Below are 57,766 nucleotides of genomic sequence, written 5' to 3' on the forward strand. Positions count from 1 at the left end.
TGTAGTATAATCTACCCCCTGGATACTCTGTATGCTGTAGTATAATCTCTACCCCCTGGATACTCTCTATGCTGTAGTATAATCTCTCCCCCTGGATACTGCTCTCTATATACTGTAGTATAATCTCTACCCCTGGATACTGCTCTCTATATACTGTAGTATAATCTACCCCCTGGATACTCTGTATGCTGTAGTATAATCTCTACCCCCTGGATACTCTGTATGCTGTAGTATAATCTCTACCCCCTGGATACTCTCTATGCTGTAGTATACTCTCTACCCCTGGATACTGCTCTCTATATACTGTAGTATAATCTCTACCCCTGGATACTGCTCTCTATATACTGTAGTATAATCTCTCCCCCTGGATACTCTGTATGCTGTAGTATAATCTCTCCCCCTGGATACTGCTCTCTATATACTGTAGTATAATCTCTACCCCTGGATACTGCTCTCTATATACTGTAGTATAATCTCTACCCCATGGATACTCTGTATGCTGTAGTATAATCTCTCCCCCTGGATACTGCTCTCTATATACTGTAGTATAATCTCTCCCCCTGGATACTCTGTATGCTGTAGTATAATCTCTCCCCCTGGATACTGCTCTCTATATACTGTAGTATAATCTCTCCCCCTGGATACTGCTCTCTATATACTGTAGTATAATCTACCCCCTGGATACTCTGTATGCTGTAGTATAATCTCTACCCCCTGGATACTCTCTATGCTGTAGTATAATCTCTCCCCCTGGATACTGCTCTCTATATACTGTAGTATAATCTCTACCCCTGGATACTGCTCTCTATATACTGTAGTATAATCTACCCCCTGGATACTCTGTATGCTGTAGTATAATCTCTACCCCCTGGATACTCTGTATGCTGTAGTATAATCTCTCCCCCTGGATACTGCTCTCTATATACTGTAGTATAATCTACCCCCTGGATACTCTGTATGCTGTAGTATAATCTCTACCCCCTGGATACTCTCTATGCTGTAGTATACTCTCTACCCCTGGATACTGCTCTCTATATACTGTAGTATAATCTCTACCCCTGGATACTGCTCTCTATATACTGTAGTATAATCTCTCCCCCTGGATACTCTGTATGCTGTAGTATAATCTCTCCCCCTGGATACTGCTCTCTATATACTGTAGTATAATCTCTACCCCTGGATACTGCTCTCTATATACTGTAGTATAATCTCTACCCCATGGATACTCTGTATGCTGTAGTATAATCTCTACCCCCTGGATACTCTGTATGCTGTAGTATAATCTCTCCCCCTGGATACTGCTCTCTATATACTGTAGTATAATCTCTACCCCATGGATACTCTGTATGCTGTAGTATAATCTCTACCCCCTGGATACTCTGTATGCTGTAGTATAATCTCTCCCCCTGGATACTGCTCTCTATATACTGTAGTATAATCTCTCCCCCTGGATACTCTGTATGCTGTAGTATAATCTCTCCCCCTGGATACTGCTCTCTATATACTGTAGTATAATCTCTCCCCCTGGATACTGCTCTCTATATACTGTAGTATAATCTACCCCCTGGATACTCTGTATGCTGTAGTATAATCTCTACCCCCTGGATACTCTCTATGCTGTAGTATAATCTCTCCCCCTGGATACTGCTCTCTATATACTGTAGTATAATCTCTACCCCTGGATACTGCTCTCTATATACTGTAGTATAATCTCTCCCCCTAGTTACTGATCTCTGTATGCTGTAGTATAATCTCTCCCCCTGGATACTCTGTATGCTGTAGTATAATCTCTCCCCCTGGATACTGCTCTCTATATACTGTAGTATAATCTCTCCCCCTGGATACTGATCTCTGTATGCTGTAGTATAATCTCTCCCCCTGGATACTCTATATACTGTAGTATAATCTCTCCCCCTGGATACTGCTCTCTATATACTGTAGTATAATCTCTACCCCCTGGATACTCTGTATGCTGTAGTATAATCTCTCCCCCTGGATACTCTATATGCTGTAGTATAATCTCTCCCCCTGGATACTCTGTATGCTGTAGTATAATCTCTCCCCCTGGATACTGCTCTCTATATACTGTAGTATAATCTCTACCCCTGGATACTGCTCTCTATATGCTGTAGTATAATCTCTACCCCTGGATACTGCTCTCTATATACTGTAGTATAATCTCTCCCCCTGGATACTGCTCTCTATATACTGTAGTATAATCTCTACCCCCTGGATACTCTGTATGCTGTAGTATAATCTCTACCCCCTGGATACTCTATATGCTGTAGTATAATCTCTACCCCTGGATACTCTATATACTGTAGTATAATCTACCCCCTGGATACTCTGTATGCTGTAGTATAATCTCTACCCCTGGATACTGCTCTCTATATACTGTAGTATAATCTCTACCTCCTGGATACTGCTCTCTACATACTGTAGTATAATCTCTCCCCCTGGATACTCTGTATGCTGTAGTATAATCTCTACCCCTGGATACTGCTCTCTATATACTGTAGTATAATCTCTCCCCCTGGATACTGCTCTCTATATACTGTAGTATAATCTCTACCCCCTGGATACTCTGTATGCTGTAGTATAATCTCTACCCCCTGGATACTCTATATGCTGTAGTATAATCTCTACCCCCTGGATACTGCTCTCTATATACTGTAGTATAATCTCTACCCCTGGATACTCTGTATGCTGTAGTATAATCTCTACCCCCTGGATACTCTGTATACTGTAGTATAATCTCTCCCCCTGGATACTCTGTATGCTCTATGCTCTCTCCTCCAGGCTGAACATTGACGGCTTGCTGGTCTACTTCCCCTATGAATACATCTATCCGGAGCAGTTCTCCTATATGCTGGAGCTGAAGAGGACGCTGGATGCCAAGGTCAGGGTGGCATGGAGGAGGACGATGGGAGGCGTGGAGGAGGATGATGGGATTCCTTCATGCACATTGATCTTCTCTCTATCATTGGCTGACCGGTTGGTCATGTGACGGGCGCGGTCCTCACTTGTCCTGCGTTTTGCTTTCAGGGTCATGGAGTCTTGGAGATGCCGTCAGGGACTGGGAAAACGGTGTCGCTGCTGTCCCTGATTGTGGCCTATCAGAGGGTGAGCTTATACTCCTTCACTGTGTATGAGGGGCCCCTCTTTACCTTACACTCTATATGATGGGCCCCTCTTTACCTCACACTCTATATGATGGGCCCTTCAGCCTTTTTGAGTGCAGCGGAAAAGGGTAAGTACACATCCGGTCAGGATCTGGCAGTCTGTGTGAGTGCAGCATCGATTGAGTGACGGGTAAGTACACATCCGGGCAGAGGAGCCTGATTCCGTGCAGCGGAGACAGGTAAGTACACATCTGGGCAGAGCAGCCTGAGTGCGTGCAGCGGAGGCAGGTAAGTACACATCCGGGTAGAGCAGCCTGAGTGCGTGCAGCGGAGGCAGGTAAGTACACATCCGGGTAGAGCAGCCTGAGTGCGTGCAGCGGAGGCAGGTAAGTACACATCTGGGTAGAGCAGCCTGAGTGCGTGCAGCGGAGGCAGGTAAGTACACATCTGGGCAGAGCAGCCTGAGTGCGTGCAGCGGAGGCAGGTAAGTACACATCCGGGTAGAGCAGCCTGAGTGCGTGCAGCGGAGGCAGGTAAGTACACATCCGGGTAGAGCAGCCTGAGTGCGTGCAGCGGAGGCAGGTAAGTACACATCTGGGTAGAGCAGCCTGAGTGCGTGCAGCTGAGACAGGTAAGTACACATCCGGGCAGAGCAGCCTGAGTGCGTGCAGCTGAGACAGGTAAGTACACATCCGGGCAGAGCAGCCTGAGTGCGTGCAGCTGAGACAGGTAAGTACACATCCGGGCAGTGCAGCCTGAGTGCATGCAGCGGAGACAGGTAAGTACACATCCTGTGCAGAGCAGCCTGAGTGCGTGCAGCTGAGACAGGTAAGTACACATCTGGGCAGAGCAGCCTGAGTGCGTGCAGCTGAGACAGGTAAGTACACATCTGGGCAGTGCAGCCTGAGTGCGTGCAGCTGAGACAGGTAAGTACACATCCGGGCAGTGCAGCCTGAGTGCGTGCAGCTGAGACAGGTAAGTACACATCCGGGTAGAGCAGCCTGAGTGCGTGCAGCGGAGGCAGGTAAGTACACATCCGGGTAGAGCAGCCTGAGTGCGTGCAGCGGAGGCAGGTAAGTACACATCTGGGTAGAGCAGCCTGAGTGCGTGCAGCGGAGGCAGGTAAGTACACATCCGGGTAGAGCAGCCTGAGTGCGTGCAGCGGAGGCAGGTAAGTACACATCTGGGTAGAGCAGCCTGAGTGCGTGCAGCGGAGGCAGGTAAGTACACATCCGCGTAGAGCAGCCTGAGTGCGTGCAGCGGAGGCAGGTAAGTACACATCCGCGTAGAGCAGCCTGAGTGCATGCAGCGGAGGCAGGTAAGTACACATCCGCGTAGAGCAGCCTGAGTGCGTGCAGCGGAGGCAGGTAAGTAAGTACACATCTGGGCAGAGCAGCCTGAGTGCGTGCAGCGGAGGCAGGTAAGTACACATCTGGGCAGAGCAGCCTGAGTGCGTGCAGCGGAGGCAGGTAAGTAAGTACACATCCGCGTAGAGCAGCCTGAGTGCGTGCAGCGGAGGCAGGTAAGTACACATCTGGGCAGAGCAGCCTGAGTGCGTGCAGCGGAGGCAGGTAAGTACACATCCGCGTAGAGCAGCCTGAGTGCGTGCAGCGGAGGCAGGTAAGTACACATCTGGGCAGAGCAGCCTGAGTGCGTGCAGCGGAGGCAGGTGGGTAGAGCAGCCTGAGTGCGTGCAGCGGAGGCAGGTAAGTACACATCCGCGTTTGAGCAGCCTGAGTGCGTGCAGCGGAGGCAGGTAAGTACACATCCGCGTAGAGCAGCCTGAGTGCGTGCAGCGGAGGCAGGTAAGTACACATCTGGGCAGAGCAGCCTGAGTGCGTGCAGCGGAGGCAGGTGGGTAGAGCAGCCTGAGTGCGTGCAGCGGAGGCAGGTAAGTACACATCCGCGTTTGAGCAGCCTGAGTGCGTGCAGCGGAGGCAGGTAAGTACACATCCGCGTAGAGCAGCCTGAGTGCGTGCAGCGGAGGCAGGTAAGTACACATCTGGGCAGAGCAGCCTGAGTGCGTGCAGCTGAGGCAGGTAAGTACACATCCGCGTAGAGCAGCCTGACTGCGTGCAGCGGAGGCAGGTGGGTAGAGCAGCCTGAGTGTGTGCAGCGGAGGCAGGTAAGTACACATCCGGGCAGAGGCATCCCTAATAATGTTTCTTCGGCAGTTTTGTTGAGAAGCCGGAGAGCCCCTTTAACGACTGATGTTGTTCTGTAGACTTATCCTCTGGAAGTGACGAAGCTGATCTACTGCTCGCGGACCGTCCCGGAGATAGAGAAGGTGAGACTCCGCAGCGACTGCTGTGCTGGGGGAGTGTGGAGCGCCGCCGCACTCACCACATGCTCGCTGTTTGCAGGTGGTGGAGGAGCTCCGCAAGCTGACAGACTACATACAGGCCCAGACCGGGGACAAGATCAACTTCCTGGCTTTGGCCCTGAGCTCCAGACGTAACTTGTGTGTGAACCCAGAGGTAGGTGCTCGCTCCAGGAGCCTCCGTCCTCTGTGCCTCACCTCATGAGGGTGCTCGCTCCAGGAGCCTCCATGCTCTGTGCCTCACCTCATGAGGGTGCTCGCTCCTGGAGCCTCCATGCTCTGTGATTCACCTCATGAGGTTGCTCGCTCCTGGAGCCTCCATGCTCTGTGCCTCACCTCATGAGGTTGCTCGCTCCTGGAGCCTCCATGCTCTGTGCCTCACCTCATGAGGGTGCTCGCTCCTGGAGCCTCCGTCCTCTGTGCCTCACCTCATGAGGTTGCTCGCTCCTGGAGCCTCCGTCCTCTGTGCCTCACCTCATGAGGTTGCTCGCTCCTGGAGCCTCCGTCCTCTGTGCCTCACCTCATGAGGGTGCTCGCTCCTGGAGCCTCCATGCTCTGTGCCTCACCTCATGAGGGTGCTCGCTCCTGGAGCCTCCGTCCTCTGTGCCTCACCTCATGAGGGTGCTCGCTCCTGGAGCCTCCGTCCTCTGTGCCTCACCTCATGAGGGTGCTCGCTCCTGGAGCCTCCATGCTCTGTGCCTCACCTCATGAGGGTGCTCGCTCCTGGAGCCTCCGTCCTCTGTGCCTCACCTCATGAGGGTGCTCGCTCCTGGAGCCTCCATGCTCTGTGCCTCACCTCATGAGGGTGCTCGCTCCAGGAGCCTCCATGCTCTGTGCCTCACCTCATGAGGTTGCTCGCTCCTGGAGCCTCCGTCCTCTGTGCCTCACCTCATGAGGTTGCTCGCTCCTGGAGCCTCCGTCCTCTGTGCCTCACCTCATGAGGTTGCTCGCTCCTGGAGCCTTCGTCCTTTGTGCCTCACCTCATGAGGGTGCTCGCTCCTGGAGCCTCCGTCCTCTGTGCCTCACCTCATGAGGGTGCTCGCTCCTGGAGCCTCCATGCTCTGTGCCTCACCTCATGAGGGTGCTCGCTCCAGGAGCCTCCATGCTCTGTGCCTCACCTCATGAGGTTGCTCGCTCCTGGAGCCTTCGTCCTTTGTGCCTCACCTCATGAGGGTGCTCGCTCCTGGAGCCTCCGTCCTCTGTGCCTCACCTCATGAGGGTGCTCGCTCCTGGAGCCTCCGTCCTCTGTGCCTCACCTCATGAGGGTGCTCGCTCCTGGAGCCTCCATGCTCTGTGCCTCACCTCATGAGGGTGCTCGCTCCTGGAGCCTCCGTCCTCGCTGCCTCTTTTTACCCAATGTCCTGTTGTCTTAGGTTAGCGCTCTCCGCTTTGGGAAGGAGATTGATGGGCGATGCCACAGCCTGACGGCTTCCTTTGTGAGGGCGCAGAGACAGCGGGACCCCAGCCTCCCCTCCTGCCGCTTCTATGAGGTGAGATGAAGGAGCGATGAGGCTGTGGGTGAAGGACCTCCTCACTGCCGCACATTTACTAACCTTTCTCTCCAGGAGTTTGATGCGATCGGCAGGGAGTCTCCTCTTCCTCCCGGGATTTACAATCTTGATGATCTGCGGACCCTGGGGAGGCAGCGCGGCTGGTGTCCATACTTCCTGGCCCGCCATGCTGTGAGTATCTGAGGTTCAGGCTGGCTCGTGCAGCCGCCTCCTGACCCCGTCTTATCCTGTCTGTGTCCCCCCCCTCAGTTGTCTCAGTGTAACGTCATCGTGTACAGTTATCATTACCTCCTGGACCCCAAGATCGCCGACCAGGTGTCCCGGGAGCTCGCCAAGAAGTCCGTCGTCGTCTTTGATGAGGCTCATAACATTGGTGAGTGGATCCCCTCCGGCTTGTCTGCCTCCCCCTGACCCTCATTAACCCTTCTGTCTCCTCTTCAGACAACGTCTGCATCGACTCCATGAGCGTCACCATCACTCGCCGCAGCCTGGAGCGCTGCCAGAGCAACATCGACACCCTCAACTCTGCCATCCAGAAGTGAGGAGGCGGGGCAAGGAGAGGGAGGCGGGGCAAGGAGAGGGAGGCGGGATGATGATGGGGGGGGTGGGATGATGATGATGATGGGAGGGAGGCGGGATGCTGATGGGGGGAGGCGGGATGCTGATGGGGGGAGGCGGAGCAAGGAGAGGGAGGTGGAATGATGATGATGGAGGGGGAGGCGGGGCAAGGAGAGGGAGGCGGGATGATGGCAGGGAGGCGGGATGCTGATGGGAGGAGGCGGGGCAAGGAGAGGGAGGCGGGGGCAAGGAGAGGGGAGTGGGATGCTGATGGGGGAGGCGGAGCAAGGAGAGGGAGGTGGGATGATGATGGTGGAGGCGGAGCAAGGAGAGGGAGGTGGGATGATGATGGGGGGGGGGGGGGGGGAAGTGGGATGATGATGGGAGGGAGGCGGGATGCTGATGGGGGGAGGCGGAGCAAGGAGAGGGAGGTGGGATGATGATGGAGGGGGAGGCGGGGCAAGGAGAGGGAGGCGGGATGATGATGGGAGGTGGGATGATGGGAGGGAGGCGGGATGCTTATGGGAGGAGGCGGGGCAAGAAGAGGGAGGTGGGGGCAGGCGGGATGATGGGGGTGGCGGGGCAAGGAGAGGGAGGTGGGATGATGACGGGGGGAGGCGGACAGATGGCGGTGGGGAGGAGAAGGAGGCAGGATGATGATGGGGAGGCGGACAGATGGCGGTGGGGAGGAGAAGGAGGCGGGATGATGACGGGGGAGGCGGACAGATGGCGGTGGGGAGGAGAAGGAGGCAGGATGATGACAGGGAGGCGGACAGATGGCGGTGGGGAGGAGAAGGAGGCAGGATGATGACAGGGAGGCGGACAGATGGAGGAGAAGGAGGCAGGATGATGATGGGGAGGCGGACAGATGGCGGTGGGGAGGAGGAGAAGGAGGCAGGATGATGACGGGGGAGGCGGACAGATGACGGTGGGGAGGAGAAGGAGGCAGGATTATGACGGGGGGAGGCGGACAGATGGAGGTGGGGAGGAGAAGGAGGCAGGATGATGACGGGGGAGGCGGACAGATGGCGGTGGGGAGGAGGAGAAGGAGGCAGGATGATGACGGGGAGGCGGACAGATGGCCGGTGAGGAGGAGGAGAAGGAGGCAGGATGATGACAGGGAGGCGGACAGATGGCGGTGGGGAGGAGAAGGAGGCAGGATGATGATGGGGAGGCGGACAGATGGCGGTGGGGAGGAGAAGGAGGCAGGATGATGACGGGGAGGCGGACAGATGGCCGGTGAGGAGGAGGAGAAGGAGGCGGGATGATGATGGGGAGGCGGACAGATGGCGGTGGGGAGGAGAAGGAGGCAGGATGATGATGGGGAGGCGGACAGATGGCCGGTGAGGAGGAGGAGAAGGAGGCAGGATGATGATGGGGAGGCGGACAGATGGCGGTGGGGAGGAGAAGGAGGCAGGATGATGATGGGGAGGCGGACAGATGGCCGGTGAGGAGGAGGAGAAGGAGGCAGGATGATGACGGGGAGGTGGACAGATGGCGGTGGGGAGGAGGAGAAGGAGGCAGGATGATGATGGGGAGGCGGACAGATGGCGGTGGGGAGGAGAAGGAGGCAGGATGATGACGGGGAGGCGGACAGATGGCGGTGGGGAGGAGAAGGAGGCAGGATGATGACGGGGAGGCGGACAGATGGCCGGTGAGGAGGAGGAGAAGGAGGCAGGATGATGACGGGGAGGCGGACAGATGGCCGGTGAGGAGGAGGAGAAGGAGGCAGGATGATGACGGGGGAGGCGGACAGATGGCGGTGGGGAGGAGAAGGAGGCAGGATGATGACGGGGGAGGCGGACAGATGGTGGTGGGGGGGGGGCAGACAATGCGGACTGGTCTTTGAGTTGCTGTTTTATTATCAGGATTAAAGACAGTGACGAGCAGAGACTGAGGCAGGAGTACGCCCGCTTGGTGGAGGGGCTCCGCGAGGCTACGGTCGCACGAGAGACGGATGTTTACCTGGCCAATCCTGTGTTACCTGATGAGATCCTGCAAGGTGAGGGGGGAGGGGTGTCTCCGTGTGTGGTACAGCAGTCAGGAGTCCCCCTGACACCCTCATTTCTTGACAGAGGCAGTCCCCGGCTGTATCCGCAACGCTCTGCACTTCCTGGGCTTCCTGCGGCGTCTGGTTGGATACGTCAAGTCTCGTCTGCGTTCAGGACATGTGACCCAGGAGGGTCCGGCCGCCTTCCTGCGTGACCTCTATGAGAAGGTCTGCATCGAACGCAAACCGATGAGGTCAGTAGTCCCTGGGCCACCCCCTGAGAGCTGCAGACATGACCCCCCCCCATATAGCATCAGGCTGCTCCTTCTGGACATGACCCCCCCCCAATATAGTTTCAGATTCTGGACATGACCCGCCCCCCCCCCCCCCCCATATAGCATCAGGCTGCTCCTTCTGGACATGACCCCCCCCCAATATAGTTTCAGATTCTGGACATGACCCGCCCCCCCCCCCCCCCCCATATAGCATCAGGCTGCTCCTTCTGGACATGACCCCCCCATATAACATCAGGCTGCTCCTTCTGGACATGACCCCCATATAGCATCAGGCTGCTCCTTCTGGACATGACCCCTATATAGCATCGGGCTGCTCCTTCTGGACATGACCCCCCCCCCCCCCCCCCCCCCCCATATAGCATCAGGCTGCTCCTTCTGGACATGACCCCCCCCCCCAATATAGTTTCAGATTCTGGACATGACCCGCCCCCCCCCCCCCATATAGCATCAGGCTGCTCCTTCTGGACATGACCCCCCCATATAACATCAGGCTGCTCCTTCTGGACATGACCCCCATATAGCATCAGGCTGCTCCTTCTGGACATGACCCCCATATAGCATCAGGCTGCTCCTTCTGGACATGACCCCCCCCCCCCCCCCCCATATAACATCAGGCTGCTCCTTCTGGACATGACCCCCATATGGCATCAGGCTGCTCCTTCTGGACATGACCCCCATATAGCATCAGGCTGCTCCTTCTGGACATGACCCCCATATAGCATCAGGCTGCTCCTTCTGGACATGACCCCCATATAGCATCAGGCTGCTCCTTCTGGACATGACCCCCCCCCCCCCCATATAGCATCAGGCTGCTCCTTCTGGACATGACCCCCATATAGCATCAGGCTGCTCCTTCTGGACATGACCCCCATATAACATCAGGCTGCTCCTTCTGGACATGACCCCCATATAGCATCAGGCTGCTCCTTCTGGACATGACCCCCCCCCCCCCCCCCCCCATATAACATCAGGCTGCTCCTTCTGGACATGATCCCCCCCCCCCCCCATATAACATCAGGCTGCTCCTTCTGGACATGACCCCCATATAGCATCAGGCTGCTCCTTCTGGACATGACCCCCATATAACATCAGGCTGCTCCTTCTGGACATGACCCCCATATAGCATCAGGCTGCTCCTTCTGGACATGACCCCCATATAGCATCAGGCTGCTCCTTCTGGACATGACCCCCATATAGCATCAGGCTGCTCCTTCTGGACATGACCCCCCCCCCCCCCCCCCCCCCATATAGCATCAGGCTGCTCCTTCTGGACATGACCCCCCCCCCCCTCATATAGCATCAGGCTGCTCCTTCTGGACATGACCCCCCCCCCCCATATAACATCAGGCTGCTCCTTCTGGACATGACCCCCATATAGCATCAGGCTGCTCCTTCTGGACATGACCCCCCCCCCCCCTCATATAGCATCAGGCTGCTCCTTCTGGACATGACCCCCCCCCCCCTCATATAGCATCAGGCTGCTCCTTCTGGACATGACCCCCCCCCCCCCCCCCCCCATATAACATCAGGCTGCTCCTTCTGGACATGACCCCCATATGGCATCAGGCTGCTCCTTCTGGACATGACCCCCCCCCCCCCATATAGCATCAGGCTGCTCCTTCTGGACTTGACCCCCATATAGCATCAGGCTGCTCCTTCTGGACATGATTCCCCCCCCCCCCCCCCATATAACATCAGGCTGCTCCTTCTGGACATGACCCCCCCCCCCCCTCCCCCCATATAACATCAGGCTGCTCCTTCTGGACATGACCCCCCCCCCATATAACATCAGGCTGCTCCTTCTGGACATGCATGACCCCCCCCCCCCCCCATATAACATCAGGCTGCTCCTTCTGGACATGATCCCCCCCCATATAACATCAGGCTGCTCCTTCTGGACATGACCCCCATATAGCATCAGGCTGCTCCTTCTGGACATGACCCCCCCCCCCCCCCCATATAACATCAGGCTGCTCCTTCTGGACATGACCCCCCCCCCCCCCTCCCCCCATATAACATCAGGCTGCTCCTTCTGGACATGACCCCCCCCCCCCCCCCTATAACATCAGGCTGCTCCTTCTGGACATGACCCCCCCCCCCCCCCCCATATAACATCAGGCTGCTCCTTCTGGACATGACCCCCCCCCCCCCTATAACATCAGGCTGCTCCTTCTGGACATGACCCCCCCCCCCCATATAACATCAGGCTGCTCCTTCTGGACATGATCCCCCCCCCCCCCCCATATAACATCAGGCTGCTCCTTCTGGACATGCCCCCCCCCCCCCCCCCCATATAACATCAGGCTGCTCCTTCTGGACATGATCCCCCCCCCCCCCCCCCCCCATATAACATCAGGCTGCTCCTTCTGGACATGACCCCCCCCCCCCCCCATATAACATCAGGCTGCTCCTTCTGGACATGACCCCCCCCCCCCATATAACATCAGGCTGCTCCTTCTGGACATGACCCCCCCCCCCCCCCCCCATATAACATCAGGCTGCTCCTTCTGGACATGACCCCCCCCCATATAACATCAGGCTGCTCCTTCTAGACATGACCCCCCCTTCCCATCCCCATATAACATCAGGCTGCTCCTTCTGGACATGACCCCCCCCCCCCCCCCCCCCATATAACATCAGGCTGCTCCTTCTGGACATGCCCCCCCCCCCCCATATAACATCAGGCTGCTCCTTCTGGACATGACCCCCCCCATATAACATCAGGCTGCTCCTTCTAGACATGACCCCCCCTTCCCATCCCCATATAACATCAGGCTGCTCCTTCTAGACATGACCCCCCCCCCTCGAACCCCCCACCATGTGATGTCTCGCTGTAGGTTCTGTGCGGAGCGGTTGCGCTCTCTGACGCGGACGCTGGAGATGGCCGATATCACGGACCTGTCGCCTCTCACCCTCCTCACCAACTTCGCCACCCTTGTCAGCACCTACACCAAAGGTGAGATCCGGAGGACCCCCCCCTTCCCCCCGGAAACTAACGAGCCGGGCCCCTCACCCTCTGCCTCTTCTCCGCAGGATTCATGATCATCATTGAGCCATTTGAAGACCGGACGCCAACGATTAGTAATCCCGTCTTACATTTCAGGTGACCCCCACAGGACCAGGAGCCGGGGCAGTGTGTGTGGGGGGTACTTACCTATAGTCAGGACCCGGGGCAGTGTGTGTAGGGGGTACTTACATATAGTCAGGGCCCGGGGCAGTGTGTGTGGGGGGCACTTACCTATAGTCAGGGCCCGGGGCAGTGTGTGTGGGGGGTACTTATATATAGTCAGGGCTCGGGGCAGTGTGTGTGGGGGGCACTTATATATAGTCAGGGCTCGGGGCAGTGTGTGTGGGGGGCACTTATATATAGTCAGGGCCCGGGGCAGTGTGTGTGGGGGGCACTTATATATAGTCAGGGCTCGGGGCAGTGTGTGTGGGGGGCACTTATATATAGTCAGGGCTCGGGGCAGTGTGTGTGGGGGGTACTTACCTATAGTCAGGGCCCGGGGCAGTGTGTGTGGGGGGCACTTATATATAGTCAGGGCCCGGGGCAGTGTGTGTGGGGGGTACTTACCTATAGTCAGGGCCCGGGGCAGTGTGTGTGGGGGGTACTTACCTATAGTCAGGGCCCGGGGCAGTGTGTGTGAGGGGTACTTATATATAGTCAGGGCCCGGGGCAGTGTGTGTGGGGGGCACTTATATATAGTCAGGACCCGGGGCAGTGTGTGTGGGGGGCACTTATATATAGTCAGGGCCCGGGGCAGTGTGTGTGGGGGGCACTTATATATAGTCAGGGCCCGGGGCAGTGTGTGTGGGGGGCACTTATATATAGTCAGGGCTCGGGGCAGTGTGTGTGGGGGGCACTTATATATAGTCAGGGCTCGGGGCAGTGTGTGTGGGGGGCACTTATATATAGTCAGGGCCCGGGGCAGTGTGTGTGGGGGGTACTTACCTATAGTCAGGGCTCGGGGCAGTGTGTGTGGGGGGCACTTATATATAGTCAGGGCCCGGGGCAGTGTGTGTGGGTGGCACTTATATATAGTCAGGGCCCGGGGCAGTGTGTGTGGGGGGCACTTATATATAGTCAGGGCCCGGGGCAGTGTGTGTGGGGGGCACTTATATATAGTCAGGGCCCGGGGCAGTGTGTGTGGGGGGCACTTACCTATAGTCAGGACCCGGGGCAGTGTGTGTGGGGGGCACTTATATATAGTCAGGGCCCGGGGCAGTGTGTGTGGGGGGCACTTATATATAGTCAGGGCTCGGGGCAGTGTGTGTGGGGGGCACTTATATATAGTCAGGGCTCGGGGCAGTGTGTGTGGGGGGCACTTACCTATAGTCAGGGCTCGGGGCAGTGTGTGTGGGGGGCACTTATATATAGTCAGGGTCCGGGGCAGTGTGTGTGGGGGGCACTTATATATAGTCAGGGCCCGGGGCAGTGTGTGTGGGGGGTACTTATATATAGTCAGGGCCCGGGGCAGTGTGTGTGGGGGGCACTTATATATAGTCAGGGCTCGGGGCAGTGTGTGTGGGGGGTACTTACCTATAGTCAGGACCCGGGGCAGTGTGTGTGGGGGGCACTTATATATAGTCAGGGCTCGGGGCAGTGTGTGTGGGGGGCACTTATATATAGTCAGGGCCCGGGGCAGTGTGTGTGGGGGGCACTTATATATAGTCAGGGCTCTGGGCAGTGTGTGTGGGGGGCACTTATATATAGTCAGGGCTCGGGGCAGTGTGTGTGGGGGGCACTTATATATAGTCAGGGCTCGGGGCAGTGTGTGTGGGGGGCACTTATATATAGTCAGGGCTCGGGGCAGTGTGTGTGGGGGGCACTTATATATAGTCAGGGCCCGGGGCAGTGTGTGTGGGGGGCACTTATATATAGTCAGGGCTCGGGGCAGTGTGTGTGGGGGGCACTTATATATAGTCAGGGCCCGGGGCAGTGTGTGTGGGGGGCACTTATATATAGTCAGGGCCCGGGGCAGTGTGTGTGGGGGGCACTTATATATAGTCAGGGCTCGGGGCAGTGTGTGTGGGGGGCACTTATATATAGTCAGGGCTCGGGGCAGTGTGTGTGGGGGGCACTTATATATAGTCAGGGCCCGGGGCAGTGTGTGTGGGGGGTACTTACATATAGTCAGGGCTCGGGGCAGTGTGTGTGGGGGGTACTTACCTATAGTCAGGACCCGGGGCAGTGTGTGTGGGGGGTACTTACCTATAGTCAGGACCCGGGGCAGTGTGTGTGGGGGGTACTTACATATAGTCAGGGCCCGGGGCAGTGTGTGTGGGGGGTACTTATATATAGTCAGGGCCCGGGGCAGTGTGTGTGGGGGGTACTTACCTATAGTCAGGGCTCGGGGCAGTGTGTGTGGGGGGCACTTATATATAGTCAGGGCTCGGGCAGTGTGTGTGGGGGGCACTTATATATAGTCAGGGCCCGGGGCAGTGTGTGTGGGGGGCACTTATATATAGTCAGGGCCCGGGGCAGTGTGTGTGGGGGGCACTTATATATAGTCAGGGCTCGGGGCAGTGTGTGTGGGGGGTACTTATATATAGTCAGGGCTCGGGGCAGTGTGTGTGGGGGGCACTTATATATAGTCAGGGCCCGGGGCAGTGTGTGTGGGGGGCACTTATATATAGTCAGGGCCCGGGGCAGTGTGTGTGGGGGGCACTTATATATAGTCAGGGCTCGGGGCAGTGTGTGTGGGGGGCACTTATATATAGTCAGGGCCCGGGGCAGTGTGTGTGGGGGGCACTTATATATAGTCAGGGCTCGGGGCAGTGTGTGTGGGGGGTACTTACCTATAGTCAGGGCTCGGGGCAGTGTGTGTGGGGGGCACTTATATATAGTCAGGACCCGGGGCAGTGTGTGTGGGGGGCACTTATATATAGTCAAGGCCCGGGGCAGTGTGTGTGGGGGGCACTTATATATAGTCAGGGCTCGGGGCAGTGTGTGTGGGGGGCACTTATATATAGTCAGGGCCCGGGGCAGTGTGTGTGGGGGGCACTTATATATAGTCAGGGCTCGGGGCAGTGTGTGTGGGGGGCACTTATATATAGTCAAGGCCCGGGGCAGTGTGTGTGGGGGGCACTTATATATAGTCAGGGCCCGGGGCAGTGTGTGTGGGGGGCACTTATATATAGTCAGGGCCCGGGGCAGTGTGTGTGGGGGGCACTTATATATAGTCAGGGCTCGGGGCAGTGTGTGTGGGGGGCACTTATATATAGTCAGGGCTCGGGGCAGTGTGTGTGGGGGGCACTTATATATAGTCAGGGCCCGGGGCAGTGTGTGTGGGGGGTACTTACCTATAGTCAGGGCCCGGGGCAGTGTGTGTGGGGGGCACTTATATATAGTCAGGGCCCGGGGCAGTGTGTGTGGGGGGTACTTACCTATAGTCAGGGCTCGGGGCAGTGTGTGTGGGGGGCACTTACATATAGTCAGGGCCCGGGGCAGTGTGTGTGGGGGGTACTTACATATAGTCAGGGCTCGGGGCAGTGTGTGTGGGGGGTACTTACCTATAGTCAGGGCCCGGGGCAGTGTGTGTGGGGGGCACTTATATATAATCAGGGCTCGGGGCAGTGTGTGTGGGGGGCACTTATATATAGTCAGGGCCCGGGGCAGTGTGTGTGGGGGGCACTTATATATAGTCAGGGCCCGGGGCAGTGTGTGTGGGGGGTACTTATATATAGTCAGGGCCCGGGGCAGTGTGTGTGGGGGGTACTTACATATAGTCAGGGCCCGGGGCAGTGTGTGTGGGGGGCACTTATATTTAGTCAGGGCCCGGGGCAGTGTGTGTGGGGGGCACTTATATATAGTCAGGGCCCGGGGCAGTGTGTGTGGGGGGCACTTACATATAGTCAGGGCTCGGGGCAGTGTGTGTGGGGGGCACTTATATATAGTCAGGGCTCGGGGCAGTGTGTGTGGGGGGCACTTATATATATAGTCAGGGCTCGGGGCAGTGTGTGTGGGGGGCACTTATATATAGTCAGGGCTCGGGGCAGTGTGTGTGGGGGGCACTTATATTTAGTCAGGGCTCGGGGCAGTGTGTGTGGGGGGCACTTATATATAGTCAGGGCCCGGGGCAGTGTGTGTGGGGGGCACTTATATATAGTCAGGGCCCGGGGCAGTGTGTGTGGGGGGCACTTATATATAGTCAGGGCCCGGGGCAGTGTGTGTGGGGGGCACTTATATATAGTCAGGGCTCGGGGCAGTGTGTGTGGGGGGCACTTACATATAGTCAGGACCCGGGGCAGTGTGTGTGGGGGGCACTTATATATAGTCAGGGCTCGGGGCAGTGTGTGTGGGGGGCACTTATATATAGTCAGGGCCCGGGGCAGTGTGTGTGGGGGGCACTTATATATAGTCAGGGCTCGGGGCAGTGTGTGTGGGGGGCACTTATATATAGTCAGGGCTCGGGGCAGTGTGTGTGGGGGGCACTTATATATAGTCAGGGCTCGGGGCAGTGTGTGTGGGGGGTACTTACATATAGTCAGGGCCCGGGGCAGTGTGTGTGGGGGGCACTTATATATAGTCAGGGCTCGGGGCAGTGTGTGTGGGGGGCACTTATATATAGTCAGGGCCCGGGGCAGTGTGTGTGGGGGGCACTTACATATAGTCAGGGCCCGGGGCAGTGTGTGTGGGGGGCACTTATATATAGTCAGGGCCCGGGGCAGTGTGTGTGGGGGGCACTTATATATAGTCAGGGCTCGGGGCAGTGTGTGTGGGGGGCACTTATATATAGTCAGGGCTCGGGGCAGTGTGTGTGGGGGGCACTTATATATAGTCAGGGCTCGGGGCAGTGTGTGTGGGGGGTACTTATATATAGTCAGGGCTCGGGGCAGTGTGTGTGGGGGGCACTTATATATAGTCAGGGCTCGGGGCAGTGTGTGTGGGGGGCACTTATATATAGTCAGGGCCCGGGGCAGTGTGTGTGGGGGGCACTTATATATAGTCAGGGCTCGGGGCAGTGTGTGTGGGGGGCACTTATATATAGTCAGGGCTCGGGGCAGTGTGTGTGGGGGGCACTTATATATAGTCAGGGCCCGGGGCAGTGTGTGTGGGGGGCACTTATATATAGTCAGGGCTCGGGGCAGTGTGTGTGGGGGGCACTTATATATAGTCAGGGCTCGGGGCAGTGTGTGTGGGGGGCACTTATATATAGTCAGGGCTCGGGGCAGTGTGTGTGGGGGGTACTTATATATAGTCAGGGCTCGGGGCAGTGTGTGTGGGGGGCACTTATATATAGTCAGGGCTCGGGGCAGTGTGTGTGGGGGGCACTTATATATAGTCAGGGCTCGGGGCAGTGTGTGTGGGGGGCACTTATATATAGTCAGGGCCCGGGGCAGTGTGTGTGGGGGGCACTTATATATAGTCAGGGCTCGGGGCAGTGTGTGTGGGGGGCACTTACATGGAATGTAGTCGGGACCCAATGCAGATGGGGGGGGGGCTGTCCCCGTCCTGCTTTAATTTGCTGGCAGAGCTTGGGTCGGACCTTCATGTCCCCTCCCTCTTGGTTGGGGTCCCCTGTAGTCTGTGTGGCCCCCAGCAGAGCTCCTCACACTGTCCTTTTTCACCCACAGCTGTCTGGACGCGTCGCTGGCCATTAAGCCGGTGTTCCAGAGGTTCCAGTCGGTGGTCATCACCTCTGGGGTATGCGGCAGACACCTACCTCACTTTCACTCTTCTCCGCGCCCCAGCTTACTGTAAGTGTCTCACCTGTAACTCCTGCCCCCGCAGACTCTCTCCCCTTTGGACATCTACCCCAAAATCCTAGACTTCCGACCTGTAACCATGGCGACGTTCACCATGACACTCGCCCGGGTTTGTCTGTGTCCAATGGTAAGAAGCCCTCATCACATGACACGGTGGGAGGGGCTAAGCTAGAGAACACATTAACCATGGCCACCCGCCCCACAGGTTGTCGGCCGAGGAAACGATCAGGTAGCGATGAGCTCCAAGTACGAGACGAGGGAAGACCTGGGTAAGCCATTGTCATGTGACTGACCTGTGATTCGCGGCCCCGCTGTGTCATGTGACTGACCTGTGACTCGCGGCCCCGCTGTGTCATGTTACTGACCTTTGACCCCACAGCTGTCATGAGGAACTATGGGAACCTTCTCCTGGAGATGTCCGCAGTTGTCCCTGATGGGATAGTGGGGTTTTTCACCAGTTACCAGTATATGGAGAACATTGTGGCCTCCTGGTATGAACAGGTGGGTGCCCCATAATGTGCGGGGTGCGGTAGCAGTGGGTGCCCTGTGATGGCGCTCACCTCTCCTTCTCTCCTCAGGGAATACTGGAGAACATCCAGAGGAACAAGCTGATCTTCATAGAGACCCAGGACGGAGCAGAGACCAGTGTGGCCCTAGAGAAGTATCAGGAGGTGAGGCCTGGGCCAGCACCGGGGGGCCCGAGGCTCCTAATGCGTCTAACCTTCCGCCATCCTTTCAGGCCTGTGAGAACGGACGAGGCGCCATCTTACTTTCTGTCGCTCGGGGAAAAGTGTCTGAAGGAATAGATTTTGGTGAGCGGCGGGCGGGTCATGTGATCGGTGCGCCTGTGTGATGTCATAGTGACCCTGTGTCTGCTCCTCCCCCCCCAGTCCACCACTACGGCCGAGCTGTGATCATGTTCGGGGTCCCCTATGTCTACACCCAGAGCCGGATACTGAAGGTTGGTCCCCACACCCTGCGGCTGATCCCGTCCTCTCCTGCCGTGTGACCGCTTTTTGTGTCCCCCAGGCTCGCCTCCAGTTCCTGCGCGATCAGTTCCACCTGCGGGAGAACGATTTTCTGACGTTTGATGCCATGAGACATGCTGCGCAGTGCGTCGGCCGAGCCATCCGCGGTAAGACGGACTACGGGATCATGCTGTTTGCAGATAAGGTACGTGCAGCGCTCCAGGCATGGCGCCATTTTATGGAAGCTCATCAGGGCAGGACTCCTGGAAGTCCGGAGCAGGAAAGAGGCGCAGCCTTCCCCGTCATCTGGAGGTCCCTGCAGGTGGCGGCTGACGGGACTGTCTCTGCTCATGTGTGCACGTGATGAGGCTGCTGACGGGACGGTCTCTGCTCATGTGTGCACGTGATGAGGCTGCTGACGGGACGGTCTCTGCTCACGTGTGCACGTGATGAGGCTGCTGACGGGACGGTCTCTGCTCACGTGTGCACGTGATGAGGCTGCTGACGGGACGGTCTCTGCTCACGTCTACATGTGATGAGGCTGCTGACGGACTGTCTCTGCTCATGTGTGCACGTGATGAGGCTGCTGACGGGACGGTCTCTGCTCACGTGTGCACGTGATGAGGCTGCTGACGGGACGGTCTCTGCTCACGTCTACATGTGATGAGGCTGCTGACGGACTGTCTCTGCTCATGTGTGCACGTGATGAGGCTGCTGACGGGACGGTCTCTGCTCATGTGTGCACGTGATGAGGCTGCTGACGGGACGGTCTCTGCTCATGTGTACACGTGATGAGGCTGCTGACGGGACGGTCTCTGCTCACGTGTGCACGTGATGAGGCTGCTGACGGGACGGTCTCTGCTCACGTGTGCACGTGATGAGGCTGCTGACGGACTGTCTCTGCTCATGTGTGCACGTGATGAGGCTGCTGACGGGACGGTCTCTGCTCACGTCTACATGTGATGAGGCTGCTGACGGGACTGTCTCTGCTCATGTGTGCACGTGATGAGGCTGCTGACGGGACGGTCTCTGCTCACGTCTACATGTGATGAGGCTGCTGACGGACTGTCTCTGCTCATGTGTGCACGTGATGAGGCTGCTGACGGGACGGTCTCTGCTCATGTGTGCACGTGATGAGGCTGCTGACGGGACTGTCTCTGCTCACGTCTACACATGATGAGGCTGCTGACGGGACTGTCTCTGCTCATGTGTGCACGTGATGAGGCTGCTGACGGGACGGTCTCTGCTCATGTGTGCATGTGATGAGGCTGCTGACGGGACGGTCTCTGCTCATGTGTGCACGTGATGAGGCTGCTGACGGGACGGTCTCTGCTCATGTGTGCACGTGATGAGGCTGCTGACGGGACTGTCTCTGCTCACGTCTACACGTGATGAGGCTGCTGACGGGACTGTCTCTGCTCATGTGTGCACGTGATGAGGCTGCTGACGGGACGGTCTCTGCTCATGTGTGCACGTGATGAGGCTGCTGACGGGACGGTCTCTGCTCATGTGTGCACGTGATGAGGCTGCTGACGGGACGGTCTCTGCTCACGTGTGCACGTGATGAGGCTGCTGACGGGACGGTCTCTGCTCACGTGTGCACGTGATGAGGCTGCTGACGGACTGTCTCTGCTCATGTGTGCACGTGATGAGGCTGCTGACGGGACGGTCTCTGCTCACGTCTACATGTGATGAGGCTGCTGACGGGACTGTCTCTGCTCATGTGTGCACGTGATGAGGCTGCTGACGGGACGGTCTCTGCTCACGTCTACATGTGATGAGGCTGCTGACGGACTGTCTCTGCTCATGTGTGCACGTGATGAGGCTGCTGACGGGACGGTCTCTGCTCATGTGTGCACGTGATGAGGCTGCTGACGGGACTGTCTCTGCTCACGTCTGCACATGATGAGGCTGCTGACGGGACTGTCTCTGCTCATGTGTGCACGTGATGAGGCTGCTGACGGGACGGTCTCTGCTCATGTGTGCACGTGATGAGGCTGCTGACGGGACGGTCTCTGCTCATGTGTGCACGTGATGAGGCTGCTGACGGGACGGTCTCTGCTCACGTGTGCACGTGATGAGGCTGCTGACGGGACGGTCTCTGCTCACGTCTACATGTGATGAGGCTGCTGACGGGACTGTCTCTGCTCATGTGTGCACGTGATGAGGCTGCTGACGGGACGGTCTCTGCTCACGTGTGCACGTGATGAGGCTGCTGACGGGACGGTCTCTGCTCACGTCTACATGTGATGAGGCTGCTGACGGGACTGTCTCTGCTCATGTGTGCACGTGATGAGGCTGCTGACGGGACTGTCTCTGCTCACGTGTACATGTTATGAGGCTGCTGACGAGGTAGACTCTGTGCATGTAATATGGCTGTTCTCATCATGTCTTCCTACCACGTGTGCCTGTGATTTGGCTGCTGACAGTCTGGCTCTGCCCACGTGTGCCTGTGATTTGGCTGCTGACAGTCGGGCTCTGCCCACGTGTGCCTGTGATTTGGCTGCTGACAGTCGGGCTCTGCCCACGTGTGCCTGTGATGAGGCTGCTGACAGTCGGGCTCTGCCCACGTGTGCCTGTGATGAGGCTGCTGACAGTCGGGCTCTGCCCACGTGTGCCTGTGATGAGGCTGCTGACAGTCGGGCTCTGCCCACGTGTGCCTGTGATGAGGCTGCTGACAGTCGGGCTCTGCCCACGTGTGCCTGTGATTTGGCTGCTGACAGTCGGGCTCTGCCCACGTGTGCCTGTGATTTGGCTGCTGACAGTCGGGCTCTGCCCACGTGTGCCTGTGATTTGGCTGCTGACAGTCGGGCTCTGCCCACGTGTGCCTGTGATTTGGCTGCTGACAGTCGGGCTCTGCCCACGTGTGCCTGTGATTTGGCTGCTGACAGTCGGGCTCTGCCCACGTGTGCCTGTGATTTGGCTGCTGACAGTCTGGCTCTGCCCACGTGTGCCTGTGATGAGGCTGCTGACAGTCGGGCTCTGCCCACGTGTGCCTGTGATGAGGCTGCTGACAGTCGGGCTCTGCCCACGTGTGCCTGTGATGAGGCTGCTGACAGTCGGGCTCTGCCCACGTGTGCCTGTGATTTGGCTGCTGACAGTCGGGCTCTGCCCACGTGTGCCTGTGATTTGGCTGCTGACAGTCGGGCTCTGCCCACGTGTGCCTGTGATTTGGCTGCTGACAGTCGGGCTCTGCCCACGTGTGCCTGTGATTTGGCTGCTGACAGTCTGGCTCTGCCCACGTGTACATGTGATGACCTGAGTCCTCCTCACAGAGATACGCACGCTCTGACAAGAAGGGAAAGTTACCTCTGTGGATACAGGAACATCTGACCGACGCCAACCTGAACCTCACGGTGGATGAGTGCGTCCACCTCTCCCGCCACTTCCTGAGGGAAATGGCACAACCGTTCCGCCGGGTGAGTCAACCCTTCGTCATCTCCTTTTACTCATAACCCATCCTAAGAGCTGGTAGCCCAGGGCTAGGCAACCTGCGGCACTCCTGCTGTTGTGTAACTACAACTCTCAGCATGCAAACTTGCTCTGTTCTTCTCAGCACTCCCATAGAAGTGAATTGAACATGCTGGGAATTGTAGTTTCACAATAGCGGATTGCCGAAAGTTGCTGACCTCGTGGTAGCCTGACAGCTCACTCGTGTGTTACTGATGTACAGGACTGTCTCTGCTATTGTTCTCTGTCTCTTCTGTCGAAGGACCAGCTGGACAGTCTCTGCTATTGTTCACTGTCTCTTCTGTAGGAGGACCAGCTGGACAGTCTCTGCTCATGCTCTGTGTCTCTTCTGTAGGAGGACCAGCTGGACAGTCTCTTCTGACGTTCTCTGTCTCTTCTGTAGGAGGACCAGCTGGACAGTCTCTGCTCATGCTCTGTGTCTCTTCTGTAGGAGGACCAGCTGGACAGTCTCTGCTCATGCTCTGTGTCTCTTCTGTAGGAGCACCAGCTGGACAGTCTCTGCTCATGTTCTGTGTCTCTTCTGTAGTAGGACCAGCTGGACAGTCTCTTCTGACGTTCTCTGTCTCTTCTGTAGGAGGACCAGCTGGACAGTCTCTGCTCATGCTCTGTGTCTCTTCTGTAGGAGGACCAGCTGGACAGTCTCTTCTGACGTTCTCTGTCTCTTCTGTAGGAGGACCAGCTGGACAGTCTCTGCTCATGCTCTGTGTCTCTTCTGTAGGAGGACCAGCTGGACAGTCTCTGCTCATGCTCTGTGTCTCTTCTGTAGGAGGACCAGCTGGACAGTCTCTGCTCATGTTCTGTGTCTCTTCTGTAGTAGGACCAGCTGGACAGTCTCTTCTGACGTTCTCTGTCTCTTCTGTAGGAGGACCAGCTGGACAGTCTCTGCTCATGCTCTGTGTCTCTTCTGTAGGAGGACCAGCTGGACAGTCTCTTCTGACGTTCTCTGTCTCTTCTGTAGGAGGACCAGCTGGGACAGTCTCTGCTCATGCTCTGTGTCTCTTCTGTAGGAGGACCAGCTGGACAGTCTCTGCTCATGCTCTGTGTCTCTTCTGTAGGAGGACCAGCTGGACAGTCTCTGCTCATGCTCTGTGTCTCTTCTGTAGGAGGACCAGCTGGACAGTCTCTGCTCATGTTCTGTGTCTCTTCTGTAGTAGGACCAGCTGGACAGTCTCTTCTGACGTTCTCTGTCTCTTCTGTAGGAGGACCAGCTGGACAGTCTCTGCTCATGCTCTGTGTCTCTTCTGTAGGAGGACCAGCTGGACAGTCTCTTCTGACGTTCTCTGTCTCTTCTGTAGGAGGACCAGCTGGACAGTCTCTGCTCATGCTCTGTGTCTCTTCTGTAGGAGGACCAGCTGGACAGTCTCTGCTCATGCTCTGTGTCTCTTCTGTAGGAGGACCAGCTGGACAGTCTCTGCTCATGTTCTGTGTCTCTTCTGTAGTAGGACCAGCTGGACAGTCTCTTCTGACGTTCTCTGTCTCTTCTGTAGGAGGACCAGCTGGACAGTCTCTGCTCATGCTCTGTGTCTCTTCTGTAGGAGGACCAGCTGGACAGTCTCTTCTGACGTTCTCTGTCTCTTCTGTAGGAGGACCAGCTGGACAGTCTCTGCTCATGCTCTGTGTCTCTTCTGTAGGAGGACCAGCTGGACAGTCTCTGCTCATGCTCTGTGTCTCTTCTGTAGGAGGACCAGCTGGACAGTCTCTGCTCATGTTCTGTGTCTCTTCTGTAGTAGGACCAGCTGGACAGTCTCTTCTGACGTTCTCTGTCTCTTCTGTAGGAGGACCAGCTGGACAGTCTCTGCTCATGCTCTGTGTCTCTTCTGTAGGAGGACCAGCTGGACAGTCTCTTCTGACGTTCTCTGTCTCTTCTGTAGGAGGACCAGCTGGACAGTCTCTGCTCATGCTCTGTGTCTCTTCTGTAGGAGGACCAGCTGGACAGTCTCTGCTCATGTTCTGTGTCTCTTCTGTAGTAGGACCAGCTGGACAGTCTCTTCTGACGTTCTCTGTCTCTTCTGTAGGAGGACCAGCTGGACAGTCTCTGCTCATGCTCTGTGTCTCTTCTGTAGGAGGACCAGCTGGACAGTCTCTGCTCATGCTCTGTGTCTCTTCTGTAGGAGGACCAGCTGGACAGTCTCTGCTCATGCTCTGTGTCTCTTCTGTAGGAGGACCAGCTGGACAGTCTCTTCTGACGTTCTCTGTCTCTTCTGTAGGAGGACCAGCTGGACAGTCTCTTCTGACGTTCTCTGTCTCTTCTGTAGGAGGACCAGCTGGACAGTCTCTGCTCATGCTCTGTGTCTCTTCTGTAGGAGGACCAGCTGGACAGTCTCTTCTGACGTTCTCTGTCTCTTCTGTAGGAGGACCAGCTGGACAGTCTCTGCTCATGTTCTGTGTCTCTTCTGTAGTAGGACCAGCTGGACAGTCTCTTCTGACGTTCTCTGTCTCTTCTGTAGGAGGACCAGCTGGACAGTCTCTGCTCATGTTCTGTGTCTCTTCTGTAGTAGGACCAGCTGGACAGTCTCTTCTGACGTTCTCTGTCTCTTCTGTAGGAGGACCAGCTGGACAGTCTCTGCTCATGCTCTGTGTCTCTTCTGTAGGAGGACCAGCTGGACAGTCTCTTCTGACGTTCTCTGTCTCTTCTGTAGGAGGACCAGCTGGACAGTCTCTTCAGACGTTCTCTGTCTCTTCTGTAGGAGGACCAGCTGGACAGTCTCTGCTCATTTTCTGTGTCTCTTCTGTAGTAGGACCAGCTGGACAGTCTCTTCTGACGTTCTCTGTCTCTTCTGTAGGAGGACCAGCTGGACAGTCTCTGCTCATGCTCTGTCTCTTCTGTAGGAGGACCAGCTGGACAGTCTCTTCTGACGTTCTCTGTCTCTTCTGTAGGAGGACCAGCTGGACAGTCTCTTCTGACGTTCTCTGTCTCTTCTGTAGGAGGACCAGCTGGACAGTCTCTGCTCATGTTCTGTGTCTCTTCTGTAGTAGGACCAGCTGGACAGTCTCTTCTGACGTTCTCTGTCTCTTCTGTAGGAGGACCAGCTTGGTCTTTCTCTTTTGACGTTGGAGCAGCTGCAGTCTGAAGAGATGCTGCAGAAGATCCAAGAGATCGCTCATCAGGTGTGACGGCTTCCATGAACATCTCAAGAGTCACGATGTGAAGATCTCAGATTGTCCTCCAGTCCTGATTTGTGTCCAGGATGTTGACCTGTGGTCTCTGTCGGGGTCGCCCGCTGGACCTGTAGACACAGTATGTGTTTTTACATACTAAATAAATTGTTACATTTCTTCTCCGTTTGTGACCCGTGTACAACACATGTATGAAGATGCGTCCCCTGACCTGTCCTGGCAGACACCAGCCTGTAATATCTGGGACAGCGCCTCTCTACGTTCAGACATGTGTCCAGCAGAGTGAGCGTCTCCACTTGTATCGATCACACGTCAGGGATGCATGTACCGCTGGGAAATGCAGAAGACGTCATCGCTGCTCCGCTGTCTGTTACATCATTTGTATAAAATGACTCTGTGCAGCAGCAGCAGCTCTCTCCTGCTCCCCGCTCACATACAGCAGCAGCAGCATCTTCCCCCATGTGCAGCCGCACCCCCCTCAAATGCAGCAACCTCCTCCTCACATGTAGCAACCTCCTCCTCACATGCAGCAGTAACTCCCTCCTCACATGCACCAGCAGCTCCCTCCTCCTCACATGCAGCAGCAGATCCCTCCTCACATGCAGCAGCAGATCCCTTCTCACATGCAGCAGCAGATCCCTCCTCCTCACATGCAGCAGCAGCAGCTCCCTCCTCCTCACATGTAATAGCAGCTCCCTCCTCCTCACATGCAGCAGCAGCTCCCTCCTCCTCACATGTAACAGCAGCTCCCTCCTCCTCACATGCAGCAGCAGATCCCTCCTCCTCACATGCAGCAGCTCCCTCCTCCTCACATGCAGCAGCAGCTCCCTCCTCCTCACATGTAATAGCAGCAGCTCCCTCCTCACATGCAGCAGCAGATCCCTCCTCCTCACATGCAGCAGCAGATCCCTCCTCACATGCAGCAGCAGATCCCTCCTCCTCACATGCAGCAGCAGATCCCTCCTCCTCACATGCAGCAGCAGATCCCTCCTCACATGCAGCAGCAGATCCCTCCTTCTCACATGCAGCAGCAGATCCCTCCTTCTCACATGCAGCAGCAGATCCCTCCTTCTCACATGCAGCAGCAGATCCCTCCTTCTCACATGCAGCAGCAGATCCCTCCTTCTCACATGCAGCAGCAGATCCCTCCTTCTCACATGCAGCAGCAGATCCCTCCTTCTCACATGCAGCAGCAGATCCCTCCTTCTCACATGCAGCAGCAGATCCCTCCTCACATGCAGCAGAAGATCCCTCCTCCTCACATGTAATAGCAGATCCCTCCTCCTCACATGCAGCAGCAGCTCCCTCCTCCTCACATGTAACAGCAGCTCCTTCCTCCTCACATGTAACAGCAGCTCCTTCCTCCTCACATGCAGCAGCAGCTCCCTCCTTCTCACATGCAGCAGCAGCTCCCTCCTCCTCACATGCAGCAGCAGATCCCTCCTTCTCACATGCAGCAGCAGATCCCTCCTCACATGCAGCAGAAGATCCCTCCTCCTCACATGTAATAGCAGCTCCCTCCTCCTCACATGTAATAGCAGCAGCTCCCTCCGCCTCACATGCAGCAGCAGCTCCCTCCTCCTCACATGCAGCAGCAGCTCCCTCCTCCTCACATGCAGCAGCAGCAGCTCCCTCCTCCTCACATGCAGCAGCAGCTCCCTCCTTCTCACATGCAGCAGCAGCTCCCTCCTTCTCACATGCAGCAACAGATCCCTCCTCCTCACATGTAATAGCAGCTCCCTCCTCCTCACATGCAGCAGCAGCTCCCTCCTCCTCACATGCAGCAGCTCCCTCCTCCTCACATGCAGCAGCAGATCCCTCCTTCTCACATGCAGCAGCAGATCCCTCCTCCTCACATGCAGCAGCAGATCCCTCCTCCTCACATGCAGCAGCAGATCCCTCCTCCTCACATGCAGCAGCAGCTCCCTCCTCCTCACATGCAGCAGCAGATCCCTCCTACTCACATGCAGCAGCAGATCCCTCCTCCTCACATGTAATAGCAGATCCCTCATCCTCACATGTAATAGCAGCTCCCTCCTCCTCACATGTAATAGCAGCATATCCCTCCTCGCATGCAGCAGCAGCTCCCTCCTCCTCACATGTAATAGCAGCTCCCTCCTCCTCACATGTAACAGCAGCTCATTCCTCCTCACATGCAGCAGCAGCTCCCTCCTTCTCACATGCAGCAGCAGCTCCCTCCTCCTCACATGCAGCAGCAGATCCCTCCTTCTCACCTGCAGCAGCAGATCCCTCCTCACATGCAGCAGAAGATCCCTCCTCCTCACATGTAATAGCAGATCCCTCCTCCTCACATGCAGCAGCAGCTCCCTCCTCCTCACATGTAACAGCAGCTCCTTCCTCCTCACATGTAACAGCAGCTCCTTCCTCCTCACATGTAACAGCAGCTCCTTCCTCCTCACATGCAGCAGCAGCTCCCTCCTTCTCACATGCAGCAGCAGCTCCCTCCTCACATGCAGCAGCAGATCCCTCCTCACATGCAGCAGCAGATCCCTCCTCACATGCAGCAGAAGATCCCTCCTCCTCACATGTAATAGCAGCTCCCTCCTCCTCACATGTAATAGCAGCAGCTCCCTCCGCCTCACATGCAGCAGCAGCTCCCTCCTCCTCATATGCAGCAGCAGATCCCTCCTTCTCACATGCAGCAGCAGATCCCTCCTTCTCACATGCAGCAGCAGATCCCTCCTTCTCACATGCAGCAGCAGATCCCTCCTCCTCACATGCAGCAGCAGCTCCCTCCTCCTCACATGCAGCAGCAGCTCCCTCCTCCTCACATGCAGCAGCAGCTCCCTCCTTCTCACATGCAGCAGCAGCTCCCTCCTTCTCACATGCAGCAGCAGCTCCCTCCTTCTCACATGTAATAGCAGATCCCTCCTCCTCACATGCAGCAGCAGCTCCCTCCTCCTCACATGCAGCAGCAGATCCCTCCTTCTCACATGCAGCAGCAGATCCCTCCTCCTCACATGCAGCAGCAGATCCCTCCTCCTCACATGCAGCAGCAGCTCCCTCCTCCTCACATGCAGCAGCAGATCCCTCCTACTCACATGCAGCAGCAGATCCCTCCTCCTCACATGTAATAGCAGATCCCTCATCCTCACATGTAATAGCAGCAGCTCCCTCCTCCTCACATGTAATAGCAGCAGCTCCCTCCGCCTCACATGTAATAGCAGCAGCTCCCTCCGCCTCACATGCAGCAGCAGCTCCCTCCTCCTCACATGCAGCAGCAGCTCCCTCCTCCTCACATGCAGCAACAGATCCCTCCTCCTCACATGTAATAGCAGCTCCCTCCTCCTCACATGCAGCAGCAGCTCCCTCCTCCTCACATGCAGCAGCAGCTCCCTCCTCACATGCAGCAGCAGCTCCCTCCTTCTCACATGCAGCAGCTCCCTCCTTCTCACATGCAGCAGCAGATCCCTCCTCCTCACATGTAATAGCAGATCCCTCCTCCTCACATGTAATAGCAGATCCCTCCTCCTCACATGTAATAGCAGTAGATCCCTCCTCACATGTAACAGCAGCTCCTTCCTCCTCACATGCACCAGCCGCTCCCTCCTCACATGCAGCAGCTCCCTCCTCACATGCAGCAGCTCCCTCCTCCTCACATGTAATAGCAGCTCCCTCCTCCTCACATGTAATAGCAGCTCCCTCCTCCTCACATGTAATAGCAGCTCCCTCCTCCTCACATGTAATAGCAGCAGCTCCCTCCGCCTCACATGTAATAGCAGCAGCTCCCTCCTCCTCACATGTAATAGCAGCTCCCTCCTCCTCACATGTAATAGCAGCTCCCTCCTCACATGTAATAGCAGCAGCTCCCTCCTCCTCACATGCAGCAGCAGCTCCCTCCTCCTCACATGCAGCAGCAGCTCCCTCCTCCTCACATGCAGCAGCAGCTCCCTCCTCCTCACATGCAGCAGCAGCTCCCTCCTTCTCACATGCAGCAGCAGCTCCCTCCTTCTCACATGCAGCAACAGATCCCTCCTCCTCACATGTAATAGCAGCTCTCTCCTCCTCACATGCAGCAGCAGCTCCCTCCTCCTCACATGCAGCAGCAGCTCCCTCCTCCTCACATGCAGCAGCAGCTCCCTCCTCCTCACATGCAGCAGCAGCTCCCTCCTCCTCACATGCAGCAGCAGCTCCCTCCTCCTCACATGCAGCAGCAGCTCCCTCCTTCTCACATGCAGCAGCTCCCTCCTCCTCACATGTAATAGCAGTAGATCCCTCCTCACATGTAACAGCAGCTCCTTCCTCCTCACATGCACCAGCCGCTCCCTCCTCCTCACATGCAGCAGCAGCTCCCTCCTCCTCACATGTAATAGCAGCTCCCTCCTCCTCACATGTAATAGCAGTAGATCCCTCCTCACATGTAACAGCAGCTCCTTCCTCCTCACATGCACCAGCCGCTCCCTCCTTCTCACATGCAGCAGCAGCTCCCTCCTTCTCACATGTAATAGCAGCTCCCTCCTCCTCACATGTAATAGCAGCAGATCCCTCCTTCTCACATGTAATAGCAGCAGATCCCTCCTTCTCACATGTAATAGCAGCAGATCCCTCCTTCTCACATGCAGCAGCAGATCCCTTCTCACATGCAGCAGCAGATCCCTCCTCCTCACATGCAGCAGCTCCCTCCTCCTCACATGCAGCAGCAGCTCCCTCCTTCTCACATGCAGCAGCAGATCCCTCCTTCTCACATGTAATAGCAGCTCCCTCCTCCTCACATGTAATAGCAGCAGATCCCTCCTCCTCACATGTAATAGCAGCTCCCTCCTCCTCACATGTAACAGCAGCTCCCTCCTCCTCACATGTAATAGCAGCTCCCTCCTCCTCACATGTAATAGCAGCTCCCTCCTTCTCACATGTAATAGCAGCTTCTGGACCAAATATCAACACGGATTGTCTCAGGTGTTCAGATACTTCTGTTCAGCAGCAAGACAAAGACATTCTTTAAAAATCATACAATGGGATTTCCTGATTTTATTTATTTTTTAATGCCATCTCTCAGAGCGGGAATGCCCCTACAATGTGAATGTCAGACCCTCCATGATTTCTAAGTGGGAGAACTTGCAAAATCGCAGGGGGTTCAAATCCTTCTGTTCCTCACTGTACATCCTCATAATGTGTGTACTGTGTATAACATACACTGCCTGTCCAAAAAATAGTCTCCACCTGGATGTAACTAAGCAGACAGTTCTGAGCCTCCTATTGGATAATTACTGCACGGGGGCGATTATCTTTCAGCTGCAATAACTTATTTAACCCCGACTGGTGCAATGAGTTGCTTCTCATTTCTTAAACAACCATGTGGAAAGACACATCTCGTGATCGTGGAAGAGATGTCAGTCTGTTTGAGAAGGGTCAGATCATTGGCATGCATCAAGCCGAGAAAACATCTAAGGAGATTGCAGAAACTACTAAAATTGGGTTAAAAACTGTCCAACGCATTACCGGAAGGATAGTGGGAACCCATCGTATTCGAGGAAGAAATGTGGCGGGAAAAAATCCTGAATGATGGTGATCAGCGATCACTTAAACGTTTGGTGAAATCAAATAGAAGAAAAGCAACAGTAGAACTCAGGGCTATGTTTAATAGTGAAAGTAATAGAACTCAGGGCTATGTTTAATAGTGAAAGTAATAGAACTTAGGGCTATGTTTAATAGTGAAAGTAATAGAACTCAGGGTTATGTTTAATAGTGAAAGTAATAGAACTCAGGGCTATGTTTAATAGTGAAAGTAATAGAACATAGGGCTATGTTTAATAGTGAAAGTAATAGAACTCAGGGCTATGTTTAATAGTGAAAGTAATAGAACATAGGGTTATGTTTAATAGTGAAAGTAATAGAACTCAGGGTTATGTTTAATAGTGAAAGTAATAGAACTCAGGGCTATGTTTAATAGTGAAAGTAATAGAACATAGGGCTATGTTTAATAGTGAAAGTAATAGAACTCAGGGCTATGTTTAATAGTGAAAGTAATAGAACATAGGGCTATGTTTAATAGTGAAAGTAATAGAACTCAGGGCTATGTTTAATAGTGAAAGTAAGAGCATTTCCACACGCACAATGCGACGGGAACTCAAGGGATTGGGACTGAACAGCTGGGTAGCCGTAAGGAAACCACTAATCAGTGAGGACACCAGAAAAAAGGCTTCAATTTGCTCGGTAGTATAAAGATTGGACTCTGGAGCAATGGAAGGAGGTGATGTGGTCTGATGAGTCCAGACTTACCCTGCTCCAGAGTGATGGGCGCATCAGGGTAAGAAGAGAGGCGGATGAAGTGATGCCCACATCATGCCTAGTGCCTCCTGTACCAGCCTGTGGGGGCAGTGCTATGATCTGGGGTCCTGCAGGTGGTCAGGTCTAGGTTCAGCCACAGTATGTGCTCCAAGAATGAGGTCAGCGACCACCTGAACCTACTGAATGACCAGGTTATTCCAGCAATGGATCTGTTCTTCCCTGATGGCACGGGCATATTCCAAGATGACAATGCCAGGATTCATCGGGCTCAGATTGGGAAAGAGCGGTTCAGGGAGCAGGAGACGTCATTGTCACACATGGATCGGCCACCACAGAGTCCAGACCTTAACCCCATGGAGAACCTCTGGGATGTGCTGGAGAAGGCTTTGTGCAGCCGTCAGACTCCACCATCATCAATGCAAGATCTTGGTGAGAAATTACTGCAACACTGGATGGAGATAAATCTTGTGACATTACAGAAGCTTATCGAAACAATGCCGCAGCGAATGCGTGCCGGAATCACAGCTAAAGAGTGTGTGACCTTGTTTTCTGGACAGGCAGTGTATATCCTCATAGTGATGTGTATATATCCTCATAGTGATGTGTATATATATCCTCATAGTGATGTGTATATATCCTCATAGTGATGTATATATATCCTCATAGTGATGTGTATATATATCCTCATAGTGATGTGTATATATCCTCATAGTGATGTGTATATATCCTCATAGTGATGTGTATATATCCTCATAGTAATGTGTGTATATCCTCATAGTGATGTGTATATATCCTCATAGTGATGTGTATATATCCTCATAGTGATGTGTATATCCTCATAGTGATGTGTATATCCTCATAGTGATGTATATATATCCTCATAGTAATGTGTGTATATCCTCATAGTGATGTGTGTATATCCTCATAGTGATGTGTATATATCCTCATAGTGATGTGTGTGTGTGTGTGTATATATCCTCATAGTGATGTATATATATCCTCATAGTAATGTGTGTATATCCTCATAGTGATGTATATATATCCTCATAGTGATGTGTATATCCTCATAGTGATGTGTATATATCCTCATAGTGATGTATATATATCCTCATAGTGATGTGTATATATCCTCATAGTAATGTGTGTATATCCTCATAGTGATGTGTATATATCCTCATAGTGATGTGTATATATCCTCATAGTGATGTGTATATATCCTCATAGTGATGTGTATATATCCTCATAGTGATGTGTATATCCTCATAGTGATGTGTATATCCTCATAGTGATGTATATATATCCTCATAGTGATGTGTATATCCTCATAGTGATGTATATATATCCTCATAGTGATGTGTGTATATCCTCATAGTGATGTGTATATATCCTCATAGTGATGTGTATATATCCTCATAGTAATGTGTGTATATCCTCATAGTAATGTGTGTATATCCTCATAGTGATGTGTATATATCCTCATAGTGATGTATATATATCCTCATAGTGATGTGTATATATCCTCATAGTGATGTATATATCCTCATAGTGATGTGTATATATCCTCATAGTGATGTGTATATATCCTCATAGTGATGTGTATATATCCTCATAGTGATGTGTATATACCCTCATAGTGATGTGTATATATCCTCATAGTGATGTGTATATATCCTCATAGTGATGTATATATATCCTCATAGTGATGTGTATATATCCTCATAGTGATGTATATATCCTCATAGTGATGTGTATATATCCTCATAGTGATGTGTATATATCCTCATAGTGATGTGTATATCCTCATAGTGATGTGTATATATCCTCATAGTGATGTGTATATATCCTCATAGTGATGTGTATATATCCTCATAGTGATGTGTATATATCCTCATAGTGATGTGTATATCCTCATAGTGATGTGTATATATCCTCATAGTGATGTGTGTATATCCTCATAGTGATGTGTATATACCCTCATAGTGATGTATATATATCCTCATAGTGATGTGTGTATATCCTCATAGTGATGTGTATATATCCTCATAGTGATGTGTATATATCCTCATAGTGATGTGTATATATCCTCATAGTGATGTGTATATCCTCATAGTGATGTGTATATATCCTCATAGTGATGTGTATATATCCTCATAGTGATGTGTATATATCCTCATAGTGATGTGTATATACCCTCATAGTGATGTGTATATGCCCTCATAGTGATGTGTATATCCTCATAGTGATGTGTATATATCCTCATAGTGATGTGTATATATCCTCATAGTGATGTGTATATATCCTCATAGTGATGTGTATATATCCTCATAGTGATGTGTATATCCTCATAGTGATGTGTATATCCTCATAGTGATGTGTATATATCCTCATAGTGATGTGTGTATATCCTCATAGTGATGTGTATATACCCTCATAGTGATGTATATATATCCTCATAGTGATGTGTGTATATCCTCATAGTGATGTGTATATATCCTCATAGTGATGTGTATATATCCTCATAGTGATGTGTATATATCCTCATAGTGATGTGTATATCCTCATAGTGATGTGTATATATCCTCATAGTGATGTGTATATATCCTCATAGTGATGTGTATATCCTCATAGTGATGTGTATATATCCTCATAGTGATGTGTATATATCCTCATAGTGATGTGTATATATATCCTCATAGTGATGTGTATATATCCTCATAGTGATGTGTATATCCTCATAGTGATGTGTATATATCCTCATAGTGAGGTGTATATATATCCTCATAGTGATGTGTATATATCCTCATAGTGATGTGTATATATCCTCATAGTGATGTGTATATCCTCATAGTGATGTGTATATATCCTCATAGTGATGTGTATATATCCTCATAGTGATGTGTATATATCCTCATAGTGATGTGTATATATCCTCATAGTGATGTGTATATATCCTCATAGTGATGTGTATATACCCTCATAGTGATGTGTATATGCCCTCATAGTGATGTGTATATATCCTCATAGTGATGTGTATATCCTCATAGTGATGTGTATATATCCTCATAGTGATGTGTATATCCTCATAGTGATGTGTATATCCTCATAGTGATGTGTATATACCCTCATAGTGATGTGTATATATCCTCATAGTGATGTGTATATCCTCATAGTGATGTGTATATGCCCTCATAGTGATGTGTATATATCCTCATAGTGATGTGTATATGCTGTGGGGATTCGCTCTGGTCGGCAGATTAGCGGACGCAGTACAGAGGCAATCACAAAGTCTTTGACTTAAACAGTGCAGTGTTTATTCACACACAAACAAAAATGACAGTTCGTCGCCTTGGTGTTCATTCACACCATGGACAGTCCACAGAACAAAAAGATTCACCTTGTCAGCGGTTTTGGCAGTAGCCGTCCCCAACAGGCTTTAGAGCCTGCTTCCCAGCAATGCGGCTCTCAGCCCTATAGTACGACACATATCATGCAGATCCCAAAACCATAGAGACTCCACAGATTCACTGTGAAATGGAGGATTATCCACTGCTGGCTGGGTTTTATATCCCTAACCAAAAGCCGGCCTGGAACGTGGGGAACAGCCACCCACCCTGCACTTTGGCTACTCCCAGTAAGAGCCGGCCCGGGACGGCTTTACAGCCACACTAAATAACCAATAGTGTCAGTCAGCACTAGCTGCCGCTGACACTTAAAATTACCGGCTCTTACCTCACCGAGGCCAGGAACCTCGGTGACACATAGCTTCCGTCAATGACAACCCCTTACGCTTTCCTACAATGCTCATAGTGTGTATATATCCTCATATTGATGTATATACACTCCCCTAAAGAATTATTAGTGCCCCCATACTAATACGGTGTTGGACCCCCTTTTGCCTTCAGAACTGCCTTAATTCTACGCGGCATTGATTCCACAAGGTGCTGATAGCATTCTTTAGAAATGTTGGCCCATATTGATAGGATAGCATCTTGCAGTTGATGGAGATTTGAGGGATGCACATCCAGTGCACGAAGCTCCCGTTCCACCACATCCCAAAGATGCTCTATTGGGTTGAGATCTGGTGACTGTGGGGCCATTTTAGTCCAGTGAACACATTGTCATGGTCAAGAAACCAATGTGAGATGATTGGAGCTCTGTGACATGGTGCATTATCCTGCTGGAAGTAGCCATCAGAGGATGGACACATGTTCTCATTCTGTTTACCCCAAATTCGGACTCTACCATTTGAATGTCTCAACAGAAATCGAGACTCATCAGACCAGGCAACATTTTTCCAGTCTTCAACAGTCCAGTTTTGGTGAGCTTGTGCAAATTGTAGCCTCTTTCTCCTATTTGTAGTGGAGATGAGTGGTACCCGGTGGGGTCTTCTGCTGTTGTAGCCCATCCACCTCAAGGTTGTGTTGTGGCTTCACAAATGCTTTGCTGCAGACCTCGGCTGTAACGAGTGGTTATTTCAGCCAACGTTGCTCTTCTATCAGCTTGAATCAGTCGGCCCATTCTCCTCTGACCTCCAGCATCCACAAGGCATGTTCGCCCACAGGACGGCCGCATACTGGATGTTTTTCCCTTTTCACACCATTCTTTGTAAACCCTAGAAATGGTTGTGCGTGAAAATCCCAGTAACTGAGCAGATTGTGAAATACTCAGACCGGCCCGTCTGGCACCAACATCCATGCCACGCTCAAAATGGCTTAAATCACCTTTCTTTCCCATTCTGACATTCAGTTTGGAGTTCAGGAGATTGTCTTGACCAGGAGCACCCCCCTAAATGCATCGAAGCAACTGTCATGTGATTGGTTGACTAGAGAATTGCATTAATGAGAAATAGAACAGGTGTTCCTAATAATTCTTTAGGTGAGTGTATATCCTCATAGTGATGTGTATATGCTCATAGTGTGTATATATCCTCATATTGATGTGTATATGCTCATAGTGTGTATATGTAATTATAAAACCAGTCGCACCATATCTTGGTCTACCTCTAGGACACCAGTCACCTCTATCAGGTGGGCGCCTTGTTTCATGCCCTGGACCTCAACATTTGTAGCAGCTGTAACACCAACTCCTACAAGGTAACTTCAGTATTATCATCACTCTACAGGTGCACTTGTTTGCTCAGTCATAATGGCACAATTATAACCTGGGTCTGGATCAGAACCGGTACCTTTTGTAGCAATGGCAGTTGGCAGCCGCCAGCGTGCAGCGCATCCTGCTATGTACCTCAGTCGAACTGCACACAAGGCTCCTCCTCTCCGCTGCAGGCTCCGGACCCGCTTTCTTGCACTGTCGCAGGCGGTGACAGCTTCAGTTGCACTTTGTAGGAGCCGCAGCCGCATGCGTCCTGTTTCTTTAAGGGTTCGTGCGCGCCCCTGATTCCGCCTTCTCTCCAATCCCGGCCTTTATAAGGGTGCTTCCCCCTTCCTGTGATGCCTGAGCAATATTGTAGTTTTCTACAGCGAAGGTTCCAGCTCGTTGTTCCTGTGTTGTTATCCTGCTTCCGACCTTAGCCTGTATCCTGACCTCGTCTCTGCCTGATCCTCCTGTACCTCTCTGCTCTAAAGTGTATGATTCGGATTGTCGACCACGCCTCTGCCTGCTGTTCAGCTTGTTACACCTGCTGCACCTGAGCTATTCAGCTCTGCTCAATCACCAACTCAGCTCTGCTTCATCTGACTCTGCTGCTGCGTTTCTTCCATCCAGCGACAGCTCGCTCCACCTGCCTGTATCCCCAGTGCCTGCTTGGCCAGCTGCCACTTAGCCGGGACCATTCTTGCGGTAGCGACCTGGTGTCTCCCCTGCAGCTAAGACCAACTTCCGCATCCTGGAGCAGGATAAAGGGTGATGACCAGGGGAACACTTAGATTCCGCTCCCAATTTTGTCCCAAAGCCAAACCGGTAAGTGGCACAGCGGGTCCACACCCGTTGGAGCATTACAGTTTGCTCAGGCAATGGACCCCGCTGGCAAGTCCAAGCCTGTGGTGCAAGATGTATACCAAGAGCTACAACGCCAGAGTGAATGCCAGGATGTCCTGCTGCAGTGTCTGAACACGATATCCGTACGTCTGGACGCGCTATCTACACCTGCTCCTGCCGTACCACAAGTCCCAGCAACTCCTGCAAATCCTGTTGCATCGTATTCATACCATGGCATAACTGCTGTCCAGCTGCCTTTGCCTCCACGCTACAGTGGCGATCCGAAAGCCTGCAGAGGATTCCTGAATCAGTGCCTGATCCACTTTGAGCTACATGGAGAGAAGTTCCAGTCTGACTGAGCAAAAGTAGCTTTTATAGTCTCTCTGCTCTCTGGAGAAGCTCTAGCCTGGGCTAATCCTATATGGGAGGGAAGCGGACCTGAGACTGCAAACCTCCAGACCTTCCTAACTGTCTTCCGTACGGTGTTTGAGGAACCAGGTCGTGCCTCGTCTGCAGCCTCTGCGCTCATTCGTCTGCGTCAAGGCGTAATGACAGTGGGACAATACCCAATTCAGTTCCTTACTCTGTCCGCAGAACTGTCCTGGAATGATGAAGCCCAACAAGCCGTATTCTGGGAGGGTCTTAGTGACCGTATTAAAGATGAACTTGCGGGAAGGGAACTTCGTGTCTCTCTGGACGCTTTGGTCACATTGGCCACACTCATTGACGTGCGATTTCGAGAACGTTTCTCTCAACCTGCAAGAGTGAGGCGGACATCTAGACTCGCACCTGTCTTCCAGAGGACTGTTCAGACTCCTGCTGCGGTTCTGCCTGAAGAGCCTATGCAGGTGGAATGCCTGAAGCTCTCTGACCAGGAGCACTAGCGGGCGACGAGCAGAAGACTTGTGCCTCTACTGTGGTGGAAGGGGTCACGTTGTTCGTACCTGTCCCCAGAAGGCGGAAAACTTCTGCGCCTAGGCTCTATGGGAGAAGTGACCCTAAGTAAAAGAGACAATTCTCCCAAAATTCTTGTTCCTATAGTCTTGTCCTCTGGGCAAACCAGTATATCTGTACCTGCCTTCCTGGATTCCGGCGCAGCCGGAAATTTTGTTAATCAAGCCCTGGTGACCCAGTGCCAGTTATCCACCACTCGTCTGGCGAAGCCTCTGGTGGCAGCTATTGTAAATGGACAACCCCTGCCCAGACCAATTCAGTTCATCACTGCTCCTGTTAAACTCCAAGTCGGGGTGCTACATTCTGAAGAAATATCTTTCCTGCCAGATTCCACGGACCCAGTGCTTCTAGGATTGCCCTGGCTACAGCAGAATTCTCCCATCTTAGACTGGCGTACAGGGGATATTCTCCGCTGGGGTCCTCAGTGCCATACTTCCTGTCTGTCTGTGGTTCGCCCAACATCTCCTCGTCTGGTCCCTATGAAACTGTCAGGTCTGCCTCCGCAATATGTGGCATATGAGGACGTTTTCTTGTAAATTTTAAGTTTATTGAAGTTTTCAAAAAATAAATTTACAACAGTAATATAGAACATGGGTATAAGGAAACAGGTTCTAAATGCAAGGTACCCTTCCATAATCACAGATCAAAGTTACATCCATTGTATTAGTAAAGTACATTTTGAATTAAATACCCTTTTGACTACAAACCAACATAACCTGATTTCAACAGGTAATTTTTATCTTTTAACTAATAAAACCTTATAACTCAAACGATCTACTAATAAGAAGATGGCTGAGACTTTACCACCTCATCGGTCTTATGACTGCCCGATCGATCTTCTACCTGGGACTTCTCCACCTCATGGAAGCGTTTATCCATTATCTCTGCCCGAGACTCAGGCTATGGCCGAGTATGTTAAGGAAAACCTCCAGAGGGGGTTTATCTGAAAGTCTACCTCTCTGGCGGGAGCCGGTTTATTCTTCGTGGCCAAGAAAGACGGGTCACTCCGTCCATGCATAGATTATCGTGGGCTGAACAAGATCACGGTCAAGAACAATTACCCTCTGCCTCTGATTTCTGAACTGTTCGACCGTATCCGAGGCGCCCAGATATTTTCTAAGTTGGATCTGCGTGATGCGTATAACCTGATCCGAATCTGTGAAGGCGACGAGTGGAGGACGGCGTTTAATACCCGTGATGGCCACTGTCACGGGGTAGCGTCACGGGTATAAAGATAGAGCGGAGGTGCACCCCCTGAGCTGCCACCCGGTCCCCTGTCCCTGCCTACTTGCACCACCCGCCCTAGGTGACAGGGCGCAACTGGGCGACAGTCCCTAACCTGAATAAGTGCAAGCAGAGAGATTGAGACAGCAGGGAAGCGGAACAGCCAATGAGAGGTAGCACTCGAGCGGACAGAGAGGTGGAACAAGCAAGGTACCACCAAAAACGGAAGGGCGAGGCGGGTCAACTAGCCTGGGTCAGTCTGCAGCATCCCACTACGTGTGTACTGTATTATGCTGTATTATGTGACTTTGTACTAATTTATCTGCAAAACCCCTGTTATCAGGCAGATTAGGTGTAATTTATACATCCCACCTCTAGATGGGGATGAAACTTAGGTTCTATATATACCTAGTGAGACAGGACAGGAACAGGTCAGTGGTTGTTGATTAGTTAGTCAGTCTGCTGAGAGTGAGAGAGTGCAGATCCAGCACTTCTGCTCTGATGAAAGATTAGTCCAGAAAGGGACAAGGGAAAAGACTTATACATCCAAAGGATAAAAGCCACAAATCAGGCATCAAGGACCTTTGGGATATTCAGGTGAAGGATACCATAGCCTCCGGCCACCTCACCAAATTACACTGATACAGAAAATATCCGGCTAAGCTTAAATCAAGCCTAAGAAAGCCTAGGAACAGTAGACTTGCAGATTAACTCTAATACCAACAAAAGACTGTATTTTGTACTGCTGCAACCAAAGTCAACATCAGTAAAAGTTGTGAGTTGCATCTTACCACTGTCTACCTCATTATTACTACCTATGGTTGTACCACCAATAACGGTACTGGCGTCACGACAAAAACCATCAAGGGACTCAGCCGCAATAAGCACCCCTAACATCAAGGGCACCTCAACCACCATCTTGGCTGATGCTTCCTTACCACAAAGCTTGCCCCGGAGGATTTTGTGCTGTCCACCTCAACACTGTGCTGCCAGCCCAGGGAGGCTTTCTGCTAACCGTGAGTAAACTGAGGAACTGTGTGTTATAATTTGGCCCCTCATCGGTCCACCGTGCATCTCACGTGTTGCCCCTGCGCTACTGGCTGGCTGCAAGTCCAGGAGGTCACGTCAGTATGAGAGAGGAGACCGAGACAGATCCGAGAGTGGGCCGAGGTCAAAATCCGGGAGATCACGTCAGTACAAGAGAAGAGGCAAAGACAAAATCCAAAAGCAAGCCGAAGGTCAAAATCCGAGAGGTAGCGTCAAGGTTCAGGGAGCAGGCAGAAGAGGTGTCCAGAAGCAGATCAAGGGTCAAATCCAAAGGTAAGCTAAATAACAATAATACTACTTAGCCTAAGGGACCAAAATCACAGGCAACCTGTAGCCAGCAGGTTGCCTGTATTTATAGTGGGGAGTGAGGGTCATGTGACGTGGCCAGCGTCACATGACCGACAGACAAGTCGAGCGCTCAAGGCAGATCTAGGACCAGGGAGCCTCCCAGCTAGCAAAGCCGCCCTGGGAACGAGGCCGAACACAGATCCTCGCTCCCGAAGCTAAGCAGCAGGTCTGCGGCTGATGGGAGACCGAGTGCGCCTTCGGCACCCCGTTACAGTACCCCTCCTTTTACGAGGGGCCACCGGACCCAAACCCTTGGGTACAAATCTCTCTGGATGCTCATCATGAAACTTCTTGATGAGCCTCGGGGCGTGGATCTTAGTAGCTGGGACCCAAGACCTCTCCCCATGCCCATAGCCCTTCCAGTGGACCCGGTATTGAAAGGAGTTCCTAACCTTTCTAACATCAATAATTCTAGAGATGATGAATTGCTTCTGACCTTCAACCTCCACAGGTGGAGTTTTTTTTTTAACCCGAACCACTGGTGACACATATCTCTTAAGCAACGACTTATGAAACACATCATGTATACGAAAGGAGTCGGGTAGCTTAAGTCTAAAGGACACTGGGTTGACAACCTCAAGAATATTGTATGGTCCAATGAAACGCGGAGAGAATTTCCTAGAACACTGTTTCAAAGCAACATTCTTAGTCGACAACCACACCTTATCGCCGAGTACAAAATTTACCCCCTTGGAATGTCTCTTATTGACATGTTTACACTGGGTTTCCTGGGCCTTTTCCAGGTTCGTTTGAACCTGTGCCCAGAGTCAGACTGTGCACAGTCTAGAGGTAAAAGAATCTGCCTGCGGGTTGAGTGAGGATACAGAGGGACTAGAACAAAAGCGAGGATGCAAACCACTGTTACAAAAAAGAGACACCTCCGTGGAAGAATTAACTCGATTGTTAATAGCGAGTTCTGCCAACGGGAGGGATCTCACCCATAAGAGTTGAATATGTGATACATAGCACCTTAGAAAAAGCTCCACTGCCTGATTTAACCGTTCCGTCTGCCCATTGGTCTGTGGATGGAAAGCAGACGAGAAGGATAAAGTGATGTCGCATCTTCGACAAAAAGCCCTCCAGAAACCAGAAACAAACTGAACGCCTCTAACAGAGACTATATTCTCAGGGACCCCATGCAGACGTACCACATGTTCAATGAACAAGGATGCTAAGGTCTTCGCATCAGGGAGCTTACTTAAAGGAACAAAGTGCACCATCTTGCTAAAATGGTCAACCACTACCCACACCACTGATTTCCCCTCAGAAGGGGGCAGATCAGAAATAAAATCCATGGAAATGTGAGACCATGGCTTGCAGGGAATGGGTAGTGGTTGTAGTTCACCAGCGGGATGTGTTCTCTGAGTTTTAGACCTGGCACAAACATCGCAAGCCAAAACATAAGACCGTACATCCTTAGACAAAGTGGGCCACCAGAAAGACCTCAGCAGCAATTCCTTAGTGGCAGCAATACCTGGATGACCAGAGAGCACGGAGTCATGACATTCACCCAATAATTGAAAACGAAAGCACTCAGGAACAAATAATTTATCTGCCGGTGTTTGAGGAGGAGCAAGTTGCTGAGCCCGTTGAATCTCAGAGGAAAGATCCGCAGAAACTGCTGCCACAAAGATGCTTGCCGGCAAGATGGGTTCCGGGGGGTGTCAGGAGGTTGGACGGCATTAAAACTCCGGGACAGAAAAATTAAAACGAGTAAAAAACAGGGCCCATCTGGCTTGTCTAGGATTAAGGCGTTTGGCCGCCTCAAGAAACACTAAGTTCTTATGATCGGTGAGGACAGTAATACGGTGTCTAGCACCTTCTAAAAAATGCCTCCATTCCTCAAATGTCCATTTTATGGCCAGAAGTTTGCGGTTTCCAATATCGCAATTTCTCTCCGAAGGAGAGAACTTACGAGAGAAGAAGGCGCATGGCCTTAAATTAGTGAGGTTAGAAGACCCCTGAGAAAGGACACCATCCTCTGATTCATCAACCTCCACCACAAAAGGTTCCTCTGTATCTGGCTGAACCAAGACTGAAGCCATCTTAAAACAATTTTTAAGGGTATCAAAGGCCCGACAGGCCTCCAACGACCAGTCTACCAGATCAGAACCTTTTTTTAGTTAAGTCAGTAAGGGGCTTGGCAATAACAGAAAAATTCTTTATGAATTTACGGTAAAAATTGGCTAATCCTAAAAAGCGTTGGAGTGCCTTTAAGGAGGATGGTCTTACCCAGTCTTTGATAACCTGAACCTTACTGGGATCCATTTTAAATGAATGAGGAGTAAGAATATAGCCGAGATAAGGAATCTCTTGAACTCCAAACACACATTTCTCTAATTTAACGGACAGATGATTCTCCCTGAGGATTTTAAGAACCAATCTGATGTGAGACACATGAGAATCCCAGTCAGGTGAAAAGACAAGAATATTGTCGAGATAAACAATCATAACTTTGCCGATGAGTTCTCTAAAAATGTCATTCATGAAATTCTGAAACACAACTCGGGCATTGCAAAGACCGAATGGCATAACCAGATACTCAAATTGTCCCTCTGGAGTATTAAAAGCAGTTTTCCACTTATCTCCCTCCTTAATACGAACTAGGTTATACGCTCCTCTCAAATCAAATTTAGAAAATCACGAAGCACCCAAAATCTGGTTAAACAAATCAGGAATCAACGGGCTGGAATACTGATTCCTAATAGTGATTTTATTCAAATTTCTATAGTCAATGCAGGGCCTGAGACCACTGTCCTTCTTTTTAATGAAAAAGAATCCTGCTCCCAGAGGAGAGGTGGAGGGTCTAATATGTCCCTTCTTGAGATTCTCCTGGATATAGTCTTTCATTGCCCTGCGCTCAGGACCGGAAAGATTATAAATCCGTCCTTTAGGAAATTTATACTCGGGTACCAAGTCAATAACACAGTCATAAGACCTATGGGGAGGGAAAGTATCTGTCTCAGTGGTGGAAAAAACATCTGAATAATCGGAAATAAAATGAGGAATAATATCTGATGAAACCCCAGCTTGAACTACGGTTAAGCAAGAATTACAGTTAGGCCCCCATCTCTCTAACTCGCCCGAAATCCAGTTAATGACCGGATTGTGTTGCTGAAGCCAGGGCATACCAAGGACTACCTGAACAGGAAGATACTCTAAAACAAAGAAAGAGCATTTCTCTGAGTGGCAGACCCCCACAGACAGGGTAACCTCCGGAGTACGGAATTTTACCGTGCCCCCTAGCAGGGGGGTAGAATCGATGGCAGCAACTGGATCGGGGTGGACAATTCTAGTATAGGAATTCCCATTTGATCAACAAATTTGTAATCAATAAAACTAAAAGCTGACCCTGAATCCACAAAGGCATTTCCTGACCCCTTTAAGACTCCAAAGGCAATAGAAACCGGCAACAATAATTTACTTCTTACCACCTCCGGGAGTACCTTGTCCTTGGATCCTTCAGACTTGGATGACTTTCCAGAAGGCGGAGCTTTAGGACACTGACTGATCCAGTAGTAGGGATCCCCACAATAAAAACAAGAGCCCCGACGACGGCGTAGCTCTCTTCGTGTCATCCCGAGTTGCATGGGCTCGTCCGAGTGGGCCTCCATCTTGGGTACAATGGGGGAAACCTCAGGTTGAAGAAGGGTATGAGTGGAAAACAAATGCTCTCGCTGTCTCTCTCTGATCCGTCTATCTAGTCTGATGGCTAGCGTCATGTTCTCCTCTAAAGAATCAGGGATAACAAATCAACATGTCTTTTTTAACTTCTCAGTCAAGCCTGCCCTAAATTGACATTTGAGCGCTGGTTTGTTCCAACCCGAGGGAACGCACCACTTGCGGAACTGCGTACAATAATCCTGCACGGGACGATTCCCTTGAGTGAGTGCCTTAAGATTGGATTCCGCCACAGAAGCTCGGTCTGGTTCATCATAAAGAACCCCTAACGCCTGGAAAAAGAGGTCCACAGAATTAAGACAAGGGGAATCCGGAGGCAAAGAAAATGCCCATTCCTGGGGTCCCCTTGAAGTAGGGAGATGATAATAACAACCCTCTGTGGATCAGGACCAGAGGAGTGAGGACGTAGTCGAAAATAAAGTTTACAGCTTTCCTTGAAAGCTAAAAAAACTTTGGCGGTCACCCGAAAACCGATCAGGTAATTTAATGTGTGGTTCCACCTGAACTGTGGCGGGAGCAAGAATGGGGGGGAGAACGGTCTCCTGAACCTGTAGTCTCACCCCAAGTTCCTGTACTATTTGAGCAAGACCCTGCACATGTTCGGTGAGGCTCTGTAGAGGGTCCATGCTAAATTAAGGCCTGTGATTCTGTCACGGGGTAGGGTCACGGGTATAAAGATAGAGCGGAGGTGCACCCCCTGAACTGCCACCCGGTCCCCTGTCCCTGCCTACCTGGGTTCCTGACCTGAGTAAGTGCAAGCAGAGAGATAGAGACAGCAGGGAAGCGGACAGCCAATGAGGGGTAGCACTCGAGCGGACAGAGAGGTGGAACAAGCAAGGTACCACCAAAAATGGAAGGGCGAGGCGGGTCAACTAGCCGGGGTCAGTCCAGGAGGTCACGTCAGTACGAGGGAGGAGACAGAGACAGATCCGAGAGTGGGCCGAGGTCAAAATCCGGGAGGTCACGTCAGTACAAGAGAAGAGGCAAAGACAAAATCCAAAAGCAAGCCGAAGGTCAAAATCTGAGAGGTAGCGTCAAGGTTCAGCGAGCAGGCAGAAGAGGTGTCCAGAAGCAGATCATGGGTCAAATCCAAAGGTAAGCTAAATAACAATAATAATACAAAGCCTAAGGGACCAAAATCACAGGCAACCTGTAGCCAGCAGGTTGCCTGTATATATAGTGGGGAGTGAGGGTCATGTGACGTGGCCAGCGTCACATGACCGACAGACAGACAAGTCTATGAGCAGAAGCTAATCAGCAGGTCTGCGGCTGATGGGAGACCGAGTGCACCTTCGGCGCCCCGTTACAGGCCACTATGAGTTCCTGGTCATGCCGTTCGGCCTATGCAATGCTTCTGCAGTTTTTCAAGAATTTGTGAACGATATCTTCCGGGACCTGTTGTACAACTGTGTAGTGGTGTATCGCAATGATATTCTCATCTATTCCCCCGACTTGACCTCTCACCGGAAGCAAGTGCACCTGGTTTTGCAGCGATTTAAGGGAGAATGATCTGTACGCTAAGCTCGAAAAGTGTGTCTTTGAGCAGTCCACCTTACCCTTCCTGGGATACATTGTTTCCTGCTCTGGTCTGCAAATGGAGCCCGACAAGGTCTCAGCCGTCCTGGACTGGCCTCGTCCTCAAGGTCTCCGTGCCATTCAAAGGTTCCTGGGGTTTGCCAACTTCTATAGACAGTTCATCCCAAACTTCTCTTCCCTCATAGCTCCTATTTCTGCTCTGACGAAGAAAGGGGTGGATGAAAAGAAGTGGATCCCAGAAGCTGAGTCTGCTTTCCTGCATCTCAAAGACTGCTTTGCCGCTTCTCCTGTTCTCCGTCATCCGGATATCTCCAAAGAGTTCTTCCTTGAAGTGGATGCTTCCTCTATTGGAGCAGGTGCCGTCCTGCTACAGAAGAACTCCAAAGGGAGATTTGTCTCGTGTGGTTTCTTCTCCAAGCTCTTCTCTTCTGCGGAAAGAAACTATTCCATCGGCGATGGAAGAATGGAGATACCTTCTAGAGGAGGCTCTGCATCCTGTGGTGATATACACTGACCACAAGAATCTGACATATCTACAGTCTGCACAGCATCTAAATCCACGTCAGGCTCGATGGGCACTTTTCTTTGCCAGATCTAATTTTCTTCTGCATTTCCGACCGACTGATAAAAATTTAAAGGCTGATGCACTTTCCCGTTCTTTCGACCTAGCGGATCAGATTGAAGAACCTCAACATATCATAGAATCGTCTTGTTTGGTTTCTGTGACGCCAGTCCGTGTGAGAGATATTCCTCCGGGGAAGATTTTCGTTCCGCAGGCCAAGAGGAGGAAAATTCTTTCTTGGGGATATTGCTCCAAGTATGCTGGTCACCCTGGGGTGTGTAAGACCCTTGATTTGCTGTCCCGTCACTATTGGTGGCCAACCCTACCCAAAGATGTCCGGGAGTTTGTGTCTGCCTGTACCTCCTGTGCCCGCAACAAGGCTTCCCGAACCAAACCCACGGGCTTGCTACTACTACGTTTTTCTGGACCACGTTTATCTGCTCCGCCTCGTTATAGCGACAACCCAAAAACCTGTGGCAGGTTTCTCAACCAGTGCACAATTCACTTTGAACTGCTTCGTCATCACTTTCAATCAGACCAAGCTAAAGTGGCGTTCATTTTCTCTCATCTCGAGGGTGAGGCTCTGGTCTGGGCAAATCCAATATGGGAGAGATCTGGACCCATCACCTATAATGTGGCTCTATTTATGGACTCCTTTAAGAGGGTGTTTGAAGTGCCAGGTCGAGCTTCTACTGCGGCCTCCTCGCTGCTGCAAGTCCGTCAAGGAAGCTGGTCGTTGGGCCAATATGCGATTCAGTTCCGCACCTTAGCGTCTGAAGTTTCATGGAATGAGGAGACTTTGGTGGTGAGCTTTTGGGACGGTTTGTCTGGACGTATTAAGGACGAACTCGCAGGTCATGACATACCTACTTGAGGCCCTGATCTCTCTGGCTATAAAAATTGACATACGGTGTTCGGAGCAGGCTCGGGAGGTCAGTCGGGAAAAGAGACTTCCACAACGTATGTTTAAGTCTAATACGTCTCAGCCTTCATTGCACTCCTCCTTTTCGGATCCTGAACCCATGCAGGTGAATTCCACTCGGATGAGGAACGCCGTCTTCGTATGTCTTCCGGACTCTGTGTCTACTGTGGTGGTCCAGGCCACCGTGTCCACAACTGTTCTCAGAAGTCAGAAAACTCCAGCGCTTAGGGTGTTTGAGAGAGGCGGCCCTAGGCGAAAACTGTTCCACTTTCCAGATTTCTGTAACTCTGTTGCTTGGGGGCATCAAGGTCTCCATACCCGCTTCCTTGGACTCCGGATATGCAGGGAACTTTATACACCAGCTTATACTGAATCAATACCACATCCCTGTACACCTGCTAAAGAATCCCCTGCTGGTGACAGCTGTCGGCGGACAAGTGCTGACGGATCCAGTGCGGTTTATCACTGTGCTGTTGGAATTACAAGTAAGGGTGTTAAATCTTCTTCTTTTTTTTTATTTTTTATTTGCTTTATTTTTCTCTTTTATACATCAACAAACAATAAAAACACAATTTCGGTCTCTTATCTGTTCATGAATACAATAAATTATTCAGTACTCACACATTTATAAAGTAATAATATATCGCAGACAAGCAGCAAATGATCATTTCACAATCGAAACAAAACCCTTTTCCACCCTCCCTACCCCCACCAGACCTCGCTGTCTCGGGGATCACACACACGAAGCATGAGACGAGGGGACTTCACAACTGCAAGGGCTCGCTACTTTCTTTTGGCCAAGCTGACCAGGTTCTTTTCCATTTCAGTGTCTGTTTATACCTTTGGATACTAAAATACTCATAGGACTTCACTTTTGATAATAGCTGTCTCCATTCTCTAATATCCGGAGGGCTACTCGAGCCCCATTTTCTGGTAATTATAACTCTGGCCAGCATCAAAGCCTTCATCCATAATAAGTTTTCATGTCCTAGTCTGTCAATTGGAGGAATACCTAGGACCGCAATTGTAATATTTCTGTCGTAGCTGGAAGGTAAGCATCCCTCCAGCTCAGAAAAAACATTTACCCAAAAGGCTTGAATCACGGGACATGACCAGATAAGGTGGAGCAAGTCCGCTTGTTGGCCATTACATCTTCGGCATCTATCTGACACATTACTATAAAACCTAGAAAGGGAGGATGGGGTATAGTATAGCCGGTGTAAAATTCTAAACTGAATTAATCTATGATTTGAGGAAATCAATGTTTTCCGAATATATATATAGGTGTCCAGTCGAGTGTCCTTATATTCCCTATATCTTGAACCCATTTTATTTCACTTTTAAACTTATTAGTCTTACCCATTTCTATTCTCAATTTATTATAAATCTTTGAGATAGAGTCCCTGTTTTGATTCACATTGTAACACCAATCCAAAAAACCATGTGGTGTGACTAAGAAACAAGTTTTATCTCTCGTGCTATCAAAAGCGTGTTTAATCTGGTGATATTTATATTTTACCAAAAGACTAAGACCAGTGTCACCAAAAATATCCTCTATCATCCTAATATTTCCCTCATCTATAGGATGTGGGTGTCACGCCTTGCCCTGTCAGACTGGCTAGACATGTCTGACTCTTCTCTTTGTTTTGATTTGGGTTTGAGCTGGATCCACCTTCCCTCAGGTGTACTGGGTTGATTGTTAGCGAGGCTATTTATTCCTCCTTCTCCCAGTGGCCTGTGCGGGTTATAGTTCATTCCTGTGGGCTTTGGATGTGTTGTGGATTGTCTGCTCAAGATAAGTCCTCTCTGTTTCTTCCCTTGGTGTCTTTTTTTCTAGGCCTCCAGGGAGACGCTTGCTTCCTCCTGTTTGAAGAAGCAGGTTGCCTCTTCCCTTTTCCCTACTGCTCAGGGTTTGCCCAGGGTGTATAGAGAGATAGGCCTTAGGGATCACTAGGAGGTGACCCTTTTTTCCCTAGCTTTTGGGCCTAGTCTATTGTTCTGTTTGTTTTCCCTGTGTTTGGTTATTTCCCTGCTTACCTACCTACCATGACTTTATAACCTGCCATAAAACCTCCGCAGTTCTGTTGCACGTTGTCAGAATGCTCTGGCGTCTGGCGCAGTTGGAGGAAATCAGATCTGCTTTGAGCCTAAAATCGCTCTCCCTGATAGGTTCTCAGGGGGTGTGATGACTTTATTCGGTTCAGGGAGTCCTGCAGGTTGTATTTTCGTCTGCGGCCGATGTCATCTGGTGACGAGAACCAAAGAGTGGGGATCATTATATCTCTGCTCAAAGGGGACGCGCAGTCCTGGGCTCTTTCTCTGCCGACCGGTTCACCATCCCTCCGGTCGGTGGATGAATTTTTCAGAGCCTTGGGCTTGATTTATGATGACCCAGACCGCGTCTCTATGGCTGAATCTAAGCTGCACAGTTTGTTACAGGGAGAATGTACTGCGGAGTCGTATTGTGCAGAATTTAGAAGATGGGCAACTGACTCGGGGTGGAATGATCCTGCACTCCAGAGTCAGTTTTGTCAGGGGCTATCTGAGAGGTTGAAAGTTTCCTTGGCATTTTATGAGTATCCCGTTTCATTGGAGACGGCCATGTCTTTGGCAGTGTGGCTTGATAGACGTCTTAGAGAAAGGTATAAGATTCCTCTCGAGCGGGGGGTTCCGTCTGTAAGTGGATCTGTCCCACCTAGTCCCCGGGGTAATATGACTTTTGAATCTGGGGCAGGAGAGGAGCCTATGCAGTTGGGCCAGGTTTCCTTTCGCTCAGGTGATAGGGATTTTAGGAAGCTGAATAAGCTATGTTACTTCTGTGATAAAGAAGGTCATTTTGTTTATGCGTGTCCTTTTGTTAAACCTCAAAACGGTAATGAAAAACTACGGAGGTATTCACATAAAGAGAAAAAAAAAATCCCTGACTCTTGGTAGTGTGAATGGGGAGTCTGAGCAAGCAAATATGCATTCTCCCTTCAATACCAGTTTCCTCCTGCCTGCCATGGTGGCGCTAGACTCAGGAAATTTTGATTTTGAGGTATTTGTTGACAGTGGTGCGAGGGTAAACCTTATTGACTTTTATTTTCTCCAAAATCTTGGTTTTAGAACTAGCACATTAGAAAAGGTAATACCAGTGTTTGCTATTGATTCCTCCCCTCTCTCACAAAAGAGTCTTACTCATATCGTTCATGACATTCAGTTAAGGGTGGGTGATTCACATGTTTAGTCTATTTCTTGTTTTGTTATGAGGGGCTTGGCTGCTCCGATGGTTCTGGGTTTACCGTGGCTGATAAAGCATAACCCTACTATTGACTGGCAAGTGCTAGCCGCCTGGTGAGGGCCTTTCACAGGGCACACCCGGATAAAGTTGGTCCGGGGTGTCCAGAGGTCACCCATAGAAGGGGGGTACTGTCACGCCTTGCCCTGTGAATGTGGGGAGATCTGTCAGACTGGCTGCACATGTCTGACTCTTTTCTTTGTTTTGTTTTGGGTTTGAGCTGGATCCACCTTCCCTCAGGTGTACTGGGTTGATTTTGTTAGCAAGGCTATTTATTCCTCCTTCTCCCAGTGGCCTGTGCAGGTTATAGTTCATTCCTGTGGGCTTTGGATGTGTTGTGGATCGTCTGCTCCAGCTCAAGATAAGTCCTCTCTGTTTCTTCCCTTGGTGTCTTTTATCTAGGCCTCCAGGGAGACGCTTGCTTCCTCCTGTTTGAAGAAGCAGGTCGCCTCGTCCCTTTTCCCTACTGCTAAGGGTTTTCCCAGGGTGTATAGACTTAGGCACGAGGGCATGTGCATATCCACCATAAGGGTATGCACATGGGCAAAACAGTATAGGGAAAGCCTTAGGGATTGCTAGGAGGTGACCCTTTTCTCCCTAGCTTTTGGGCCTAGTCAATTGTTCTGTTTGTTTTCCCGTGTTTGGTTATTTCCCTGCTTACCTACCTACCGTGACAGTGGGATTGTAATAATTCCATACTTTCCCAGAACCTAACATCCTGAATCTTGAAAAATCCCCTTAAATTAAGATTATACCAAAGGGGGCGTGTATTTAAGTTTACCAGTGAACCCACAAATTGATTTAAGTGTATTCCAAACTAATTGCATTGTATAACTTATAATACATTTTTTCCCTCTTACTCCCAAATATCCAGTTTCTAGTATGCTGAAAACATCCCGCTGTCCTCCCCTATAATCTCTAGTCAACTGTGGAAATGTACTATCTAATCCGTTTAGGTACCATTGGATCTGGGCTGCTAAATAGTAGCCCCGAACAAAGGGTAGTGCTGATCCCCCATTCTCCGGGCCAGAGATGTTTCTGTTTAATACGTGCTCTCTTTCTGCCCCAGATTAATTCGTTGAACAGTTTCTCCAATGTCCTTAATCCAAATTGGGCACGGAGTGACCAGACAAAGGATCTGTGGAAGAAGTACCATTTTGATTAGTGCAGTTCTATCGGCCTGTCCCAACATCGATTTCTCCCACACCCGAATTTTATTTTTAACTCTATCAGTGGATTGATGTTCAGTTTAATATAATCTGTCAGCAAAGGGCCAATCCTAACTCCCAAATATTCCAATGAGTCTGTTACGGACAGGCACCTTACCGCCAAGACTTTAATTGGGGGGATCTTGTTTAAGGGAAGTAAGGCCAATTTTGACCAGTTCACTTCATAGCCTGAAAATGTGCCAAATTCATGAATAATCGCCATAACATATGTGAGGGCTGATATCCATCTTTTAAGTATATAAGGATGTCGTCTGCATAAAGACTAATTGTCTTGGGGGCCCTTCCCTCCAAACCCACGGATCTGATCGTCTTGTCAAATAGCGAAGAGGAGAGGGGACAGCCCTGTCTAGTGCCCCGCTGCAGGTCAAACGTGTCCGTCCGTGTACCGTTTATGTTTATCCGCGCTTTGGGATTGGCATATAGTAACCTAATCCATTTAATAAAGATGGGGCCAAAATTCATTTTATCCATTACCTCCCAAAGGAAAAGGGAGACCATCAGCCCCCGGTGCCGAATTACCTTTGGTGGAGCGAAGCGCTTCTTCTAATTCGCTCAGATGGATGGGCGATTCTAGCAGGCTCCTGTCCCCATCTGAAAGAGCAGGCAATAGGGAAGATCCAACATCAATCCTTCGCCCGTCTGCCCCCGTTTTATATAAGGATGAGAAGTGATTCAAAAACCCTTTTCTAATTTCTTCCAAGTCAGTGCATAGCCCTCCGCTACTCTAATAGTGGGTTTCTGTTGAGGCCAAACGTCGCCCTGGTTTACCTGCCCTGCAAAAAAGATCTTCTGTCGGCTTTTCTCTAGGAGGTGTCGATTAAGTTCCTCTCTTACTTTTAATAATTTCTGCTGTGTATCTATACTTTTATCAGAAATAACTTCTCTTTGTAGGATATTTAACCGCCGCTCAAGTGCGATCTCTTTTTCAGCATAGGCAGATTTGGCCTTTTTGATTCTAGAAAAAAAATCCCACGGAGAAAGGCCTTTAGAGCGTCCCAGACATATTGAACCTGTGCAGAACCGAGGGTCATTGACCAGAATTCGACTATCTCATCACTTATTTTTGTCCTGGTCCTTAATTATATTAAGCCAATACGGATTAAGTCTGAAATTCCGACGCCCAATGGATTCTTCCTGTATTTTTATTACTAAGAGGATTGGAGAATGGTCTGGAACCGAGTGAGCTTCGTGTTTCATACGCACAATCCTGTTGACAAAGTTAGCGGTGGTAAATGCAAGATCTATTCTGGAGAGGGCAGTACTGGAGCCGCTAGAGCAAGAGAATGCCTTTACATCTCCATATAGGTGGCGCCAAATATCCATTAGGGACATCTCCTGGCAGACATTGAATAATACTGGCACATTGGGGGGCTTATTACTGGCACATTGGGGGGCTTATTACTGGCACATGATGGGGGGCTTATTACTGGCACATTGGGGGGGCTTATTACTGGCACATGATGGGGGGGATTATTACTGGCACATGATGGGGGGGCTTATTACTGGCACATTGGGGGGCTTATTACTGGCACATGATGGGGGGCTTATTACTGGCACATTTGGGGGGTCTTATTACTGGCACATTGGGGGGGCTTATTACTGGCACATTGGGGGGGCTTATTACTAACACATTGGGGGGCTTATTACTGGCACATTGGGGGGCTTATTACTAGCACATGATGGGGGCTTATTACTGGCACATTGGGGGGCTTATTACTGGCACATTGGGGGGCTTATTACTGGCACATTGGGGGGGCTTATTACTGGCACATGATGGGGGGCTTATTACTGGCACATTGGGGGGGCTTATTACTGGCACATTGGGGGGGCTTATTACTGGCACATTGGGGGGGCGTATTACTAACACATTGGGGGGCTTATTACTGGCACATTGGGGGGCTTATTACTGGCACATTGGGGGGGCTTATTACTGGCACATGATGGGGGCTTATTACTAGCACATTGGGGGGCTTATTACTGGCACATTGGGGGGGCTTATTACTGGCACATTGGGGGGGCTTATTACTGGCACATTGGGGCGGCTTATTACTAACACATTGGGGGGGCTTATTACTGGCACATTGGGGGGCTTATTACTGGCACATTGGGGGGGCTTATTACTGGCACATGATGGGGGCTTATTACTGGCACATGATGGGGGCTTATTACTGGCACATTGGGGGGCTTATTACTGGCACAAGATGGGGGGCTTATTACTGGCACATTGGGGGGCTTATTACTGGCACATGATGGGGGGCTTATTACTGGCACATTGGGGGGGCTTATTACTGGCACATGATGGGGGTTTATTACTGGCACATTGGGGGGCTTATTACTGGCACATTGGGGGGGCTTATTACTGGCACATTGGGGGGGCTTATTACTGGCACATGATGGGGGCTTATTACTGGCACATGATGGGGGCTTATTACTGGCACATGATGGGGGCTTATTACTGGCACATTGGGGGGCTTATTACTGGCACAAGATGGGGGGCTTATTACTGGCACATTGGGGGGCTTATTACTGGCACATGATGGGGGGCTTATTACTGGCACATTGGGGGGGCTTATTACTGGCACATGATGGGGGCTTATTACTGGCACATTGGGGGGCTTATTACTGGCACATGATGGGGGGCTTATTACTGGCACATGATGGGGATTATTACTGGCACATGATGGGGGGGCTTATTACTGGAACATTGGGGGGGCTCTTATTACTGGCACGGGATGGGGGGCTCTTGTTACTGGCACGTGATTGGGGGGGCTTATTACTAGCACTTTATTGAGGGCACTATAGGGGCATCTACTCAGGCCACAAAGAAGGGGTATTTTATATGGGGGGCTTTGTACAGTAGCATTTTATACTGGGACACATTATGGTGGGTACTATGAGGAAGGGGGTGAGAGGAGTACTATGGAGTCATCTACGGGGGTCACTAAGAAGGGGTATTTTATACTTGCAAATTATGGGGGACACTGAGGGCATCTACTGGGGCACAATATATGGGGCATTTTATACTGGTGCATTATGGGGGGCACTAGGAGGAAGGGGGGAGAGGAGCACTATGGGGGCATTTACTGGGGGCACTATATAGGGGTATTTTATACTGGCACATTATGGGGGCACTATGGGGACATTAGCTCAACTGGGAACATTACAAGGGGGTATGTTTTGCACATTATAAGAAGAATTATTTCTACTAGGGGGCATTATGATGGGCTTTATTACTCCCCCATGGTATGACCCCCTAGTAGCAGCACCAGCCTCTCCCTGCTCTGCTATCCCTCTGCCCCTTCTCCAAATCCTTATTATGAAAACTTTCTCATTAGGATAAAACACAACACAACCTCCACCAAGCCCCCGACCAAGTGTGGAAGTGGCGTCCGAGATCCCCAAGGGCCAAGCCAAGTAACTGTAAGTGTTCATGTGGAATATGTGTGTTATACACATATAGCCTACACTGTGCCCCACAATATACAGTATACCGCTACACTGTGCCCCACAATGTACAGTATACCGCTACACTGTGCCACACAATATACAGTATACCGCTACACTGTGCCACACAATATACAGTATACCGCTACACTGTGCCACACAATATACAGTATACCTCTACACTGTGCCACACAATATACAGTATACCGCTACACTGTGCCCCACAATGTACAGTATACCGCTACACTGTGCCCCACAATATACAGTATACTTCTACACTGTGCCACACAATATACAGTATACCTCTACACTGTGCCACACAATATACAGTATACCGCTACACTGTGCCACACAATATACAGTATACCGCACTACAGTGTCCCACACAATATACAGTATACCTCTACACTGTGCCCCACAATATACAGTATACCGCTACACTGTGCCCCACAATATACAGTATACCTCTACACTGTGCCACACAATATACAGTATACCGCTACTGTGCCACACAATATACAGTATACCTCTACACTGTGCCCCACAATATACAGTATACCGCTACACTGTGCCCCACAATATACTGTATACCTCTACACTGTGCCACACAATATACAGTATACCTCTACACTGTGCCCCACACAATATACAGTATACCGCTACACTGTGCCACACAATATACAGTATACCTCTACACTGTGCCACACAATATACAGTATACCGCTACACTGTGCCCCACAATATACTGTATACCTCTACACTGTGCCACACAATATACAGTATACCTCTACACTGTGCCCCACACAATATACAGTATACCGCTACACTGTGCCACACAATATACAGTATACCGCTACACTGTGCCCCACAATATACAGTATACCGCTACACTGTGCCCCACAATATACAGTATACCGCTACACTGTGCCACACAATATACAGTATACCGCTACACTGTGCCACACAATATACAGTATACCGCACTACAGTGTCCCACACAATATACAGTATACCTCTACACTGTGCCCCACAATATACAGTATACCGCTACACTGTGCCACACAATATACAGTATACCTCTACACTGTGCCACACAATATACAGTATACCGCTACACTGTGCCACACAATATACAGTATACCTCTACACTGTACCCCACAATATACAGTATACCTCTACACTGTGCCCCACAATATACAGTATACCGCTACACTGTGCCCCACAATATACAGTATACCTCTACACTGTGCCCCACAATATACAGTATACCGCTACACTGTGCCCCACAATATACAGT

At 51.4% G+C, this 57,766-nt stretch overlaps 2 protein-coding genes across 6 annotated transcripts; one reads left to right on the forward strand and one right to left on the reverse strand.

Annotated features, from left to right (window-relative positions):
• Window positions 1-2,803: 2,803 nt before the first annotated feature.
• ERCC2 (ERCC excision repair 2, TFIIH core complex helicase subunit) lies at window positions 2,804-26,220 on the forward strand. 3 transcript variants are annotated; one of them, XM_040413109.1, is made up of 22 exons: window positions 2,804-2,899; window positions 3,046-3,123; window positions 5,347-5,409; window positions 5,486-5,599; window positions 6,816-6,932; window positions 7,008-7,124; window positions 7,203-7,326; window positions 7,395-7,491; window positions 9,380-9,513; window positions 9,587-9,755; window positions 12,635-12,753; window positions 12,831-12,900; window positions 18,375-18,444; window positions 18,532-18,633; window positions 18,712-18,775; window positions 18,886-19,007; window positions 19,085-19,177; window positions 19,246-19,318; window positions 19,397-19,467; window positions 19,536-19,679; window positions 22,750-22,893; window positions 25,967-26,220. In XM_040413109.1, exons 1-22 carry the CDS (start codon window positions 2,867-2,869, stop codon window positions 26,057-26,059), a joined length of 2,211 nt encoding a protein of 736 aa, XP_040269043.1. In that variant the 5' UTR covers window positions 2,804-2,866; the 3' UTR covers window positions 26,060-26,220. The 3 variants fall into 3 exon arrangements, with proteins under 3 accessions (XP_040269043.1, XP_040269042.1, XP_040269041.1); XM_040413108.1 differs by lacking the exon at window positions 5,486-5,599 and having other exon boundaries at window positions 2,806-2,899; XM_040413107.1 differs by lacking the exons at window positions 22,750-22,893; window positions 25,967-26,220 and adding an exon at window positions 19,892-20,386 and having other exon boundaries at window positions 2,806-2,899; window positions 19,536-19,740.
• LOC120982999 (histidine-rich glycoprotein-like) lies at window positions 21,440-22,774 on the reverse strand. 3 transcript variants are annotated; one of them, XM_040413111.1, is made up of 3 exons: window positions 22,723-22,770; window positions 21,902-22,680; window positions 21,448-21,823 (listed from the first exon to the last, which is right to left on the reverse strand). In XM_040413111.1, coding segments are annotated over exons 1-3 (810 nt in total). In that variant the 5' UTR covers window positions 22,725-22,770; the 3' UTR covers window positions 21,448-21,794. The 3 variants fall into 3 exon arrangements, with proteins under 3 accessions (XP_040269047.1, XP_040269044.1, XP_040269045.1); XM_040413113.1 differs by having other exon boundaries at window positions 21,440-22,638; window positions 22,723-22,774; XM_040413110.1 differs by having other exon boundaries at window positions 21,445-22,680.
• Window positions 26,221-57,766: the final 31,546 nt, after the last annotated feature.

The sequence above is a fragment of the Bufo bufo genome (assembly GCF_905171765.1).
Source record: "Bufo bufo chromosome 8 unlocalized genomic scaffold, aBufBuf1.1 SUPER_8_unloc_5, whole genome shotgun sequence".
Taxonomy (NCBI): Eukaryota; Metazoa; Chordata; class Amphibia; order Anura; family Bufonidae; genus Bufo; species Bufo bufo.

What these genes read in the sequence shown, in the direction of transcription:
- ERCC2 (XM_040413109.1), top strand. Translation starts at nt 2,867, where the DNA reads ATGCTGGAGCTGAAGAGGACGCTGGATGCCAAG. An exon ending in GGGTTTGTCTGTGTCCAATG is followed by an intron (nt 18,634 to 18,711) that starts GTAAGAAGCCCT and finishes CCCGCCCCACAG; the next exon opens with GTTGTCGGCCGAGGAAACGA. An exon ending in TCATGCTGTTTGCAGATAAG is followed by an intron (nt 19,680 to 22,749) that starts GTACGTGCAGCG and finishes TCCTCCTCACAG; the next exon opens with AGATACGCACGCTCTGACAA.